Source organism: Trachypithecus francoisi, unplaced genomic scaffold (assembly GCF_009764315.1).
Source record: "Trachypithecus francoisi isolate TF-2019V2 unplaced genomic scaffold, Tfra_2.0 Lachesis_group13, whole genome shotgun sequence".
Classification (NCBI taxonomy): Eukaryota; Metazoa; Chordata; class Mammalia; order Primates; family Cercopithecidae; genus Trachypithecus; species Trachypithecus francoisi.
The window spans coordinates 5315212-5387300 of NW_022681458.1; positions in this window are offsets into that span (position 1 = coordinate 5315212).

Sequence of the window (72089 nt, forward strand, 5' to 3'; positions counted from 1 at the left end):
TGCCACCCTCTGAGCCCCTACCGATGGCTTGGTCCATGTGAAGGGGCTGCATCCACCTCTCCCTCAGCCCTGCCTTCCTGCCAGCTCAGTTCCCTCCTCTGGCCTCTTTCCCGCCTGGCATTTTGCCACCCTCTAGAGATTTTTATCCGATGTCTGCAGTGCTGCAGATCCCTTCCCAGCCGCAGCAGCGAACACCTCAGTTACAAGCATCCCAGTGGTGGAATGGCAGGCACCCAGAGGGGACATCCCTGTGTGTGAGGGACAGAGGCCCCTCCAGCAACATCCTAGTCACGCTGGTCACTCCAGTCTCATCTCTTCTGGATTATCCTAATTTGGTTAGCAGCAGCTCCAGTTCCCCAGAACTCAAGCCTCTCCTGTGCCGCCGGCCAGAGTAGAGCATGTTGGCCCATGGCCGACTCGGGCAAGGCTGCTGCCGCCATCTCAGAAGCCAAGTCCATTGACTTTGACCTAGGAACAAATCCCAAACAGAGAAAAGCTCTCTATTTTACAAAGTCAGGAGGAGAGAAGGGAGGAAGATTCCCTTTGACCTGGCTGGCACCTCAGAGTGGAGATTGGCTGGGTCGCTGTCCCCACAGAGGGCTGAGGGGCCTACTCCCCACCCAGGAAGCTGCAGTATCCCCTGGGAAAGGGCTGGGCAGTGGCCTTAGGGGTGGGGACCACAGGCTTCAGGGACTGGGGACATTTATGAGCTAGAATCCGTGAGACTGATTTCAGGGAATAAGGGAGACAGAGGGCGGCTCCTGACCCAGGTGAGTGAGGCAGGTGAGTTCGTGAGACTGATTTCAGGGAATGAGGGAGACAGAGGGCAGCTCCTGACTCAGGTGAGTGAGGCAGGTGAGTTGGTGGCACCATTGTCCTCAGTAAGCCCAGGGACTGTTATGGGAGGGGAGCCTGCTGAATGCTCAGCACCGGGCCAGGTGCCCCCGTGTCTGAAGGGAAGCTAACACATTCTGTTTCCACATCGTAGGCAGGAACTCCCTACTGGGCAGCCAAGGAGTGCTGCAGAGCAGCTAAACCTACCGGGAGATGGGGGCTTGGAGGTCATTCTGTCTTGCACTGACAGTTGACTCATGAGAGAGGATAACCATTCCCCACAAGGGAGACTATAGAGGAAGAGGGAACAAGCAGATGTGGATCATGACTCCAGGAAACCTCCACACTGAGGGCTGCAGACAAGGAGAACTGTCGTCTGTCTGTCTCCTCAAGGAGGGATTCCCAGGCTTCCTCATTCTCCATGTCAGCTGCTCCCAAGCAGGAGCTCGATGACGGTGTGATGAGTGAATGAATGAATGAATGAATGAATTTGAGGGGCCTACAAGTAGCTAGCTACCCTTCAACTTTGGGCAGGCAGCTCAAACTCTCTGACTTTTTGTTTGCTTGTCTATAAAATGCAAAGAATCCCACAGGATATAACAAAGTGGCATGTCACAGATGAGAAACTGACTCAGTGAAGGTGTCACTGCCTGTTGGTCTCCTTTCCTGCCTGGCCACATTCTCCTCTGCTGTAAACAGAGGCTATGGACTCTTTGTTGAGGTCTTTTCCCAATGGCATTTCAGGACTCTAAATGCACAAAGGAATGCACAGAGTTGGTGGGGTGCCTGGGCAGTGGGAGGGGACAGAGACCAGGAGGGCAGGGGCTATACCTCTTTTCCATGAATACAGTTATGGTGGCGGGATTCCTGTGTCTCAGCTCAAACTCATGATAAGGAAAAGCATTCCTCCTTTCCAATCACTGTCATGACTGACAGGTCCTGCAAAGCTCCCTCTGCCCAGGTGGAATGCAGACTGTAGACAGGAGCCATTCCCCAACACCCACCGCCCTTCAAAACTGACAAGGCTTTCCCCTGCTAATTGAGTCCCATTGGGCAATGCTTCAGCCCAAAGCCCCTTTTCTTCTGGGAGATGTTGGAGAAAGGAATGTCAATGAGGCAAGCATGCAGTGTGGTTAACTGAAATCCACAAGTTTATTTTCTGCAATCTAAAACTAAAAATGTAGGATTGAGATTCCCCACTTCCTAACGTGGTATTTATCGTATTATACAACTCTGGCAGAAATCCTGTAGTTAGATCTTATAACCATTTACAGATGAGTGGATTCAAAATTTGAAGGAAAATGTAAGGTCTGTTGTTTCCAGCCACACCGCCAATAAAGGAGGCAGAACACGCCCTTAAAATGTGAACTATAAAAGACAAACAAATAATTCCCTAAGAGTTAGACTATAATATTTACAAGAGCGGCAGGCCTGGGGTGTGTGCAAACCTCACTTTCCAGAAAGGTAGGGCTCCCTCGCCCACACAGTTCTGCCATCCTTCCCTCTAAGGACAGGATGCAAGGGCAGATGCAGTAACTTAGGAGCCCGGGACACAGGGCCCCAGGGAAAGTAAGTGAGCAGGGTCTGGGGAGAGGGTGTGCCATGCACAGGCATGATGGGGCCAATATCAATTGCAAGTTCACCATGGACATGGATGTGTTGGGCTTCCCTGGCCTAGTGACATGAAATACAGCAGAAATGTCACAGGCAAGGGCTTGAAGCTCAGGTTGACCATGGGCCCGACTGCAGTGTCCCAGCCTCGCACTTGTAGGCTCATGGCTTTAGACTTGTTTTATTTTTGTTTCTTTGTTTTGTTTTGTTTTGTTTTGTTTTTGAGACAGAGTTTCAATTTTGTTGCTGAGGCTGGAGTGCAATGACACCATCTTGGCTCACTGCAACCTCCATCTCCCAGGTTCAAGCAACTCTCCTGCCTCAGCCTCCCGAATAGCTGGAATTACAGGCACCCACCACCACGCCCAGCTAATTTTTTGTATTTTTTTTTTTAATTTTTTTAAGTAGAGATGGGGTTTCACTATGTTGGCCAGGCTGGTCTCGAACTCCTGACCTCAAGAGATCCACCCTCCTCGGCCTCCCAAAGTGCCGGGATTACAGGCGTGAGGCACCACGCCTGGCCAGACTTGATCTTTATCTAGGTATCATCTTCCTAATATACGTTCAGTTGGAACAGCCTTCCATCAGTATTAGTTTAAAAAAAAAAAAAACTTGCATAATTAACCCCTGCATAAGCACCTTCTAAATTCTAATTGGTCTCACCTCTGGGAAGTGAATGCGTGGCCAGACTGTCCGCAAGCCCTCACTGCAGCCCTGGCAAGCACCTCCTTCTTTATTTTGTGCCATTTCTGAGACTGTGGGTATTTTGCTGCCAGTGATACCCAGAGCTCGACTACACCAGGGGATCTTCCTTTTTTTTTTTTTTTTTTTTTTTTTTTTACCAGTTTTGCTTGTTATAGCACAGGTCATACATTCTAGGAACAGTCTGCAGCTGAAAGCCATCTCTGAAATTCTCTCCCTGAGCCTGACCTCAACCACCCAGGCTCAAGTGATCCTCCCTCCTGAGTAGCTGGGACCACAGGCAGGCATCACCATGCCAGGCTAATTTTTAAACTTTTTGTAGAGCCAGGGTCTCACCATGTTGCCCAAGTTGCTCTTGAACTCCTGGGCTCAATCAATCTTCCTGCTTTGACCTCCCAAAGCACTGGGGTTGCGGGAGTGGCTTTCTTCTCTTCCTCCCTCCCTTCCTCCCTTCCTCTTCCTCATACCTCTCCTTCTTTCTTTCGGATCCCCAAAATACAGCTGCTGGAGTGTTTAAGTGTTTAAAATATAAAATATATTTATCTTGCTGATTAAAGGGCAATACCTATTTATTGATCATAACTGGGAAATACAGAAAAGAGAAAAAGAGAGAATAAAAAATAATAGAGAATTAAATAATAGAGAATTCCATCACCCAAAGGTGGCCACTGAATAGATGTTTGTTTTGACTTATTGAGGCATTCGAAGCATGTTGGTGCATGGTTTTTAGACTAATTTTACACCCATTGTTTAGTCACTTGAACTTGAACATGTTGTAATCTCTCCACACAAGCTTATTTTAATGGTTGGAATGTATGGCAGGACGTGATGGATGAGGCTGTTGATAATCCTTTACTCATATAAAAAACACTGAGAAAAACATCTTTGCAGGGATTTATTTAAATATCAGATTTGCTTGTCTTTTTGAAGACTTTCGCGGATAAAGCAGATTATTTCCATTTGGAATTAAGAAGAAGGAGAATGGCATGGAATGTTTTTCATGGAAAACAGCCATGTGCTGTGGCTGCTTTGGAATCCAGGCAGTGTGATTTGGGGCTGTGGCTCCCCGACCCGCATCTGCAGCTCACCGCTGCATTTTGACCTCACCTTCTAGAAGGGCCACGGGCATATATCAGTATCTCAAATAAGAAGAGAGCTGGGGTGGTGCAGACCTGGAAATGGTCATTTCTGTCAGGAGAACACAGGTCATATTTTGGAGTATGCAATCTTTTGGATTCAAGCCAATTCAAAATGCTCCAGCTCAAATCCCCATTCTAGGGCCCTCTCCACTTGAGAACAAGACATTCTTTTATCCTGGAATCACCACCAGGAGTCCCCCGGAGGAGCATCGTCATGACAGCAGTTCCATGGGCAGGGACAAGGTCCTTTCTGCAGGCACATTGTCCACCACTGCCCTGTCTCCTGAGTCCCTGCAGGGCCCGGCAAAGAAGGAGTGTGTGTGATGTCTGCAGAGCCATGACAGACCCAGCATGCGGCGGCAGGAGAAACCCTTAGTTGGTAAAAGCAATACAACCCTTATCAAGTTTCGGCTGCTTCCTCCTGTGGGAGGGAGGGCAGGGAGACGCACCAGCTCCTGAGAAACTGGGTGCCTCCCCACATCCTTCCCACCCCACCCCACCCCCAACCACCATTTCAGGGCCCTCCCAGCACACACATCGCCCTGGAAACCAGAATAATTCCCCTAACAGCACACTATTCCCACGGCATTCAGGAACTCTCGGTGGAGATGTGTCAGGAACAATTGTGATTGTTTTTACAGATGAGGAAACTAGAAGAGAAAGAGCAAGTGTGTTTGCTGCAGTAAAGAGTTTCCATAATAACCTGAATTGCCACTGTGCTGCCTTTTAAAGGAGCCTGGCAAAGTAAGAACCCAAATTCTCAGGACAGAGAAGTCGGGGGCTTATGGGTCATATCACAAAAGGAGTCAGCAGTGGCTCCATCTCAATGGGGCCCTGCCCTGATGCTCCTGAAAGGACTAAGTTCAGCCTCCAAGGGAGCGGGGGAGGGGACACACTCCCAGCCCCCAGGCCTCCCATCCTGCAGAACAGGACAGATAGAGAAGCGGGAGGAGGCAGCACACAGCTTCCGAAGTTCAGGCCCCACACAAGCCAGCGGGCCGAGGCGAGGGGCAGAGGTGGGGCCCGGGAGACCCAGATCAACACACAACAGCCCTGATGCCAGGAGACTGGCAATGAGAGACAAACAAAACGCTACCAGATACCTTTGCATTTATTCTAAGTACGATGTGCAGACTTAGCTTTACCACCATAAAAGCCCAAAAAGAGGGTGTCATATTCTGGGCAAGCCCTGTAATTTTCTCTCCTGCAACCTCCCTGATGACCCACAGGAAGCCATCCGTGCCCAGCAGGTGTGGCCTGTCTGCTCTGTACCCACCCCCGTCCCCAGGGAGGCTCCCTCCCTGCTGCCCTCACCAGTTACACTGAGACCCCCAGACCCTTGACTCTGTGAATCCTGTTCCAGAATCTTCCATCTGAGTTCTCCATGCTTTCTACCTTCATTCCAGACACCCACACCTGAAATCTGTCTTTGCCACACACTTCTGGGCAGAGCCTGCAGTGAGCTGGCACCGCACTGGCCTGCCCTGGCTCTGACCCGGCCCTCACACTGTCCCGCCCTCTGCCCTGACTTCCAGCTCTGGCTGCCACCCTGTAACTGCCGGTTCCTGGTGAGGACGCCCCAGCCGCCTGGGCCCCCATCCAAGCACTGACAAGCCCCACGCACCCAAAAAGCCTGATGCGATGGCCAGTTTTCCCCTTCTCCACTTCCTGTCTGGAAACGGCTTTCCATCTGAGCCTGGAGGGAATGAAGGAGCTTCCATGCAGGCTGAGGAAGGCGGGTCAGCTGGGGGCTGCTGTGGGGCTGGGGTCTCAGAACGGTCATCAGATAGGCCCCAGGCTCACATCTCAGGACTCCTGTCCACCCAGGATGCATAAGTCCCACCTCCTCCTAACCCCCGCTGGCATTTGGGACTGCGTCCTGCTTTTGCAACCAACTCGGGTTTGCCATCAGTTAGTTTAAAGTGGACACTCCAGGTCAAACTTAAAGAGCCAAAAACGCTGTCCTCACATGCACACGTGTATACACACATGCACACACGGACACATGCTCACACACATGCACACATACACAGATGAGGGGTGACAGTGGAGTGCTACATCCACTGGTGTTTCAGTCCCTTCCCATCACCACTGTCCTGTCATTCCAGCGACACAGTGATAAGAAGCGTGTTGTGGTGAGAAGGACAGAAGCAAAGCAGCGTCGATGTGCCCTGGCCACACCTCCAGGGACAGAGGGTGATGTGTCTTTATCAACAGATGACGACCAGCCCTGCTGGAAGCCAGTTTCTGTGCAGGCTGGGGGGCCACTGGTGAGCAGGAGGGGTCTGCCCTGTCCTCATGGCCCTTCCAGGCTCACTGCAGAGGCAGTGACGAAACCCACTACCTGCTATGAAAAACAGATGGGAGCCAAGTGGTGGAAAACCCAGAGGCAGGGAAGCCCTGTCTGGAGGGACTGCTGAGCCTCCGCCAAAGAATGAAGTGGAGAAGAGGGATCCTGCTCACTGGAGGGAGAGCTGAGGCAGACAGAGCACCAGCCTCATGTGCAGAGATCCCGGGGCAGGAAACAGCTGGATGTGGTCAATAATAAAGAGAATGCCAGCAGGTTCAAAACAGAAAGAGTGAGAAGAGGGGCCCATGGGATGTTCAGATAAGGGGGCAGGGGCCCAAAGGGACAGGATTTAGCAAGGAGTTGGGATTTTATTCTTAATGCAATGCTGAGGTTTTGGCGGCCTTTGGGGGTGGGGGCAGATGATGGGCTTTGTTGCAAGGCGTCAGCTGGCTATCGTGCGGAGACAGGATATAGCAGGACAGGGATCCCGGGCACATGGAGAAAGGTGGAAGGGCACAAGGTCGATCTGGGCATGGATGCGGGGTGTGAGGAACAGAGGGGACCATGGTTTGTTCCAAGGCCTCTGGCTGGAGTCGCTGAGTGGACGGTGGGCTGAGGAAGACTGCAGGGCAACGTGGGCAGGGAGGCCAAAGCAAATGCCCCACTGCCCTGGGACACACCCAGAACATAGGAAGAGGAGGATGACACCAAGGCCATTTGCACACGGGAAATTCCAGCACCAGAGGCTCGGTCCGTGATAACTCAGTATGAGCAAGGGAGGCAGGGGTGCGGTTGGTAGGAGGCTGGTCCTCCTCATCCCCCTGGATGTCTGGGTGGAGACCCCAGGGGGAGGCTAGGGCTGGCAGAGATTCTCTCATTCAGAGGGCAGGAGGCCAGGGCTGGCCAGAGCATCTCCTTGGCAGAGACTGCTGCAGGTGTGGGCACATGCACAGACTTTCTCCTGTCCTGATCACTCAAGGTTGGGATCATAATTGACTTAGATTTGGAAGGAGACAGCTCATATCAAGCTTTTCAAGTACTAAAAGCAAGGATGCAATTTGTTTCCAGAGAATCTTTTACTCGGGGTAGAAACATAGGGGGCAAATGTGTAACTTCCAGAACACTAGAAAAGAGAATCTACTATGTCAAAAAATCAACCACTAATAAAAACATACATGCAAGCGCAAAACCAGCATTTCACATCTTACCAGAAAGGTTAGACAAAGAAGATTCATTCAAGGAAGAGAAGGGGACTTAGTTCAAAAACTCTTAAAAAACAGAAAAAAAAGAAAACTCCTTTTGCTAGCAGAACAGCCTTCTTATAACCTCAGAAGCTTCTGGAACTAGGTCTGCTGCAGCCAAGGAAGGCAGGCTTCTGGTGTCTTCATCTTACATGAGGCACAAGAGAGGCAGCTGCAGGAGGGGAGACACCCTGGGCTGTCCACCACTCTGACACCCTGCCATTCCAGCAGGAATGTACCAGAACAGTGCACCAGCCAGCATTTGCTACAACAGGGTAGTACTGGGGCAGTGACTGGGCCGTGCCAGCCAATTGACTATCACCATGGGACCAGCCTCATTCAAAGAGTGATAGTGGGGTCCTTCCAGTTACATGTTTGCTGCTACATGAGGGTCAGATTCAGAAGGTCTTTTCATCCTGGTAGAGGAGAAAGGCTTAAAGTACAGATGTCAAGTTTAGGCAAAATAATGGCAAAAATACACGAATATTATTAATCTATTATAATAGCTATTAAATAGTGGATTCCTTGTAGATGCTATGTCTCCACTTTACAGAGAGCTGAAAGAGTCTGGCCATCACCTGATGCAGGGAAAGAGCTGGGAAAGAACTTGCCCCGACAGACTCCCTAAACCCCTTGCTTTTCACCACCATGGTGGCCACAGGAGTGAGTTATCAGGCCCTGTCCACTGCACAGGAAATGATAGCGGATTCTCATGGGGAGGGAGGTCGGAGAGAGGTTGCCTGTTGGGTCTCAAACTGGGAAGGATTCACGGGAAGAAAGATTCAGAAACTGAAGAGGGTACACAGTGTTTACATGACACTGGCTTACCTCTTTCTCCCTAATTTAGACAAGGTGAATGCTTTGGAGATAGACGCTCTGAGAGTTAAATCCCAGCTCTGCCAGTTACCCGCAAGCATGCCCTCAGGGAGGTGGGGTCCCCTCTGCACTTAGGCTCAGCTGCAAGACTGAGGCAGGTGATGGGCCCCGCCCACCTCTCAGGTTAGATTAAGCCCCCAGCACATTGTCCCGGAGCCTTGCACATCTTAGAGGGGCAGCGTGGTTCTTCCTATGACAAGAGCCAGCCCGAACCCCAGGATTTATGAAGTTGCTTTGTTTTTGTTTTTGAAGCAGGGCCAACTTAGTTTACAGTTTCTTGCTTCCCAGAATTTGGCAGATGCGAGTGTGTCTCTGTCGTGACTTTCTTTTTCTCAAGTCCACGGAGACAAAAGTAAAATTCACTTTCAAAAAAGATCCGTGCCCTCTTTTATTTTCAGTCAATACCAGTAAATCAAAACCATATCATAGTATCACCAAAATTCACAGGGTCTTTCACCCACTTATTTGTCTGGCACTGATATTTTCTCACCATTTGTTCACAGACTTTCCCGAGACTGCACCATCTGTAGGTCTCTGGGGTCTCTGTGTGGAGCTGGTTCTGCTCTGGTGAAGAGCCACAGGATCTGGATTAGAATCTTCTCCCAAATGAGGCAGGAAAATAGGGCCTGGAGGCAGGGAACACAAGGCCGATTCACGCTGACTTTCTAGAACTAAATCAAACGGAAACACTTCAGCTATCACAGGAAATATCTTCTCCATTTGCATAGGGTGTACACCAAGTCAGTGATTTTCTAATTTTATTTCATCCTCTTCATTTACATAGGGCATATACCAAGTAACCAATGGAAACCTCTGGAGGATATTTAAACCCCCAGAAATTCTGTAACAGGGCTCCTGAGCCCCTGTGTTCGGGCTGCTCCCACCCTGTGGAGCGCGCTTTCATTTTCAATAAATCTCTGCCTTTGCCTCTTCATTCTTTCCTTGCTTTGTTTGTGCATTTTGTCCAATTCTTTGTTCAAAACACCAAGAACATGGACACCCTCCATCGGTAATACCAACAGTGGCCCTGCTTAGCCCACCTCATCCCAGTTCTTGCCTGCAAAACCAGGCAAAAAGAACCAGGCAAAAAGATGCGGAGCAGGCTTGGGGACTGGGTGAGCATCAGGAGTGGGGTGTGCTGCAGGTGCCCCCACCTTAGAACTGCTCCCAGAGGTTGGAGAAGAGGAGTTGCAGCTCAAAGGGCTGTTTTCTGAGCTATGAACACAACATAACTAAATTTCTAACTCACTGGTATCCCACGATGACTGAGGTGGTTTAAAAACACCTGACTCCCAAATCCCAGACACTCATGGGGCTCAAACGTGGAGTTCTGGGAACAAATCTGGAAGCCCCCAAGCCTGTGATTCCTCTGAGCACTGTCATCCTGTGGGAGCTACAAAGCTTTCTTAGCACCAGATGAAAGGGGAAAAGAGAGGCGGGGTGGCAGAGAGAGAAACGGAGAGAGAGAGCTGGTGGGGAGCTCTCCTTCCGGCTCTTCCCTCTGAGCCTGTTTCCCAGCCTCCACAGGTGACACTGGCCCAGGAACAAGGACATGGGTTTTCATCTCGACCCTGATGCCTGTTGGTTGTGCTCTCTGACGTCTGGCGGTGGGCCCAGCATCTGTGAGCCAGGTGCAGGACAGGCAAGGCCCCAGGGGAGGGGGCAGCCAGCATGAACCTCAGGAAGTGGACAGCGCAGACCAGCCAGCCTTTCTCCCACCCTGGCTCCTTTGCAGCAGCCTGAAGCAGCAGTGATCTGAGTCCAGCATGGGGAGGGACTGGAACTTGCATTTTATTTCTATGACTAAGCAGTTTTTGGTTTTACAAAAGAGTGACCTCAGATCGCAAGGAAAATATGTGGAGGTGCATCAGCCACTGGCTGTGGGATAGGGCGAAGTTGACAGCAGATGTCAACTTCGTGTGTTGGCAGCAGGCAACTGGGCATCTTACACCTGAGGCTGGGGACAGTTAAACAACTCTCCCTGGGCCACACAGTTCCATAGGAGCAGAGGCACAGAAAGGATGCAATGAGCAGGTCCCAACTCCTAAACTGAGCCCCCACCTCCACTTCACTCTGCCTCCAGGGGCACGCTTCATGGTGGCCTTTTGTCCACACAGTAGAGCACAAGTTCCCATACAGGCAGTATCCCTCAGACCCAGAGTCCTGGCTGGCACTTCTTAGTCTCCTCAGCTCAGGGCACAATGGAGAAAGGAGCTGAAGGTGAAACAAAGTCTTTGCATAAAATAACTCTAGAACCTTATAGCAATGTTAACACCACTAAGTTTTCTCACTATATGGATGACCCCAGGGGTCAAAGTTCCCATAAGAACATACACATGAGATCTTCACAAGTCCCAGAAAGCTCAGGAAGGAGCCAGTTACTAAGGCCCCCACTACATGCGATCAAACATCAACAAATGCCTTAGAAATGGCTTTTGTTTTTAATACATATATTAAATAATCTTCCCAATGAATGATTTTAGAATTTTCCTTTTTTTTTTTTTTTTCGGTTTTGGGATGAGAGATTAATGACCAGGTTTCCACTTTGCCTAGCCACCCCTCAAGATGCCCTGGTATCCTGCTTTCTAAGGAAATATACCGGCAATAGCAAAGATTTCTCAACAGCTTTTAGAAGTTGGATTGAAAATGTTGTGTGTGCAACATACCAGCACCATTTGCCAAGGCATACTATATGAACAGAATTGCTACTCTCTTGACACAAAGCACATCGCTAAGGATGCCTTTTTGATGGAAAGGGATTAGATGAACCAGAGTTGTGAAGGTCAAGAATTTCCTAAGTGAGAGAGAGCTGAAAGCAATTTCATGAATATTATTGGCTGGTACAAAAATAATTGCGATTTCTGCCATTAAAAGCAATGACAGAAACTTTTGTACTAACCTAATACTTTTTAAAATTCGTTAAGCCATTCTTGAGATGCAGATGGGGTGCCAGATAAAATATAGGACACCCAGTTAAATTTGAATTCTAGACCAGCAGTAACAAAAAAAATTAGTGCAAGTATATTTCATGGAATATTTGGGATATACTTACCCTAAAAAAATTGGTCAGTGGTTATCTGAAGTTCAAATTTACCCGGATGTCTTGTGTGTTTATTTGCCAAATCTGGGAACACTAGATGGCGGTTCCGGCAATCGCATCCGGAAGTAATCTTGTTTACCCTAATGTAGTCACTTTTCACTTCTTTTTAGGAATGGCTAATCATTCTGCAGTTCGCACTGCTGTCTCATACATATTATGGCTCTTAATTAAATGCTTTTGGTGTTTAGCATTTCTAGTTCATGACACTTTTCCTGCAACTGCTTCGTTATCTCTATATTCATTGAGATCAAGTTCTGTAAATAACTTTTAAACTGTGTAAACCCACATGTTTATCCTGTTATTACTCATTTTTTGGTTTGTAGAAGCTTTTTGTCCAATTTGTCTATAAGGTTTGCAGGCTGTCACATTTTGAAGACGAAAATGTGAATATGATTAAAGCCTCCCTTATGTTTTAAAGCTGTTTCACATTGCTTTGTTATCCAAATGTGGAAGCTGAGTTTCTTAAATATCAAGCACAAGGTATCTGGCCTGACTGTTAATTGCTTGGTTGCCTGTAACAGAATCCCAAAAAAGCCTAAAGGGGGGATTACTGGGCTGGCAGAGGAGCTCAGTGGCAGGAAGTGCAGAGGGGGTCTCTGGAGGGACTTCTCCTCTCCTGTGCTGGCTCCCTCTTCCCTCCCACCATCACCTCACATCCCTCATCCTCTGCGATCCTGTGGAATGACCTCGCTGGCAGTCCAGTGATCTCCCCTCAATGAACTCACAGCTTCCCCTGGTCCACATTTACGTCACTTCTCCATCCAAACACCCAATAAAGACTAATGAGATTCATCGGGTCTTGGGTACAAATGATGGGATAGAGATTCCAATGGGCCCCATCATTCCTGGTTCAGCCTGCTGGGTTCCAGGCAGAGTGGGCTGCCTGGGCAGCAGGTGCCATGTGATGGGTAATTCACTGGTGTATTGGCAGCAGCAGTTTTGGAAATGTTCTAGCCAATCCAAGGATCATTATAACAAAGTTGTGAGGATGGCATCCAGCCTCATGTATCTGAATCACCTAATCTGCCAATGGAATCCCTGGCAAATAGATTCTGGACCAAGGTGTGTTTGGGGGTGTCGGGGTGACTGTACCCTGCAGCCATCGCTCGGAATCTTGGCTCAGAGGAACTCATCTTGTTTACACATGCCACCCACTTCTGGAAATAAAAGTAAACGTTGCCAACTCAGTTCAGGATCCCTAAACCATTACTAATTAGCAAATGGCTTGCAGTAACCGTGCAAATAGTGGAGATGGTCAACTGGGGTCTATTCAGAGGAAATTCATAACGTTGCTAATGAAACTATATTTAAGTGGGTGTCTATGAAGGACACGTTTTCTGAAGATTGTATACAGACAGGCAAAGCCTGCTGCAGTGAATTCCACACCCTCAGGGACCATGTACAGTAACTGGGTGTTTCCCTCGGTCTTTACATATCATCTCCCCACCCTGGCCTTCTACCCTTTTTCCATGTTTGTTGATTTTGATCTGTAATTAATATCCATCAAGACAAAGTAGAAAATAGCCACAAGCAAAAAGAAAAAATGTATATTTCCCTACCACCCACAGATAAAACATAACCACAGTTGAAAAAGTAGGATGACTCTATATTTTCAGTTCCTTTATGTGAGACATATCCCAGGCATCTTGCCGTGCCCATAAAGATATTTTAATGGCCACAGAGTGTTCCATGGCAAGCGTGCGTCCTGATGTTTGCACTAGCTGCTCGTGTTCAGTATTTTGGATGTTCCATTTTTTCACTGTTGCAGTCAATGGTGTCATATGCATGGATGAAGCTAAACTTTTGCATAAATACATTCAAATAGTTTACAGTTGTGGTTTTGATTTCATCTTTGACCCAGCAGTTATTTTAAAATGTTTTGTTTTGTTTTGTTTTAATTTTCCAGTGCCTGCAGTTTCCTGTTTATATCTTCATTATTTAACTTTAGTTTTATTGCACTGTGGTCAAAGAATGTGGATGGTACTATTTCTGCCCTTAGAAATTTATTGAATTTTTAAAAATAGTTAAATATACAGTCAATTTTTGTAACTATCCCATGGGAATGTAAGAAGATGCTGGATTCTTCCTTTGTAGACCATACCAGTTGACTTTTAGCTCTCAATTCAAACTTATTAATCATATTCTTAAAATCCTCACTCTCCTTATTTTTCCATTTTAAGTAATTTCTTAAAAACCAAAGAATTATCTGCCACTACTACTTATTTCTGACAAATCTCTTTTTATCAATGTCAATTCAGAGTGCTTCGCTGTTGTTTTTATTTGGTTTTAGCTTTAAAGTCCAAGGCACACCACTTCTGTGGCCTGTTTGAACAGCTTTCTTCCATTTGTTAGATATTTTTCTTTAGGAACAGAATTTATAAGTACATTGAAACCATTACGTCTCATCAATAGCTATTATATTTTTTCTAATATTCTTCATTGCTCTACCATTTCACTTTAACTTAAAAGGGCTTTTAAAGATTGACCGATTCAATTTTTTGAAGTTTGATTGACTTTGACTTTTTCTAATCCCGCTTTAATTTATGTTACAGCCTTATTTTTCTCTTCCCAATTTTCCACAAGTCTGCCATTTCCTTTTTCATCCCTGTCTTATAGTTCATCTCTTACTGTACAGAATCTATAAAAGGGGAAGAAGATGATGTCAAAGTTTTCCTCCTGTTTCCAGTGGTAAATGTGTTTAAATCTGTTCTCTCCTGTTGGCTGTGATATAAGTTAATCTCCTTCTTTAATGTTGCAGAATCTTGTCATGAGTAAGCGTGTTGGTTTGGATCAGTCACGGGATACTGTCTAACCAAAAACAGCGTGAGCCACTCTGAGGGCCCTCTTCTTTCTGGGTACATTTGCTGTTTCCTGCCTCCCACCCCTGCCGCAGACTTCCAGCTGGAGGTCGATCAGGTCTCAGTAGCCCAATGGTAAGCAGAACTTGGTGGGTCCCTTGGTCAGAAGCTCTCTGCCATTGCCTTTTCCAGCAGGTGAAACTCTCACACCAACCCCTCTTTTTCCACAACTGACTGTCTGTCTAGCCAGGCCACCACTCTAGTGCCTGGGAGACTTTAGTTAGCCCTCTTTCTGGCACCACGCTCTCCAAATTGAGGGAGTGCCTCTTCCAACCCAGAAGGAAACTGTGGATCACAAAAGTGCTCAGGGAAGTCACCTGCTGCTGCTGTGGCCAGGAGAAGCTCCCTAGAGACAAACTCCACATCAAGAAGTCTTTGGGCTGCCCGCCTACCCAACTTGGCCTCCTCTGGGGGTCACTGCTCTGCCAGGGAAAAGGGATACCAAGAGGCGTCTCCACCTTGGCCCACTCTCAACTGGAGCTCTGCGTCCCCAGGCCAGAGTCTCACGAAGTTCCCTGAAATACCCACTTCCAACAGCCACAGCCCTCACAGATCCCTGGGGAAAAACTTGCTACCTTCTGCAGCTTCAGCTGTGTTGTCCCGTATGCATTTCATCCAGCAAATGTTCCTTACCAGGGCCAACTGCGGTGGCTCACGCCTGTAATCCCAGCACTTTGGGAGGCCAAGGCAGGTGGATCACCTGAGGTCAGGAGTTTGAGACCAGCCTGGTCAACATGGTAAAACTCTATCTCTACTAAAACTACAAAAATTAGCTGGGTGTAGTAGCAGGCGCCTGTAGTCCCAGATAGGAGGTTGAGGCAGCAGAATCACTTGAACTAGGGAGACAGAGGTTGCAGTGAGCCGAGATCGTGCCACTGCTCTCCAGCCTAGGCAAAAGAGCGAGACTCCGTCTCAAAAAAAAAAAAAAAAAAAAAAAAGTTTCTCAGCAGGCTCGGCCATGGAGGCTGTCCCCGTCGACTCTCAGGGCTAACGACATTTGCCCCCACCTATGTTTGTTTTATTGTTAATCTTCCATCCATTTCCAAGAGAGAAAGAGAATCTGGACAGTTCATAGGAATAATAATATAGCTACTAAACCAATAAGGCACTAATTACATGCCAAGGACAGTCTGCACTCCAGCCCGGGCGACAGAGCGAGACTCCGTCTCAAAAAAAAAAAAAAAAAAAGAGTTTAACATTATCAGTCCATTTCATGTTCATGAAGTAGATACTATTATTAGTATTATTGCCATTTTGCAGATGAGGAAACTGAGGTGCAAAGGAGCAAGTTGTCCACGCCCTGTCACACAGCTGCTGAGCGTCTCCGATGATTAAACTCAGTCCAGCTGCAGGGTCTGCATTGAGTGCACCCTAGATGCCCCTCCATCTGCTGCAGAGAACAACCCCAGCTACTGTGGTCCCGCATTTAGGTCCCCAGATGTTAGAGAAGGAAGAACATGGGAAATGGTAGGGCAAGCTTCAATTCTGGCTCCGACAAACAATCTCAGAGAAGACCTGGGACCATATGGCGGTTGTAAAATAAACAGGTTGTAGAGACAACAGCCTTTTCTTTTATGTGTTCCCCCAAGGCCCAGGCCAGGACTGTTGGAGCAGACGCCACCTCTGCAATGACCGGGAAAAGCCCTTGAAATGGCCTTTCCACACGTGCTTCAGAGAAGCAGTTGGCAAAATCATCACTACTTCCTTGCACGAGAGACACAGGAAAACTTCTTGACCAAGACTCAGGCTGCCATCAAGCACTCGGGCTTCAGACTCTACCTCTTTCTTTTAGTCATCTGCAGCAAGCTCAGTGCGGTGTTTTCTCCGTCTCAGGCACAATATAAAGTTTCACTTGGCAAATACAAAGCGTGTCCCCAGAGTACTAAGTCACTATCCTATAGCCAGTGCCCAAGAATCACAGAGAGATGAATGGTGATGTCTTTTGGGTGGTGGAAGACACCACAGAGCTACTTGAACACCCTTCTTTGATGCCACCTCCCCACTCTACTCTGCAGCTGTGTGATCCCACCCAACCTCCGCAGCGCCCCCGCACACACACACACACACACACACGCCCTAAGCTAGTGTGAATCTTCTCTGGAAGCCACGGAAAAATCACTACCATTGTTTTATCTAAATGGGACTCACTCCCAACTGTCTAGTCTCTAACTACCAAAATGTTAACTTCATCGCCAAGGAATCAAAGTTTTTAAAAGATGTTGCCCAATTAATTCTATGACACATAAACAGAGGTGTTTGTGAGGTTTCTGCTTTCCTTAATTAAAGATCTCCATGGAGAAATAAACAAATACTCTCCATTCAACAACATTTAGATAAGAGGTTGGGAATGCTTCACCATCTAAGGCACAGAAACTTCTAAGTGTCAGGAGGTATGTGATTCATTTAGGAGATCCCATGGTCTTCCTGGGTGATCTCAGGCAAGTCTCCATGCCTCAACTGACTTTTCCAATCTGTAAAATCTTGCAGGGATATTAAGATCAGTCAAGGAATGTCTGTAAAGTGCTTTGAACTCCTAGAGTTAGACATTAAATAAATACCCAGTGTTATTAGAACTCCACTGGGGCACTAGAATGTTCGAAATGGGACTTTATTATAAATACTCTCTGAAGTTTGCCAAGAATAAATTGAATGGGCAAAGGCAACATACTTGGCTGTAACTTAATCCAAACTTGGCTTATTTGCCAAAACTTGGCATCATGATACATGAATAGGGAGTTCTGGAGAGAACATGAAAGGGTTCTATTATTCTGAGCCAACAGTTTAACCACATTTCCATATCTTCCATTTATTTGTTCCGTTCGTTAAATTGCTGCATTATAGAGGAAAGCAGAAGTACAAAATAAAACTAAAGGACCATAAGCCTGTTTGCATTTTCCTACAGTTAATATGACTGAATGTAAACTGGTATAAAGACCAGAGAATCAACCCCCATGTCAGTTGACTAAGATGGATAGAAACCAAGATTCCCTTTTTTAAGTTCACACAGCAAAAACTACAGCAGTACTACACAGCCTTTGCATGACAATAATATTTCTCTGAGTCAATCAGAGAAAGCTATGCCTACAATCAAATTAAGTGTATTTTGAAGTCTAACATCTTATAAAGAAAGCATGATTTTCCTTGCATTAGAAGAAAGTTTAAAATTGCAAATTCAAAACTTTTACATTGCTTTAAAGTGTGCATTATGATTGAGAATTTTCGTAAGGACATGACATGAATGAATTATCATTACTAAGAAGCAGGACATTCATTCTGTGTCAGGAAATCAATCAGGAGACATCCCAAGGTGCAGAGAAATTCCCAAGACTTGGAGATAAGATTTCTGGAGTCTGATCTCACTTCTGCCATGAACTAACTGTATGAAAAGTTAAATCTCCTTCTTGAGCCTCAGTTTCCTGATCTGAAAAATGAAGGGAGAGATCCAAAGTACTCTCTTCTCCAAACAGCCATGTTTCTCAAAAGCATTACAAGTGAGAATGCAAGCAAAGTAATACATTCCTGGAAGGAAATAGCCCCAAACCAAGGCTTATGCCCTCACTCATACCCAAGAATAACCTTGAAATGACATTCCCTAATCAGCCTTGATGTCTAAGTTTTTCCCATCACCTGCTGACAGAAAGAAGAAAATGACTTCATCTTGACAAAACGCTGGGTATTTTCTGCAGCAAACCTCAGTCCCTGTGTGTCAGAGTTTAAATTCAGCACATATTCTGAATTCTTGCATCCAAATAAATACTTAGAGGTACATGTCCAGATATGTTTCCTAGGAGATTAAATTCCCCTGTGATGGGCAGCAGGGTTTGCCCAAGAGAGACTTTTACATTCACTGAGTTGCATATTTTCTGGAATCATAAATGCAGAAAAATTATAAAGTTCCAAATGACTACTTCAATAAAGCAGTGCTATTGGGTTTTTTTTTTTTTAATCTTGAATGCATGCTTTTGGCAAATCAGAAAACCATCTGGATTCTCTAACTAATCTTAGGATGGAAAATAAATGCCCACCAACACGGCCTTGAGGAAAATGTGGGTGTTGGAAACAATACACGCAACCAGATCAACTTTGCACAAGTTCACTTTCTTCCAAGCTCCCAGCCCTCAAGCCACAGGAAAGCCGCTGCCGCCACAGCCAGACAGAGCTTTAATTGGGGTCTGAGCTTCACTCGTGCTGCGTGGCTCCAAGAAAATCTATTCTTTAAAGTCTGGGGGAGAAACTGCAAGCTTGCCCAGTCCTTCAAGAGAAAATAAATGCCAGACATCCGGGCCCTTAGGAAGCTACTGGCTCCCAGAGAGTGAACTGTGGTCCTTGGATTCTGAGGGTCTGAGGATGACTACACGCTCCCCAGGTGTCACTCTCCTTCCCTCTAGACAGGAGACTGGACAAGGCAGAGTCTCACCCACAGTGTGTAACAGGTAGAAGAGTCCTTGGAGGCCCTGTCTCTGCCCCACGTTGAGCTGGTCTGTGGCAGGATGGGAGCAGCACCCAGCCTCCTGATCTTCCCAAGGGCTTTCCAAGCACAACATCACCTAGAGCAGGGGACCCCAACCTCCAGGCTGAGGGCTGGTCCATGGCCTGTTAGGAACTGGACCACACAGCAGGAGGTGAGCAGTACCGTCTGAGCTCTGCCTCATGTCAGATCCACGGTGGCATTAAAGTCTCATAGGAACACTGATCCTTCTGTGAACTCCACACCAGAGGGGTGTAGGTTGCACGCTCCTTATGAGAATCTAATGCCTGATGATCTGAGGTGGAAGAGTTTCATCCCCAAATCATCCCCCCACCTCCCACACCCTCCGTGGAAAAATTGTCTTCCATGATACCGATCCCTGGTGCCAAAAAGGCTGGGGACTGCTGACCTAGAGGGTTCATTAAACACAGGGTGTCTTGGAGAGTTAAATGAGATAATGCACCTAGAACTCTTAGCACCAGGCCCCAAAGCATGGAGGAATGTTGGCTATTGTTATTACTAAAGATGTGGATTCCTCTGCCCCTGTGGTGCTGCCCTCCCGAATACTTCACACCATGACATCTGTGGGGCCTCCCAGGTACCCTAGATTCAGGTGTGCATGACATGCCCCAGAGCCAGCAATTTGGGAGCCCCACTGGTCTGTGCACTGGCCAGCCTGTGAACAAGAGCTCCCCATCCCCAGCACGGCTGGACAGTGAGTAATCAGAATTCCTTCACCCTGCACTGCGATAACCCAATAACCAGTACTAACTATAAAACACGAAGGGAAAACTAATCCTATTTCATACCCCTGTGTGAACTCAGCGTTCCTGAGAGCATCCTGTCTTGTGAATTCCCGCAGTCACCAGAGGAAGCGTCCAGCGTCCACCTCATTGTTCTAGCCATCCTGACATCAGGCTAATCTCAACGCAGTCGCCCCTCATCCCCTTTCCACATCCTTGCCCGGAAAGGTCAGTCACCTGCTTGCTTCAGAGTCAAGGTAGGTGCTTTCTAGCCCTGCTCTGAACTTTGGAATGTTTTCCTTCTTGCAGAAGGTGGTGGAAGGAAGTGGAAGTTACAGCTGACAACCACACACACTCACATGTGCACACCCACTCACACACACACATGCATGCACACATGCATACCCACTCACACACACGTGAACACACGTGCACACACACACTCACACACATGTGCATACCCACACCCCCCCACACTCGTGTATGTACTCACACATGCACACCCCCACATACATGCACACTCACACACATGCACACATGCACACCCACTCACACACGTGCACACCACTCACACACGTGCACACCCACACACCCCATACATGTGTACACACTCACAGATGTGCACACACTCATGCACACCCACTCACACATGCACACCCACACACTTAGATGTGCACACCCACTCACACATACACACCCACACACACGCACACCCACAAACTCACAAATGCACACACTCACATGCACACACATGTACACACACTCACACGTGCACACCTCCCCCACCCTCACACTTCCATATTCACATGTAGATACCCCCACACACCCACAGTTGTGTACCTGCTCAAATGTGTACATATACTGGTATGTATTCACATGTGTACACACATGTTCACACTTTGATACACATGCACACACAAACTCACACCTACACACCAAAACACAGAGGCAACCTATAAAAATGCATGCTGACAATATGGGGTTGCTGCCCGAATCCCTATACTTGGGCAATCACTATCGGGCCCCTCCCATCCTCAGGTCACAGGGGAGCTTGCTCAATGTACGCCATCACAATGACAATATTCAGGTTTACTAGACAAGAATCATCCAGCCTCTTCCTACATTTGCTCAACTTACCCCACAGCTATATGCGGTTGTGCAAGGAGCAGCCTTCCACGGCCTCCACTGGCAGAGCAGGCTGGAGAGGAGCCTCCCCTCACTCGCAGGCAGAGCCTGGGATTTTCAAGTTCTAGCTGTACCTGGGGATCTTCCTTGAGCTCCACCCCACTTGGAAGGGTCCAAACTCCCTGCTGCTCTCTGAGTCTTCTTTTTTATTTTGCTAAGATGAAGCTTGGCAGCTCAGTGAGCTGAGCACCCTGATTCGTATTACTTCTAGAACACTGACACTTCCATTTCAAAAATGCACAGGACAACATTTCCAGCAGCAGGCTTTAGTATTTCACACGCTTAGGAATTCCACTTCGCTGACACCAATAGGCTATCAATTTATTCCGTGTCAGAAAAGCAAGACTGGTCCTGAAATGGCACTGTCAGGTTTGGGGCAGATCCTCAGGCCACGCTTGGTGTTTGTGGCCGTGTCTTCTTCCCTGATCTCTTCCCTGATGTCCGGGGAGTCCCTCAGTCCCTCCACTTCAGCCAGAGTTGATGCCAGGCACCACTTGCCTCGTATACGCCACACACGTGAGGGCTCCTGTGCCCGTGGGAAAGACCTGCTGGAGCCAAGACCTGTCCTCCGCCCCAAGTGTGGCCACCGCCCCAGCTTCCCCACAGCCCCCGCACACTCAGCACAGGCTCATTGAGCAGCTGTCAGAGACCGGGTGTGGTGCAAAGACAATCAAACCTGAGGAGGGGTTGGTGCAGCAGCTGGCCCCCGGGAGAGCGCTCTGGTGAGGTGGGCTCAGGTGCCAGGGGCTCTGAGGGGCTCCCAACTCCAACAGGGGGTTAGGAAGGGCTTAAGGGATGATATGGGGTTACTGCCCAAATCCCTGTACTCTGGGAAATCACTAATGGGACCTCCTCCCATCCTCAGGTCACCCGGGAGCTGTGAGCATGGGAGCCGAATCATGACAGGGAAGCAAAAGCATGAACCCATTTATGCATTCGTTCTTGTGAAATTATTTATAAAAGCAAACAACAGATGAAAACAGCTGCAGTCATCTACCAGGACTGCAGTAACAAGTCCCCAAACTGGGGGGCTTAAGCATTTATTCTCTCACAGTTCTGGAGACCAAGATGTTTAAGATCAAGGGAGGGCAGCACTGGTTCCTTGCAGGGCTGGAAGGAATTTTTGTCCCATGCCTCCCTTTGGCTTGTACGTGACTCCTGCCTGTGTCTCCTCATGTCATCCTCTCTCTGTGCCTGTCTCTGCCTCCAAGGTTCCCATCCTCATAAGCACTCCAGCCATTAGATTCTGGGCCTGTCCCAGTGACCTCATTTTCACTTGATTACCTCTGTAAAGACCCTCTCTCCAAATAAGGTCACATCTCAGGAGTGAGGACTCCGACATGAGAATTGAGAGACACAATTTAAGCCATAACAATGTCAAATGGCAATGATGAGTCAAATAGTGGTAGATTATAAACCATTTCAAAGACAGATAAGAACACCACATAGGAACACGGAGAATGCTTGGGCTGGGATGTGAAATGATAGAAAAAAGATGCAAGGAAATATAGACAAGTGAAAACCATGACTATTTTCAGGTCAAAAGTTCATACATGATCTTTGTCCTTTTTTTTCCAAATGTGATGTGGCTCAATGACATTTACAATGTGTGTTGCAGCCGTTGTCCTGGCAGCCATAAGCCCACGTCCTCTCGCTGCTCTGGGAAGCCAGGATCCGACCCACACAAACGATCCTTTCTGTCACTGAGAGACTGGCCAGGCAAGGAGGTCCAAGTAAAACTCAACAAAGTATCTGGGAACCCTGCAAATCTCCTCGCCGTAGTACAGCAGCTTCATCATCAACAGATTGGTCACAAAGACCACAACCAGGAACTCTACCTCCTACCCACAGACGGGCTGGGACAGCAAAAGTTTCAAGCCTTTCTACACCCCAGATCTAGGAGTTCTGTCCAGATAATGCCACTCAGTCTGGAAGAGCAGGGCACATGCCTGCCCTTAGGCCTGGGTGCAAGACTGCACTGAAAGGAACAGGAATGAAGCGAGACACCCTGGCATCATGGCGTCCTGTGCCATGAAGACCCCGGCCCTCCCAGTGGGCCCATTAGCCTGACATGAGGGAGAATGACTGCTACATGTCCAGTGGCTCCCTAAGTTGAGCCATTCCTGGCTCCTTACGAATTCCAGCTGCCTCTCTGGGATGAGGGAGCCCCACATGACTGAGGGACAGTGAACCTCTCCTGGACCTGATGGCCATGTAGCAGGGGGATGGGGACTCTGGTGTGACAGATCCACCAGATGTCTTGGGCTCAGAACATGTGGCCAGGCCATGGTGACAGCCAGTACACAGAGGAGTCAGTGACACTGCTCCAAGCCAGGCTCCGTGTGGGTGCAGGGTGCCATGCTGGCCAGGAAGGTGGTGAATGCCAACTGGAAGTGGCAGCAGCTGCCTCCGCCCCTCTGGCAGGAAGTTTGGGTTTGTCTTTGAAGGCAGATTGCTACTCTACTTTGGTAAAACCAAAATTCTCTCCCAAGATGGGGATGTTAGAGATATTCAAGAACTAAACTGTTTGTGTTCAGTAAAGAAGGTCAAAGGCTGCCTTTGTTGCAGGCAGATTCGTAACTCAGAAGAGAATCACTACAGGGAGAGCAGCTGGCCTTGGGGACAAGGAGAACCCTGTCCTCCCTCTAAGCGCTTGGGGGTCGTGGACTCTGGCAAGGAGGGCATGGCCAAGGCAACCCCAGCAGAGAGGGAGGAGGAAGTCACCTAAAACACAGCTGCAGGGGTGAGGTGAGTACCAGGGGAGCCAGAAGGTTTCACCTTAAGCAAGGCGCATCTGGGAGTAGGAGTCCTCAGATCTGGGAGACCTCGCTGAGCTGACTTGCCCAAATCATAAGCTCCCCATTGCCCTGGACTTTAGTCAGGTTGTGTTAGATGTGACAGCTCTGTCTTTGCTTGGCTTTGAGTCATCGAGGGAAAGGGTTGTGTCGCTGATGGGTAGAAGCTGGGTGCAGATGTAGCAGAAACTAGCCTAGAGATGTTCAGAGGGGCTCTGCAAGGGCCCTGAGCCAAGGTTCAGGGGGACTGCTGGTTGCTGTGGCCATGACCGCCAGGAAGGTCTTGGAACAGGCATCCCTGGGATCACTAGAAGTGTGGGGGGGAATCTGGCCGAAGAATGAACTTCGTGCAGCCACACGGGATGGGGGTGTGGACTGGGATGTGCTTATCAAGACACCCTCTGGGAGCTCGGCACAGCAGCTCACACCTGTAATCCCAGCACTTTGGGAGGCCGAGACGGATGGATCATGAGGTCAAGAGATCAAGACCATCCTGGCCAACATGGTGAAACCCTGTCTCTACTAAAAATACAAAAATTAACCGCCATGGTGGCATGCACCTGTAGTCCCAGTTACTTGGGAGGCTGAGGCAGGAGAATCGGTTGAACTTGGGAGGTGGAGGTTGCAGTGAGCCGACATCATGTCACTGCACTCCAGCCTGGTGACAGAGTGGGACTCTGTCTCAAAAAATAAAAAAGAGGCCCCTTGGGACACAGAAGTCAGGAGCTCCAGAGCATGGTAGGGTCTTGGTCCTTATCACCTGGACCACTGACCCATGAGAGTTAGGAGCAGCTAGCGAGGGAGTGGCTCCAGGTGTCAGGAAATGCCAGATGATACTGTATAATAACCTAGCCCCACATCTCAGCCCAAATAAGGGGGTGTTTCTCACTTAGACACATGTCCCCAGAGGGACAGCTGGGGCTCTCAGCCACTCTGAGAACCAGGTCAGTGGAGCAGCCTCCATCTCAAACTGGGCTCAGGGAAAAGAGGGCCCTGGAGGGTCTTACTTTGGCAAATAAATGCTCCACTCCCAGATGATGCACATCTGCTCACAACTCTGGACTCGTCATGTGGCTCCACTGACCAGATGGACATTAGAGGTACAATCCCGCCAGGCCCCAGAAGGCAGCAGGGGACACCACTAGCTGCCCCTCCTGAGGCCTTCTGCGCTCCAGCGAGAAGCTGCCCTGTGGCCTGGTGTTCGTGGTCGCCGCTGCTCCCCGCCTGGCCTTCTCCTGGTAGGCGGAACATCTTGTAGATGGAGAAGGTATCACCAAATCTCTAACCTCCCCTCCAGCTGCCAGCTCCAGCAGAATGACAGGGGCAGTTTCCCCAGGTGGGCGGAGTTTGTGTTCTGCCAAGAACACAGTGAATTTAAACACCGCCAACTTGTGTGGCTGACTGAACCACAGTAGAATAGCCCCGTGCCTGCATCCTGGGGTGTGCAAATTTACTCAAGTGTGTGCCGTGACCCACAGGTCACTCCGAACTTCCACTGTAGCTTCAACCTACAAGAAAATGATTCGTCCTTGATATCCTAAGGAGAAGACTTAAATGGAGCATGAAACGGAGACGTCCTTCATCTTGAACTGTTATTTTTTTTCTTTCTGCTAAGTACAGCAACACAATTCCATCAGTAAATGTAGAAATTCCTCATTGAGTAAGAACTCTCAGCCACAAAGCGATGTCTGTCTGTAATTACATTTAACCCTCACACTGTAGCTGCAGACAGCAGTCTGCAAGTCCCATCAAGGTTGAGTGATGCGTGGCCTCAAATCGTTCCAGTGACCTTCCCTCCGACTCTCCCAGGTTAGTTTTGCCATTTGATGCAGATTCAGCAAGACAAGCTCCCGCTAGCCCAGAGGCACCCAACCAGTGACTGGAGGGTTGAATCCAGCTCTCAAAAGTGTTCTGTCTTCACTATTTTTAAAAATTCTATTAGTTGCCAATATTTTTATGATTAATTTTAATTGGAAATATTTTTAAAATTTTTCACATTTTAAGATACACAGATATCTGGCTTCCCCGGACAACCAAAGTGATCCAAAAGCCCTGGGTTTGCATCTCTGCTTGGAGAACATCAGACGGAAGGGGCTGGGCCTGGTCCATCCTCCTCCACTCCCCAACCCTCCCATGCCACCCGCTCCTCCCTGTGACTTGCCTGGCCTGAGACAGCTAAGGCTGTGACCCCTGGAGGGTGGTGCCATGAAGACGTGCTCTTGGTACCCCAGCCCCCAGCCCCCAGCTTGATGCCTGGCTTGTGGTGGGGGCCAATGGTGCTCATTGAATGAATGATTGAACTAGTGGGTATTGACGTAGAGAAATGTGCTGGACCTTTCTGTCAGGAGCTTGCACTGACACCTCAGCTCAGCCTCTTACAGGATTTTTGGCCATTTGTGTATAAAAATATACATAGAGTCTGTTAGATGGTAGGGAAGATACCCAGGGGACTGTGCCTAGCTTGGCAAACCTCTTGGTACTTCCCTTTGTCTGGCTGCTCAGGTGAACCAGGGGGTCCTCCCTGCATCTCAGCCCATCCTTGGGGTCAGCAGAGGCAGTGACGAGAACTGCTCTCCTCCTAACACCTGTTCTCTCAGAGACAGCACCTGTGGGCAGGTGGGTACCACACGCAAAACTCACCCCATTAAAGGCAGGAGAAGCTATAATCCCAGCACTTTGGGAGGCTAAGGCGGGTCAATCACTTGAGCCCAGGAGTTTGAGAACCGTCTGGGCAATGTAGCAAAACCCCATCTCTACCAAAAAATACAAAAATTAGTCAGGTGTAGTGGTGCTCACCTGTAGTCCCAGCTACTCGGGAGGCTGAGGCTGGAGAATCCCTTGAACTCAGGAGGTAGAGGTCGTAGTGAGCCAAGATCACACTGCTGCACTCCAGGCTGTGCTACAGAGCAAGACCTTACCTCAAAAAAAGATAGTGGAAGCCACCCTGGCCTTGGCTCCCATGAGAATGCAGAGAATTCTTAGCAGCCGAATTACCCATGACACCAAGGACTTTGATCAGTTTCCCGTTGCTGCTGTAACAAATCACCACAATGTAGGCTAAAACAACCCACATCTACCCTCTTTCAGTTCTGGAGGCCGCATGTCTGACATGGGTCTGCAGGGCTGAAGTCAAGGCATGGGCAGGACTGTGCTCTCTCAGAGGCTCTGGGGAGAGAATCCAGTCCCTGCCTTTTCCAGATTCTCAAGGCTGCCTGCATTCCTGTGCTTGTGGCCTCTTCCATCTCCATAACCCATAGTTTCATCACGCTGTTCTCTGCTTCCATCCCTGAATCTGCTCTCCTGACCAACTCTTCGTCCTCCCTCTTCTGTATTCAAAGACCCTTATAATGACATTAGGCCCACCTGGAAAATCCAGAATGACCTTCCTATGTTAAGACGAGCTGCTTAACAACCTCAAGTTCATCTGCAACGTTGCTTCCCCTCTGCCCTGTAACTCACGTATCCACAGTTCCCAGGGATTAGTATGGGAACATCTTTGGGGGCTCTTATTCTGCCCACCACAGTCATATTCCCAGGAGTAATGAGAACAGACAATGGAGAAGTCCTGCCTGCAGGAATTTTCATTCTAGCAAATACATCCCTGAGCAAACGCAAACACAGATTATGGTAACCCAGTGCAACTGTGATTCCAGCCAGCTGAGGCCAGTCTTGAAGGGAAAATAGATGCAATTCATTAAACTCAAAGGACTCTTCATCAAGTGCTCACCATGGGCCAAGTGCTACATCAGATGCTTGGAGTAAGAGGATAAATAGGAGAGAGCTGCCATAACAGAGCTCACGGGTTAGTAGGGAACAGTCCCAGTGGCTGGGGCCTCGTGCCATCCACATTCCCATAGCAGGTGGGGTGGGCCGGTGGAAAGACCCCAGGCTTTAAGCCATGTCTTTGGGTAAATTATTCACTTATGTAAAGCTCCACCAATTTAGCAGCAATGTGGAGATGAGAATGGCTACTTCCTAGGGTGTGGTGGGGAGGGAGAGATGCTGCAGGTGTTGCCTCATGCATCACTGCACAAGGCTATTTTGAGCACACAGTGGCCACGTGGTCACTGGAGTGGTGGCTGAATTTCCACACAAGCCACATCAGAGCAGTTCCAGTCTGTGCTCCTGTCATTCCATCCTTGGTTTTCTCTCCCTCCTTTGATCTTACAGAAGCACCAACTTCTCCCTGCCCCATCACTCATATCACTCATGACTCATCTGCCATCTTTTCTCTTTCTTTCTTTCTTTCTTTTTTTTTTTTTTTTGAGATGGAGTCTCACACTGTCACCCAGGCTGGAATGTAACGGCATAATCTCGGTTCACTGCAACCTCTGCCTTCCAGGCTCACGAGATTCTCCTGCCTCAGCCTCCCAGGTAGCTGGGATTACAGGTGCACACCATCAAGCCCGGTTAATTTTTTGTATTTTTAGTAGAGACAGATTTTCACTATGTTGGTCAGACTGGTCTCAAACTCCTGACCTCGTGATCTGCCCACCTTGGACTCCCAAAGTGCTGGGATTACAGATATAAGTCACTGTGCCCGCCTCATCTGCCATATTTTAACTGAAAGGAAGAGGAGAAAGGCAGCTCCTTAGACAACCATCTGGGAAGGCCAGTCCTGCAGCCCCTTAAGGAGCTGTCCTTCTGAAATTGGCGCTGTCATTGGTGGCCCCTCAGGCTGGCTGTACAAAGAGTGTGGTCCCACTTCAGTTTGGCCAATTGTTAGCTATGTGACCCCAAACTATCTGCATAACCTCTCTGGTCATCGAGTATGATATCAGGAACTGGACCAGTCAAGTGTGCACATTTTGTTTTTCTTTTCTTTAACAGTAGGACCCTTTCTTCAGCAGAAATCTTGAGTAAAATCCAGTATGTGAAACCAGTCAGAAGGAGATGTCAAGGACTAAGAGCCCCGCCTCCTGGTGACCCATCACCTCCCTCCTGCTGCAGAACTCCTGGGTGGCCCTCGGAGGAGGCACAGGTTGAAAGGCTCCCACCTGTGTGGTCCTAGAAGCCCCTTTAAGCACTAGGACTCCTTGAGCCTCTGCCTTCCAGACCCATGGGCTGTCCTGTGCTGTTTTTCCTGTTGGTTTTTTTGGTTGGTTGGTTGTTTTGTTTGTTTGTTTTGTTTTGTTTTGTTTTGTTTTGTTTTTGTCACCCAGGCTTCAGTGCAGTGGTGCAATCTCGGCTCACTATGACCTCCATCTCCCAGGTTCAAGCAATTCTCCTACCTTGGCCTCCCAAGTAGCTGGGATTACAGGCACCCACCACCACGCCCAGCTCATTTTTGTATTTTTAGTAGAGATGGGGGTTTCACCATGTTGGCCAGGCTGGTCTCAAACTCCTGACCTCAGGTGATCTGCCCACCTTGGCCTCTCAAAGTGCTGGGATTACAGGTGTGAGTTACCATGCCAGGCCTTTTCCAGTATTTAAATTGAGATTTCATATGGATTTGTAGACCATTTAGAAATAATAATAATAACCCAGGGAAGTGTGAAATGCTTCTGTATCCTCTTCTCCATTGTCAAGTTTGCCATGATCCTCACTCACATGATAGCTTCGGGAGGCTGTTGCCTTAGTGCCTTTTCCAATTCAGACCAACGACAGGCTTCTTCTAAGCTCGGTTGACAGCCCTGGGTCTACTGTGTCCCCTAACAATATCCTGTTTCTGTGTGTGGCCAAACAAAACAAAACAAAAAACAAAACCCATGATTCACCCAGAAACTATGCCTAATGATAGACAAATTAAATGGCTATAACTTGTTGTAATTACTTAATAAAGTTTGTCGAGCGCTTAAGAATCCATCTGGATGAAAGAAACATTGTTAATGTAAAACATGATTACAGCAACAACTACAATCATGCCAAAATTCCAGAGTCCCACCCCCTCAGTAAAGAGCATGAGCTGTGCCATTGGTATTCCACCACGGGATGCTGCCATGCAAACCAGCATCCCCGCCGGCTCCTGTGACATCCGCCCACGCAGCGTGTTTGCTGACAAGCAGGGTGGAGTGGGAGGTGTAAAGGAAAGAAGTGCAGTCCTCCAAAGTGAAATTATTCCCTTGTCTCCATTCTGTGAAGGCTCCGAGTCCAAGTGAGCTTGCTAAAACGTCAGCCACGTGCCTCAGTGATTAGGGCTGCGGTTTGGGCAGCCTGTCAAAGATTTCCCCAGGCGACGCTCAAGCCCCTTCTCAGCCCAGCGCAGGAGGTTCGGTGTTTTTACTGCAGGGCAGTCCAGAGTTTCTGGGAGAGCAAGTGATATCTTATAAGCCATCCACACACCCTCATTCCCCACATGCATCCTAAACTTGAAGTTAATGTTCTGCCTTTTCTTTTTCCCATTCGGGGAGATTCATAGGTTTGGCTAAGATAGCCTGTCCCACTGACAGGACCCTAAAGCCAGTCCAGCTGGGAGAAGAGCCAGGGAGGCTGTGTTCGTGGACTTGAAGTGTCTAACAGGCCTGCTCCTGGAATTTCATCCCTCGCTCTCCCCAGGTCTCTCCCCAGCCCAGCGTGAACTTCACTTGTGCCAAAAAATCAACTGCGTAAGAACAGGATTAAGCAGGAGGCTGGAGGCAGAAGTAAAGAAAGTGCATGAATGAAACCTCAAGATTTTCTTAACTGTGTACTCACCAAGAGCCAACAGAGGGGAGCTTATGAAATTTCACTAGGTGAGGCTGTGTGAGTGCTTCCTCGCCAAGTTCAACCTCACCATAGCTTCCCCTCAACGTTTCTAAACCTGCCCTCTGGAATCATACCGATCAAGCCGAATCTCTGAATGAATGTGCTCATGCCCAGCGAAGCATAGAAGGTGACTGCTGGGCATCCAAGTCTTCCCTTTCCCCAGATGAATTTTCATGAGTCTCCTGTCCCTTGCTGCCCTGACGGTTCGCCACTCACTCATCATGTTGTGGGTTGACCCCAGTTTAGGGGTGCTGCTCCCACAAGTAGTTTCTTGAGCTGCTCTTTCCCTGGAGCTCTCCACTCTGATGCTGGAAGGGCTTCAATTTTGGGGTAGATCAGAATTTCTCAACCTTAGCTCTGTGGATCTTTTTGTCCAGAGAATTCTTGGTTCCGGGAGGTGGTCCAGTGCACTGTACGATGTTTAGCAGCCATCCTGGCCTCTACCCACCAGATACCAGTAGCAACCCACTCTCCGTAGTGACAAAAATGTTTCCAGGCATTGCCACATGTCCCTTGGGGAGCACAGTCACTCCTGACTTAGAACCACTGGGGTAGAAGGTTTGGTTCGGGTCCCTTCAACTGAAAGGTTCTAACGTTTCACGATTCCACGAACTGCCCACTTCCAGATGATTTTCTCAACTTCCAGATGATTTTCTCAAATCATCTGCTCAGTTCAGATTGTGAAACCGCTAAGAACACAAGACTACTTTGAAAAAAGGAGCTGGTATTTTGAAAGTTCTCCATAAGTAATAAAATGATGATGATGGTCAAGCTAAAATTGCAAAAATGCCCAGTCCCCTTAAAATGAAAGCAGCAGGAAATGCGGCAGCTCCAGGAGGAGGGAAGGATTGGCAAAACTGAATTCCTGGAGGACTTCCCTCTTTGGCCAGCTGGGTTCATAGCAGACAGCTTAGCAAAGGAACATCACAAAACGTTCTTTCCGCCTGAAAACGGTGGTCTCCTGTAATTTTAGCTGGTGAGAAGAAGGAGGAAATAAAGGAGCCAATGTTTAAACGAAATGCAATAGAATCACTTAGAATCCTTCTGATCAATGGCTGGCTGGCTGAAGCAAAATCTTTAAAAAAAAAAAAAAAAATTGAGAGCCAGCCTTCTGAGTCCTCACTGCTGGCTGAAATATAGCCAGAACTGTGGATTGGTTTAAGAGTCTAGGGGAAAGTCTGACCTGAGATTTCAAAGCATCCCATTTTAGCCTGAAACTAAATCCTAAATCCACAGGAAGAAAGACCATGCCATCCACGTCCAATGCATTGTGAAATTTCATTCCCGGAGCTCAACATTGGATACCAACTCAAGGAGATAATTCCTTCCCTTACTGGCTGCGTCTGAGGCCTCCCGGAAAACATCTGTTTGGCTTGATTTTCTTTTATATGTTCAGATCAGTGGCTAGGACTAACAGGAATGCTTTTAAACAAGCTCCTGCCCTGTTCTCATTCCTCAAGCTTTTCTACCTGGACCTTCACGGTGAGGCCCACATGGGTGTGCGTGGGGACTGGGTGTGAACCAGCTTCCCCACTCACACCTCCTGAGGACTTTCTGTTGTCCCAGGAGCTCTTGTCTCTGTCTCAGTTCCAAATGCTGGGTAATTCTGAGCACACAAAAAGGACCCAGAGCCGAGAAACATCCCTGGTCCCAGAAGTCAACAAAACCAGAGTGAGAGTGAGAAAGTCCCAGATGCAAAGGCTAATGACAAAGCAACCAAACCCCCTGCAGGCCCTGGCCTACATTCCAAAGCCTTATTGTTTTCCAAAGCATTTCCTCTGAAGTGACCTGTTTACCCTCTGAGTCCCTAGTGATGGAGAAGGGCTGAGTATCTACCTCCTCACTGTATTCTATTCTAGCCTAAGCAGCCATGTGCTGGACACTTAACAACCTCAGGGGTGAGTGGGGGTGGAGGAGCCCTGACTGATAGCACTTGCTGATTTTCATGGTATCAATACTCCTTCCATGGCCAATGTCAAACTACCAGTGTGGAGTCAACTGGCTCTCCCAGTACCTGCAGATTTAACAACAGTTCTTGCAAGCAAGCGCGAGTCATCTCCGGCATTCCAGAGTCTAGGGCACCCTGCGCTATGTAACACCCCCCAACTCAGAGCTCCGACACACCTTATTTACTCTTGTCTCATACATGCCAAAGGGTTAAAAACATTTTTGGCAAGAGAGCCAGACATTTTGGCTCTGTAAAAGGCAAAAGGGGAGTTTGAGTATATTTTAGTTTGCTTTTTTTTTTCTTTAAATAAGAGAAAGGGTGACTGCAAAATAGTGCAGCAAACTCTAATACACTCAACTGTGAGTTCTAGAAAATACACACTGTACCCACCATCAAACACTGCTAGATTCTGATCTCCCAGAAGAGGGAAAGGTGGTTTATTTCACTTCAGTTCTTCTCAACCAGAGAATGGCCTGCCTCATAAAATGAGGCTAATCTTTATTACACATCAGAATTGCTTTTACTCATTAATTTTTTATTGCAGCTGAATATTGATAGTGTCTCCCAAAATAACTGATTCTACTTTACCTACTGTCATGAACTTATTTTATAATTTTAGATGTATCTTTAGTGGCAGTAAGAACAAAAATAAGGTAGCTTTGTAGCTGGACTTGAAACATTAGGGTCACTGCTTCCTCAACATTTAAAAAATGACCACTTTTGATGAAACTATGGTCATAGGATTGCAATGTATGCTCTACTAGAATTCTCCAGAGCAAAAAGAAAAATTGAGCAAATGAGAAATTCAGGACTAACCATCAGGAAGAGAAATGGCTTAGCACACATAAAAGAAACTCAGTAATAACCTAGTCAGGCTAGGAAATGATCTTTAACATAACACATCAAATAACATAAACATCCAAATCAACCTGAAGCCCCTTCCTTCTCATTCATGTTTCACCCTCATGCTTACGCCAGATCCAAAACAGCTGGAAAGAGTGGGGAAATAAAGGGAAAAAGTGCCCATTCATTCCCCAAGAATTTCAAGGAGACAGTGGGCATGGCTTTATCCTGATGGCTGACCAAACTGGGTCAATTTTTAATCTCTTCACTTAACCTATGGCTCGGGAATGGGGGCAGAGAGGGGTGGGCAATGGGAGATAAGAATGACTTCAGAGCTGATGGCTGGACTCCCTCTCAAGCAAACTCACCAAGTGCTCTTAACTTGGAAGCAGCTGAGGTCATTCTGTAATTTGCTAGGCAGGTCTGCTATCATGCATCGTTTAATATAAAAGGCAACTCAAGAGCCAACACAGCAAGGTGGTGCCAAGACTCAGTCACCATTAATGTGCATAGTAAAGGCCAGCAGACTGCATAGTTCAGTTACAGCACATAGTCATCAGTCATGTCTGCTGTAACCCAAAGACTCCCTGAGACAGCCCATAAAGCCATCTAACTCCGACTGTTTACCGAGGTTAACCTAAGAACAGTGATTACAGCCACGGAGTTGACACACGTAATTAGGTTAGAAAAGCTCTCTAAGTGAAACTGAAGACAGACTCTTATGGAAACAGATGTTTATCCCACTAATGTTGCTGGGTGTGTGCTGTGCGGTGTGTCTGTGCAAAGCTAGGGTGTGAGCATCCTTTAACTCTCTTCCCTGATTCCAACTCAGAGACCTCTGTGTACTGGAACATGATTGCACTGCCCCAGGGCCAGCCACCTGTGGCCCAAGAGGTCATGCCTACCTGGTGCCAGACTCCTCACCTTTCTTGCAACCTTGGACTTACACCAGGCAGGGACTTACACCAGTCCTACAGAAAGATACCAGCACAGCCAGCATTGCCAAAGAAAATGTGGGTAATCAGAGTAGGATGGCATTCACTCCTTAATGCCCTCCAAAATGCCATTTTCTACTGCACAGCTGGAGAAGGAGCCAGTCACAGAGGAGGCTCCATAAGTGGGGAAATGGGATAAGCCAGAGGAGGCAGCATGCAAAAGGCTGTCAGTGGGCCCTCCTCCCTGCTCATGTAGAGAAGGAAAAGAAATGGTGATGTGGAAGAAAGTGGTGAATGAGAACCAGGGAAGGAGATGCCAACACCTCACTCCACCTCCACCGCCTCCAACCAGCTTTCATTCTGGGTCACAAGTGGGAGAAAGAAATCCTGCCCCGCACCAAGGGATCCTCACTGCTCCCAGGAGCAACCTAGCATGGAGCACTAGTTCTGCACACGTCCCAGGTTTCCTTAAGAAATACAAGCTCCCAGCGGGCTGGGGAGGGAGAGCATTAGGAGAAGTACCTAATGTAAATGACGGATTGATGGGTGCAGCAAACCATCATGGCACGTGTATACCTATATAACAAACACATTCTGTACATGTATCCCAGAACTTAAAGTATAATAAAAATTTTTTTAAAAGAAGAAAAAGTGGGAAACCAATAATCTAAGAATGAGGAGAATGACCTCCTTTTGAGTACTCTGTAGGTTTTACGGCACCTCTATTTGCCAGCGTAAAATGAAAGTAATACAGTCTTTGTGCACATTTATATTGAAAAAAGAGCCCTAAGGTTGATCTGTAAACTATAGAGTTATTAGGTCCCCTTTGTCTCTGTTTTCTTTTCTGCGTGCTTTAAATCTGCTGTTACCTTTCTACTGAGATAAAAACCACTGTTGGGATCTAATAGGTTTTTGTTTGTTTGTTTGTTTGTTTGTTCTGTAAGCTGGCAAATTTGTATTTATCTCACGGCTAAAGTACTGAAGTAAAAAACTATAGAATCTTAAAAAAGAAAGAGAGACACAAAAGAAAGAAGGAAAGAGAAAGAAGAAAGAAAAGAAAGAAAGGAAGAAGAAAGGAAAGAAAGAGAAAGAAAGGAAAAAGAAAGAAAAGAAAGAAAGAGAAAGAAAGGAAGAAGAAAGAAAAGAGAGAAAGAAAGGAAGAAGAAAAGAAGGACAGAAAGAGAAAGAAAGGAAGAAGGAAGAAAAGAAAGAGAAAGAAAGGAAGAAGAAAGAAAAGAAAGAAAAAGAAAGGAAGAAGAAAGAAAAGAAGGAAAGAAAGAGAAAGAAAGGAAGAAGAAAGAAAAGAAAGAAAGAAAAAGAGGAAGAAAGAGAAAGAAAGGAAGAAGAAAGAAAAGAAAGAAGAAAGAAAGAGAGAAAGAAAGGAAGAAGAAAGAAAAGAAAGAGACAGGAAGAAGAAAGAAAAGAAAGAAAGAGAGAAAGAAAGGAAGAAGAAAGAAAAGAAAGAAAGAGAGAGAAAGAAAGAAAGAGGGAGAAGAAAGAAAAGAAAGAAAAAAGAGAAAGAAAAGAAAGGAAGAAGAAAGAAGAAAGAAAAGAAAAGAAAAGAAAGAGAGAAGAAAGGAAGGAAGGAAGAAGAAAAGAAGGAACGAAAGAAAAGAAAAGAAAGAGAAGAAAGGAAGGAAGGAAGGAAGGAAGGAAGGAAGAAAGAAATGCAAGCTTCCTTCCAACTGGGTTCATTTTCTTCCTCTCCCTGAGAGTTCAGAGATAATCCAAGTCTAGTATATTGGTGTAAGTAGAACATTCAGGATTCCCCCCTTTCCTCTCCCCAGACTTCCTCTTCATTCTGCATCCTATTCCCTCCTTTCTAACTGGCCAACCTCAGCCAGCCTCTCTGGACTCAATCTCCACTGACACACCACCACTAACACCCACCATTTCTACTTCCAAAATTATCTTGACCCTGGCCACCTCCTTCATCTCCTCTGCTACCTCCCCTGTCCAGGCCTCCACAATAAACTCATGCTGGGTCTCTCTCCTCCCATTCCTATCCACGCAGCTTTGATGTCCACAGGACAGTCAGAATGGTCCATTTAGACTCCTATCCAATCAGATCATCTTCCTGCCACAACCCTGGAGTGTCTTCCTACTGCCCTTTGGATAAAACCCAACACTGCTGACATGCCTAAAAGACCTTGCATGATTAGAGCTCAAGGAGCAAAGGGGAGAGGGAAGAAACTTGTCCTACAGCAGAAAGAACATTAGAAAGCCCTAAAGAGGGGGAGCATGAGCCAGTGACTGGACACCTACGGAAGAGGAGAGACAGAGGGAACACTGCAGAGAGTGGCAGAAGCTCGGGATTGGATTGGGAACAGAGACCACATGGAAGATAAATCAAAAGGGATTCCAAAGAGACAATGGAGGCAGCAGAGTTAAATGCCAGTTTTAAAACTCTTGAAGAAGAAAGAAGTAATTGCACAAGATAAAATCGATGCCATTAAAGATCCTGAGAAATTCCCACACTTTTGACTGCTTTGCCAAAGTCAGAAAATCAGCGTCAGAAGGGGGAGGCTCAGCTCTCCGGAAACATTACATCCCCCCAGCCCCCAGTTCCCCTGACCTGCACCAAGGAGAGTGTTCAGCAGATACTGATGGAGAGTCTTTGCCCCGTGAAGGCAGAGGGGACTCTCTCCAGGGCACATGGCAAGATCACCACACAGGCAAAACCTGGACGCATGACACACAAGCCAAATTCTCCAGAAACACAGGAGAGAATCCCTGGCCACCATGGAAGACAGTTTATTTTCCCTGCAAGAAAAGCTCATGTGAATGAGTTGAGAGCGCTTTTGGCTAAGAGACCTGCACAATGTAAGAAAGAAAATGCGCTCTGAGATAAGTTATGGAGGAAGGATCGAGGGGCTCCTGAGGCATCCTCACATCCCTGATGCTGCTGTGGGGCTGTCAGCAGAGGCCCATGGGGATGATGGGACCCAGAGGAGCAGGAACACCAGGCCACAGTGGGTGGGGGTCAGGGCCCAGGGCCCAAGGTGCAGCCCCTCCCAGGATCCGGCCCAAGAATGAGAGCCTCCACCAGATTCCCCCAGCCCTACTCAGTGACTGCACCAGATGGCAAACTTCGACCCCTGTGCCCCTCAGCTAGGCTGCCTTGACCCAACCCTCCCACAGGATCAGCGTGTCTTTGGGCTGCTTTGATCCAACCCTTTCATGAGAACAGAGTATCCCTGGGCCACGGTAATCCAACTCTCCCATGGGAACAGAGTAGGACCCTTGGACTGCCCTAATACAACCTTCCCATGGGATGCGGGTGTCACTGGGCTGCCTTGGTCCAATCTTCCCATGAGAATGAGGTGCCCCTGGGATGACCTAACCCAACCCTCCCATGGGAACAGGGTGCCCCTAGGCCACTTTGATCCAACCCTCCCATGGTAAAGGGGTGTTTCTGGAGCCACCCTGATCCAACCTTCCCATGGGAACTGGGTATCCTTGGGCTGCACTGACTCAACTTTCCCATGGGATTGGGATGTCACTGGGTTGCCTTGATCCAACCTTCCCATGGTAAGGGGTGTTCTTGGAGCCACCCTGATCCAACCCTCCCACAGGAATGGGGTGCCCCTGGGCCACCTTGATCAAACCCACCCATGGGATCAGGGTACTCCTGGGCTGCCCTAATCCACCTCTTCCGCAGGGAAGGGGTGCCGCTGACCCAGCTCCATCCTCTCCTTGTTCCCTTGTCAGACATCAGAGGGTCTGAGGGGCCCAGGGGTCAGCTCCTGGGAAGAGGATTCTGTCCTTCCCCTAATTCCAGAAAGGTAAGATGACACTGCCTGGGAATCTTCCCCTTGAAGGAAGCCATAGCCCTGAACCTCCTCCACTGAGGGGCAAAGAAATGTGTCCATACCAAGCACTGTCCACACAGCCCGACAGCAGGAGAGTCTCCTCTGAGTGGCCACTGCCTTCCAATGAGCCCACTTCTGAAGTTCAGAACCATAGCAAGATGCTTTTTTCTCTACTAATTTTGATTTTTTTCTTTTAGTTTATTGCTGTTGCTGTTTACTGGCCCAAATGGAAACTTGATAGGATTTCATTATTCTTAGACAATGTTTTCTAACTATAGATTATTTACATTTGACTCATATAAATTAATTGATCCCATTTTATTTTATTTGTAGGTAGTATAATTATAATATCTTTATTGTTGTTAACAAAATAATCTAAAAAAAACAGCAAGAATTTTATTTTGCCTTCCTTCTAAAATAATTTTGAAATGTTTATTTTCTGGTTTTACCTATATTATTTAGGTAATTGTACAACATCTTAAGCGGAGACTTGCTAGGAGTATTACTTTTAGGATAATGTTTAATAACTGTACATTATGTAAATGTGAATATTATTAGTACATAGTTTCCATCTTATTTGATTTCTAGATGCTGCTATAGCATTTTGCTATTGCTATTTAATAACATCTCCTATTGATCCACTAACACTAAAATTTTGTCTCTCTTATAAAGGAAAATTAAATTTTCTCCTAATTCAGTTTCAATACAATAGTTCAATGGTTTGTACAAATTCTCAAATGGAAGCTCAGTGGAATGATGACTCTTAGGATAGTGTTTTATAAATGCAGTTTATTTAAAAGCAAATTTCCTGAGTGCATTATTTCTCCTTCCTCTGTTTCCAGCCAGTAGAAGAATAATGTTTCAGTTGTTGGACTTTAACAAAGCCCCATAACATGATCTATAGTGAGAAATTTATGTGAGCTCTCTCCCAATTGAAGGTATTTGAAATTCAAAGTTTACTTCTCTTTACCAAGGGTTGAATTTACTCTGGTTATAAGATTAGCTAAATAAATTTTGGTTTCAAAAAAATTACTTTTGAAAACACGGAACAAGGCTGAAGATCCCTTGCTTTGATATTTGAGAAGAATGTCAGGGTGATAATGGCTCCCAGGAGACCTGCCCCATGGACCCTGCCTCCTTCATCTTCAGCCCCAGGATCCAGCTCTGGACAAGGATTAGTGGCTTGGAATTAGAGCTGTCCTCCAGTGGCAGCCTAGTTTCTCAAACAGGTTTCCCCCTCTCCATGCCGAAGCTCCATAACCCTGAGTAACATCTCTCAAAACCAAGATTGCAGAGCATACTTTGGGGAAAGCAGATGTCGAGGAGATACAGTCATGGCTGATGTTTCCTAGGGTGCGTAAACTCAGATCTGGAGCTAGTTACACCTGCCCCATCCATGTAGAGGACATAGCACAGCATCTGGCACCCAAACAATGTCCAATCACTGTCTGCATGGGTCACTGTAATGGCCCAGCTGGAGCCACCATCAGCTGAGAAGGACACTCTGCACTTGGAGGACAGGTCTGCCACTTCCTCCAGGCTTGTGTCCACTGGCCTGAGCATCCTGTGGATGCTCCCCTGCCCCTTGGGGAGAGACACCAAGACCCTGCCCTCGACAGGGAACAGCTCTGGCTCCTCCAGGGACTGTGGAGGTGCCACTACTGAAGCCCTGTGGTCTGATCAGAACCACATTTGTTCTGACCTGCAGTGAGTGACTCTTCGACATGGGGCTTTTCCCTCCATGCAGGCCTTGCAACCAGGAAGTTGAGAAGGAAACTCCAACACAGTTTTGCTGGATGTGTAAAGAGCTTGGAAGTCACCATTCCCATCTTTACAGTAAGAAAAAGCGGGACGAACTGAAAATCAACAACTTTTATTGGACCCATCAGAGAACTGAGGTCTCAAGGCAAGCCACCATCCTGAAATCTGGAGACATCAGTTTCTCCAGGGAGATACAGGCAGTGAGATTTGTTTACGTGAAGCAGAAAGCACTGACTAAGCCAATAGGAACATTAAAGCAGAAATTTTAATGAACTGTGGAATCTGCATGTGAGATACCAAGGGAGAAGTTTCTGGGAAGCACAGTCTTTTGCAGGTTTTTCTTCAGGAACAAGATGGATCCAGAGGGAATACCCTTCTTTCCATGGCCTTGACGAGAGGAAAAACATACTAACTATTATGTAATCCAACCAGGAATTTCTTGCTTACAGAACAAAAGCCTTCATCTTGGGAAGGACATTGCCAGACAGCCACTATGACATGCCATCCAACTAGTGAAAGGGAACTCCACCCCACTCCAGCCCCACTCCAGTCCCCCTGTATCCCTTAAGGAATAAAATGAAAAAGAAAAAGAAAGCCTTAAACTATGGGAGAGAGAGTTTCAAAGACACAGAGTAGGAATGCTGCAGTCAGGGATGGGGGGAACAGAGGGGGAAGTTCCACCCTTGAAAGAGGGAGAGAAATGGTTGTAAAGGCCACGCCCCTGAGATGTAGACCCACTGTGTAGGGCAAAGACAAAGACTGAAATATAATCCAAAGGGTAGAGAACATTCCCCTTCTCCACGCTCTGCCACCGTGTTATCAGGCCTCCAATTACAATAATAGTAGATCACAGCTGGGAGAGCGGTCACAGGCAGATTCTCAGTGAGGAGCTGCTCAAAGGGAAGGGCCAAAGCTAGAGAGGAGGCAATAATAATTTGGTTCAACAGTGCCGGTCTCCCCCAACAACACAGTTCAAACACTGTATATTAACAGTGAATAATTTCATAATGTGCAAACTTCACTGCTAGTGTTTCAGTCCACATATCCACTACATAAATAATAGATGTGCATTATAACCAGCCACCAATCTCATCACTTCTTCCAAAGCCTACTGGTAACTGGGTTCTGTGCGTCCATTATTCAGTTCCTTCACAGCCAGCAACATACGTTTTGTTTGCTTTCCTATATCCCAGTGATAAAACCATGGGATATTTACAAAAAAAAAAGATTATCAAAAGAGGAAATTGACCAAGAAACATGAAGGTGTATTGAATAAATGAAAAGTGATAACGCTCAAGAAAAATTCAAATTGAACATGGATGCAATTATAGAAGAAGAAACTGACCATGGGAATGCTGACACTGCTGTCATTTAGGAGAGAGTAGATATCCAGCCAGAGGAACCTGGTGAAGGTCAACTTCCTGACATACGTGCAGAAAGCAATTGTGACCAAAAGGACTGAGATGTCCTAGAGTTTAGGATCAGGATAAAACTTCACATTAAGGAAACTCTGAGAGATAGTTTATGACACAGAATGAGCAAAGGATGAAATGTAGGAAGCTGACTACAGCTTAGAAAGGAGTATGACAGTGCGCCAAGGCATAGAAAAGATGTTCACTACATACTGTGAGGCATATAATAAAAGGAGGCAAACATTGTTCAAACTACTCTTGATAATTTTTATAAAGAATAAGACATTTTAATTATCGATGTTTCTAATGTTTTAAAATTAATGTTCTAGATAAATATTAGTTTTACTATTTTTTTCATTTTCCTATACATTTGTAACCAACAGAAGGAGAATTTTTAATCTTTTGACAAAGAAATTTATAGGTTATGAAGCCATCATAACTTTCCCATTGATTATTAAGTCACTTTGTATGGTTTCGGCTTCTGTGGTCATTTTTACAGTCCCACACAACTGTGTGAAGTAAGCATGGCCTATATGTCAATCACTTCAAACACAAATGGTCCAGACCCACCAGTTCAAAGACAGAAATTGCCAAACTAAATTAAAAGAAGAAAAAATGACCCAGTTATATGTTGCTCACAGAAAACCCATTTAAATATAAAAACTTAGATAGGTTAAGAGTTGAGAAGTGGAGAAAGATATACCATGCAAATGGTAATCAAAGCAAAGCTAGAGTAGCCATATTAACTTAAAAGCAGAATTCATAACAAGGAAGATTATCATGGGTAAAGAGGAACATTATACAATGATACGTTGTCAATTATGGGAGAAAACATAATAATCCTAAATATGTGTGCAATTAACAACAGTGTGTCAAAATTCATGAGGCAAGGGAATCATAGACCTAAAAGGAGAAATAAATGCTCAGTTAAAATTGAAGACATTAACACTCCTCTTAGTAATCAGAAAAGAAAGCAGACAAAAAATCAGTAAGGATAGAAGTGATCTGAACAGCACTGTCAATCAATGTGGCCTAATTGACATCCAAAAACAGCAGAATATATCTTATTTTCAAGCACACATGAAAGACTCACCCATATAAACTACATTCTGGGGTTTAAAACATGCTTTTTTTTTTTTTTTTTTTTAGATTTTAGGATTACATTTTTATTTCTGCTGTTATAAAATTTCACAATGGCATGCCCTGGATATGGATTTTTTTCCCCATTTATTGTGCTAGGTATTTTTTTTTATATACTTTAAGTTCTAGGGTTCATGTGCATAACGTGCAGGTTTGTTACATATGTATACTTGTGCTATGTTGGTGTGCTGCACCCATCAACTCATCAGCACCCATCAACTCGTCATTTACATCAGGTATAACTCCCAATGCAATCCCTCCCTCCTCACCTCTCCCCGTGATAGGCCCCGGTGTGTGATGTTCCCCTACCCGAGTCCAAGTGATCTCATTGTACAGTTCCCACCTATGAGTGAGAACATGCGGTGTTTGGTTTTCTGTTCTTGCGATAGTTTGCTGAGAATGATGGTTTCCAGCTACTTGTTAACATGCTTTAACAAGTTTTCAAAAAATACAAATCATACAAAGTATATTCTTAGGCCATAACAAAATTGAATTGATAACACAAAGACAGCTTGAAAATTCTCAAATATTTTGAAGTTATACAGCACACTTTTAATAACCTATGAATCAAAGAAGTCTCAGAGGATATTTTTAAAATATTCTGAACAAAATTTAAAAAGAAAGAAAAGAAAACATCAAAAATGTGGGGGCCAGGCATGGTGGCTAATGCCTGTAATCCCAGCACTTTGGGAGGCCAAGGCAGGAATTACTTGAGACCAGGATTCAAGACCAGCTTGGGCAAAACTGCAAAACCTCATCTCTATTTTTTTTCTTTTTAAATGTGAGATGCATCAAAACAGTGATTAGAGGGAAATGTATACCATTAAAACGCATATGCTAAATATATATATATATATATAATCAATAATTCCCCTTAGGAAACTAAAGAAAGAAGAGAAAATTAAACTTAAAGCAATCATACAAAGGAAGTAATAAAAGTTAGAGCAGAAAACAATGAAATTTAAACCAGGAAAACAATTGAGAAAATCAGTGGAACCAAAAGCTGTTCCTTTGGGAAGACAAAAAAAGAAAAACAAAGGTAAACTTCTAATCAAGGAAAAAAGAAAAGATACGCCTATAATCCCAGCACTTTGGGAGGCCAAAGGGGTGGATCATCTGAGGTCAGGAGTTCAAGACCAGCCTGGCCAACGTGGCAAAACCACATCTCTACTAAAAATACGAATATTAGCCAGGTGTGGTGGTGCATGCCTGTAATCCCAGCTATTCAGGAGGCTGAGGCTGAGGCATGAGAATCACTTGAACCCAGGAAGCAGAGGTCACAGTGAGCTAAGATCATGCCACTGTACTCCAGCCTGGGCAACAGAGTATGACTCTGTCAAAAAAAAAGAATTAAGGGGGTAATTACTACCAATCCCATGAACACTAAAAGACAGTAAGAGAATACTATGGAAAAACTCCATGTTCATAAATTTAACGAGAAACGAAATAGACCAATTCCTTAAAAAGCACAAACTACCAACACTCACTTAAGGATAATTCAGTAAACTAAGTAGCCATATATCTTTTAGAGAAATTGAATCAACAACTAACAACCTTCCAAAAAAGAAAGTACCAGACCCAGAGAGTGTCACTGCTGAATGTTACCAAACATTTAAGGAAGAAATAATACCAATTATCTATAGACTCTTCCAGTAAATAGAGGAGGAGAACACTCCCAAATTCCTTTATGGATCCAGAAGTATCATAATCCCCAAAGCACAAAAAGATGTTAGGCCAACAAGAAAACTACATGCCAATATTTCTCATAAGCAAAAATATTTAATAATTTAGAAAATCAAATCTAACAATATATAAAAAGGATAAATACATCAAGACCAAGTGAACTCCATTAAGGAATATAAGGCTGGTTCAACATTCATAAATCAGTAATATAATTTATCATATTAACAGCCTAGATAAGAAAATCCAAGTGATCTCAATAATGAATGCAAAACAGAATGCATTTGACACAATTCAACACTTGAAAACTTCATTAACCTAATAAAGGTATATAAAACAAATTACAGCTAACATCAAGCTTAATAATCACCTACTAAATGCTTTCCCCCTAATATAAAAAAAAAAGACAAGGATGTTCTCTCTCTTCAATCCTATTCAACATCATACTAGAAATCCTAACTAGTGCAATAATGTAAGAAAAAGACTTAAAAGAAATAGAAGTTGCACAAGGAGAAAGATCACAGGATACAAGGTCAATAGAAAAGGTCAACTGATATCCTATATACCAATAATGAACAATTAGAACTTGAAATTAAGAAAATACCATTTACAATAGCACTTTTTTCCCTACTCACTCAATTAAGTACTAACGTATAAATCTAACAAAATATGTTCAGGATCTGTATGCAGAAGACTATTAAACACTGATGAAAGAGATCGCAAAGGACCTAAATAATTAGAAACACATTCTATGATCATGGATTGGAAGACTCAATATTGTTAAAGGATTAATTCTTCCCATTTTGATGTATAGATTCAATATAATACCAATTAAAATCCCAGCAAGGCTTTTTTTTTGTAGACATTGACAAGCCGATTTTAAAATTTACATGAAAAGGCAAAGGAACTAGAATAGCCAGGATAATTCTGAAAAATAACAAAGTTGGAGAACTCAGATTACCTGATTTCAAGAGTTGTTATAAAACTGTGGTAATCAAGATGGTTCACTATTGGTGAAAGAACAGATACACAGATCAACGAAGCAGAACAGAGAGTTCAAAAATCGACCACCCACAATATAGCCAATTAATTTTCAACAAACACACAAAGACAATTCAATGAAGAAAGGATACTCTTTTCAACAAATGGATTTTAAAATTGGACATCCATATGCAAAAGCAAAAATCTTGACCTATATCTCATACCTTATATAAAATTTAACTACACGTGGATTATAGACCTAAATGTAAAATTATAAAGCCTTTGTGATGGGCAAAGATTTCTTAGATAAGACAGAGAAAGCACAATCCATAAAGGAAAAGAAATGATAAATTAGACATCATTAAAATTTAAAAATCTTTGTTCTATAATAAATAATGGGAAGACGAGCTACCTACTGAGAGAAAATATTTGCAAATCACAAAACTGACAATAAACTTGTACCAAGAATATATAAACAACTCTTGAAACTCAACAGAAAAGCAAAGCCCCATTTTTTTAAAAAATGGACCAAATTTTAAAAGATACTTCACCAAAGAAAACATGCAGATGGCAAACAAGCTTATGAAAAGATGCTCAAAATCATTACTCATTAATAACATGCAAATTAAAACCACAAGGAGATACTGAAACATACAGTAAAAAATAACACTATTGAATGCTGGCATGAATGCAGAACAACTAGAATACTCAAGCATTGCCTGGAGGTACACAATGTAGGACAGCTTTGGAAAGCATTCTGATATGGTTAGGTTTTGTGTCCCCACCCAAATCTCATCTCAAATTATAACCCCCATAATCTCCATAATCCCCACATGTCAAGGGAGAGACCATGTGGAGGTAACTGAATCACTAAGGCAGTTCCCCCATATGCTGTTCTGGTGATAGTGATTGAGTTCTCATGAGATCTAATGGTTTTACAAGGGGCTCTTCCTACTTTGCTCGGCACTTCTCCTTCCTGGCACCTTGTGAAGAAGGTGCCTTTCTTCCTTTTCACCTTCTACCATGATTGTAAGTTTCCTAAGGCCACCCCAGCCGTGTGGAACTGAGACAAGTAAACCTCTTTCCTTTATAAATTGTATGTGTTTACAGCAGCGTGAAAATGGACTAATACACAGTCTAACCATTTCTGATAAAGTTAAACATACACTTACTATACAACTCAGCAATCCACTCCTAGGTACTTACCCAAGGTAAATGAAAACACACGTCCACAAAAATATCTGCACATGAAGTTGACTTTTTTTGTAATTGCCCCAAACTGGAAACAACCAAAATACCCCTCAACTGAGGAATGGGTAAAAAAAAAACGGTGATATTTACACACAATGAAATTCTACTCAGTTCACTGATACATGAACAACACAGAAGAACCACAAATGCACTAAACTAAATGAAAGAAGCCAGACTTAAAATACTGAGAGCTCTATTGTTCCATTTATTTGACCTTCTGGCAAAAGCTAAAGCACAGGGACAGAGAACAGATCAGTATGGTATGAGACTACCATACAGGGAACCGATTCCAGGTGGAGTGGATCTGCTCCACATCCTAATGACAATGGTAGTCACATGACACTACTAATTTGCCAAAATTCATAGAACTGTACACCAAAAACAGTGAATTTTACGTTATGTGAGTTAAAAGAAACCTTGAAAATCAGTGTCTATTGTAAGTATTCATTGATTTATGCATTTAATCAGTGTTTACCAAGTGTTGACTTCATAATACAGACTTTGCTGGTTTCTGACAGTAGCAAACAAAACAGATACAGTTCCACTCTCTAAACTCACTATCTGGTGCAGGCATTGGCAAATTGTAGGGTGTGGGCCACATTCAGCTCCACCATCTATTTTTGTAAATAAAGTTTTATTGGAACACAGCCACGCCTATCCATCTATGCATCGCCTATGGTGAGTTCAATAGTTGGCACAGAGACTTACAGCTCACAAAACCTAAAATATTCACTATCTGGCCCTTTAAAGGAAAATGTTTGCCAACTCTTAATATAGTGGGTCTCAAACTTTATTTTGCCTGAGTATCTTTGCAGAACCTGTTAGGCCCATGCTCTATCCTGAGCGTTTCTAGTTAAGCAGTTGTAGAACAGGTCCTCCCTTCAGGTCTGCAGATTTCTAGATGATTCTAAAGCAAGTCATTCTGGACCACATTTAGTAAAAGCCGTTTAAAAAAATACAGACATTAAGTAAAGAATTCCAGTAGAATGGATTTTGTTTGCAGGGTGAAACGACAATTCATGCATTAAACTCAATTTTGACAGCCTGGCCCTCTCAGAAGTTGCTTCAGCTATTTGAAGGTGGCACCCTCTGGGTAAAACAATATTTGGAAAACAGATGCTTCAGAAGAATTATGGGCAAAGGGTTATTTTACTCACCTTATCTCCCACTATGAATACATATAAAACCTTTCTAGAATTTGGTAATAAAACTGCACATTATTTTAGGTTTAAGCTCCAGTCCAGCCCAGCAGGGTTCATTGGAGAGGCAACCGGCCCCTCTGCAGGGAGAAGGATGGCTGTCTCCATTTGTCATCCTGTTGGGTGGGTGGAGGGACACTGTGGGGGGTCGGGAGGGCATGTGAGAGGAGCTACAGGCACCTGGGGAGATTCGGGGAGGCTCCCTGCAGGACTCCTTACCTCTTCTGGACCTTGACCTTTCTCCACCAGCCCAGGCTGCCCCAAGCTCTTCATCCAGCCTCGCTCCTCTCCAATCCTCTTCTTTGGAACATAAAGTCTGATCCCTAGCTGGGCCCTGGCGTCCCCACATACTTCCAAAATGTAACGGGATTAAGAGTCAAAGCAGAAGAGAGGCCACCTTATCCATCAGAGGAAGCTGATTGATGTGAAATAATTCTTACTCATGAACACTAAATTTAGCTCTGAGTTTCCTGAAAGCTGGAGAGAAAAATGGAATAAACAAATTACAAAACACTAATATTACCAAAATGTCCTGGCATGAGCTAGGCAGGCCTCAGGAAGGGGCTACAGGAGAGGCAGTGTGTGTCTTCCCATGCGTGTACGTCAGTCCGTCCCCCACCACCACCTCTGCCACCCAAGGATTCACTGCCGTGACTTGATGCCCATTGGCCTCAGATGCCAACTCTGGCTGTTTATCTCAAGACCCTGCTGTCAGCCCAAAGTCATCCAGTGAGTCCCACCAGCTTTAGCCTTCTAATAATAATATTTTTAGAGTATTACAAAATGGTGATATTATTGCTTTAATTAGTAATTCAATGACATCATGACTAGGAAGATTTTATTTTGAGAGTGAAACTACCCATGGTGCAAAGTAAAATTATTTTGGGTCTCTTGCAGCCTCTCCTTGATGGCTTACAATTCTGAAGTCTAGCAGAACGTACGAACCATGTCTAACATGTAAACACACTCTTTTAAAAATATTACTTGGTTTCCACATATTCTTAGCTTGAACTCTACATCTGAAGCCACGATGGCCCTACTCCATAATTAGTGATGAGTTATCTGTCTTCTTTCAATTATTTTCTCTCTGGTTATGACTTGACAAAAGCTGTGTGTCCAACAAGTGTTCCATCTGACCTTCCCCATCGGATCCCATCTCTGCAACATTCCACCATGATAGATGGGAAAGGAGATGGAGGGAATGTATTTAATGTGCACAGAAAATCAGAAGATAAATTTCCAGCTGGAATGAAAAGAATCCCCATTGCCCTTTAGGCAGGAGGCACAGAGTAAGGCTAACTGATTTATCCTGCTGGAAACAAGACTTCATACAATCTTACAAAGAAGCAGAGAGAAAGTGAAAGCTGAAGTGTCCACCTCTCCACGCAAGGTCATGGTAAGAGTTTATGCAAAGATAAAAAAGAGATAGTCTCATCTGGCCCTCGCAAAGCCATGAACCGCTTACCTCTTTATATTTATTTAGGCATATTTGTTTTATATGAGACTCTCTATCTTATCAAAGCTAAATTAAAAGAAAATACCATTCCAGGGAATGTCAAACTCCATGTGTTAAGAGATAAAATAGTGACACAAAGCATGATTGGTGCATCTCTAGAAAGTGTATTTATATTTTTAACATATTCATAATCACTATGAAAATTTACACAGAATATAGAATTTTTACCCTCAGAGCAATGTTAATGATAGATAATTCACAGTATTGATGTGCTGAAAACCTTTCTGTGAAAAAGGAAAAACTGACCTCAGCATACTCCCCAAAATAAACAGGCTCAAAGTTGACACACATGTGTGAAAAAGGCTGATAGAAAGTCCTCAATGGCCAGATATGGTGGCACATGCCTGTAATCCCAGCACTTCGGGAGGCTGAGGCGGGCAGGTAACTTGAGGTCAAGAGTTCAAGACCAGCCTGGCCAACATGGTGAAACCCCATCTCTAGTAAAAATACAAAAGTTAGTTGGGTGTGGTGGCAGGTGCCTGTAGTAGTCTCAGGTATTGAGGAGGCTGAGGCAGGAGAATCACTTGAACCCAGGAGGCAGAGGTTGCGGTGAGCTGAGACTGCGCCACTGCATACCAGCCTGAGTGTGAGACTCTGTCTCAAAAAACAAAAGTCCTCAGGAGTCTCTTTATTTAAATCCAAAATGGCTCAAATCATCTTTAAATTCCAAATGATGAAGAAAGGATTCCTGGAGTGTATTACCAGGAGGAAAAAAAAGTAAAACATCTTTGTCCAAGGCTCCTGTGACAGGGACATGCAGTCCATGACAAAATGCTATCACGCACAGGTTTGGAGGGAGCAGAGTTGAATGGCTCAGGGGCTGCCTGTGGTCATGGGGGCAAGATGGAACAGCCTAGCAGAGCTGAATGTCAATGAAGACGGGCCCTCGAGCAAGCAGAGGGCCAGATGAGGAGCACCTGAACCCTGGCCAGCAGGGAGGCAGAGCTCAGCTGCCTGAGGTAGGGATTGCCTTGGGAAGGTCCACTGACAGCCTCCTGCAGTGTGGGTCTGTTGGGGCACAGAGCTGAGAGCAGTACCTCCTGGGTCAGTGACCTGGAGACCAAGCTGAATGGTGGATGGCTTCTGGGCGAGAAGCAGGGCCTGGATGGAAATGATGTGGGCATCAAGGGAGGATGTGGGTCGGGGTATCAGTGCTGCTGCTGCAGTGTCAACTACTCTCAAGGTGTCCTCTGCTTTCCTCCAAGAGTCCTCTGTGCTCACAGCTGCCTCACGTGTGTCTGTCTGTGGGTGTATGTGTGTGCTCACGCGTGTGCTCACATGTGTGCTATGGTAGTTTCTTTTGGCTGCCATAATAAATGACCACAAACTGGGTGGCTTAAAACAGCAGAAAGTGTCACATTTTTGGAGGCTGAAAGTCTGAAATCAAAGTGTCTGCCGGGCAGTGCTCCCCACAAAGGCACCACAGGAGAGTCCTTCCTTACCCCTCCAGCTCTGATAACTCCAGGCATTCCTGGACTTGTGGTCTCACCACTTCCATCTCTACCCTCCACAGTCAAATTGCCTTGTCCTCTGTGTCTCCCCTCTATGTGCCTCTTATTAGGACACTTGTCTTAGTCAGTTTTCATCTGCGATAGCAGAATACCACAGACTGGGTAATTGATAGAGAAAAGAAGTTTATTTCTCAAGTTCTGGAGTCTGGGAAGCCCAAGGTCAAGGAGCCTGCATCTGGTGAGGACCTTCTTGCTGCATCAGCCCATGGCAGAAGGTGTTCCAGCACATGCTTTCTGAGGGACACATTCAAACCATACCACTTGTCATTCGTGATCTTTAGCTTAATTATAGCTGCAAAGACTCTTTTTCTAAATATGGTAATATTCACAGGTCCCGGGGACTAGGATGTGAAGATATTTTTTCAGAGGGACCACCATACAATCCACTACACATACTTTGTGAGTGTTTGAAAATAACATTTTACTCTGCTTTCTCATAGGCCGCAGTGTGAACTGTTCAGGAGGACTGAGTCTGGAAGCACGACTGACGTGGAGAGATGGTACCTGGAGTGCACAGGTGGATTGCCTGGTGTCATTCAGGAGATCAAGGGGCCACAAATACTCCTTTCCAGGGGCCATGGAAGACAGTGATGGCCAGGGGACCATGGTAACATGAGGAGAACTGAGGCCAGTTTACAGGACATGCAACCCAGTCAAATATGGAGTCCCTCCCAACTGAGGCATCAGTGGGCTTCTCAGAAAGAAGGGCCCAGAAAGAAGGTATTCAGTGTTTGTTCTAGATGCTGGGCAGGGGACAACCAGGGACTGCATGAATGTGTTCTGAGGCAATTCATTGCTTGGGTTACCGTATTTTAAGGTGTGAACCCTAGAAGAAACAGGGTCCAAAATCCATATAATTCCTAGGAAAACCAGCCTGTGACACTCCCAGTCTGTTAATTCTCATTTTGGGGGGGAAGAATCAGCTTAGTGTTTAACACGCAAAAAGCATGGCTAGGTCAAGTCTTGGCTTCTTCTTGGAAGAGGGGTGATTCTAGGGAACTCAGATACCGGTTGTGAAATCTGGCAGCCAGAGCCTCATGACTCAGCACTCCAGGGAAACTCAGAGACTGCAGAAGGCGGCCCCTCCCAGGCTGAAAACAGGCTTCTTTGAAACCCACCTCATCTGTCATTCCAGGGACTCCTTTGCCTTGACTGCAGCATTTGGGTTCAAACGACCCCTTGGAAGGCACAGGGCCAGCCAGCATGCATGAAAACACTCCCTCCCTCAGCTGGAGGGAAGCACCTCACATCCAGGGAGCTACGGGCGGAGGAGAAAAGAGCACTGCCTGACGCGACCTCATCCGGGAAGAATGTGAATGGCCCCAACACTGAGTCAGCCTCACCGAGTTGTATTTCTGAACCTCAGCTTGTTTTGGAAGCCACTTAACAGCCCCTCCTCTGGCAGGAGCTGTGTTGGGAGTCATTTCGCTCCATGGTTCCCCCACAGAAGTGTACATCAGAATATTATGCAGACTTTTTTTAAAAAAACCCTAGACCAGGCCCCACCCCAGGCCTGCTGATTAAGGGCTCCCAGGAGTGGAAGTGGACACATGTTTGGGAGTTTGGGATTTCTGTGTGGTTGTCATGTTCCACGAGTGACTCAGACATGTTTACCACTCACTAAGAGGCGTTGAGTCCACTGACCTTAGGCAACCTCCAAGGACACAGAGGCCCCCGGAAATCAAATGTTTTGTCCAAGGTCACAGAATAAGTTCATTCAGACCCCAGCCTCCTAACTTCCCCGGTGTTTACCTTTTTCACATGCCCACAGACTTTTAGGGAAGAATCAGTCCCAAGATATTTGAGAATTCAGAATGCCTGATCCTGGTACACCCGATCCAACTCCCATCAAGAAAGTAAAGAAGTGATGCTTGGTTTGGAAACATGGCAAGAAGACCAACTCCAATGCAAAGGCTGTTTACGAGCTGGAAACCCATCAGCTGAGAAAGTATTTGTAGCTGGGCCAGGAGGGCTTAGGGAAACTCTCCACTTTTTTTTTTTTTTTTTTTGAGACCGAGTCTTGCTCTGTTGCCCAGGCTGGAGTGCAGTGGCCGGATCTCAGCTCACTGCAAGCTCTGCCTCCTGGGTTTACGCCATTCTCCTGCCTCAGCCTCCCGAGTAGCTGGGACTACAGGCGCCCGCCACCTTGCCCGGCTAGTTTTTTTGTATTTTTTAGTAGAGATGGGGTTTCACCGGGTTAGCCAGGACGGTCTCGATCTCCTGACCTCGTGATCCGCCCGTCTCGGCCTCCCAAAGTGCTGGGATTACAGGCTTGAGCCAGCGCGCCAGGCCTCTCCACTTCTTATGAAAGAAGTAAAATCTTCTTCCTTAGAGCTTAGGAATTTGAGGGTCAAAGTTAAAGGAAGATTGAATAGAGCAAATTGATTCTCACTGACCACCCACAGGAGTCAGCCAGGGCAATGACCCACTCACTCCTAGTGGGGACCTAGAAAGCCGTAAGACCCCAGGGGCATGGAGCTACAGCATTGACAGTTCCACCCTGAGAACGAGGATCTTCCCCTGGGTAACTGCAGTGCTGTGATCACACCTAAGAATGGAAACATGAATTTAACGATCTCTTCTTCTCTACTGCCCAACTTAAATTTCCCGTTATCCCAACTTGCCTTTTATGGTGGTTTTAGTTTTTGTCTATGCATAGGATGCCTTGCATATCACAATGCCAGTTTTGCAAATTCTAATTTTAAAGCATTTGTGTAGGATTATACCTGTACATGGCACAATGACAGATAAGATGGGAGTCACAAAAGCAGTCCTGTCCTCGAGGCAAGAGTAGAGATTCTCAACACCGATGTCCGTAAAACCTCTGAAATTCCTTGAAAATTGTATGAGTGGGGTTTTGCAGGGAGAGCATGCAAAGCTTTAATCAGGCTTTGAAAAGAGTTTGTGCCTTGAAAACTAAAAACGATTAAGGAACACTGACGTGGGGGCCAGGACATGCAGAGTACCGAGCCAACGCAATCAACCGATTTTCACCGGCTTCATTTGTCGTAACCATAGATGCTGTTTGCCATGATATTGGTTAGAGGGAAAGTTGAGATTCAAACCCAGGCCTGCCTTATTCCAGAGCCACACCCTGAACCGGGCATTACATGAATTCTCATCTGCCTACCCATTGCTGAAGCCCTGCATCCAGTCCTGTGTCCCTCACTTAGAGACCAAATGGGAGCACATCCAGGGAAGAGTGGCCACCGGGCATGAGAACTCACACTGCATCACTGCAAAGACCAGCTGGGTGCCCTTCCCAGACTCGACTCTCCTCTCCTCACAGCCACAGCCACAGGAACTCTCCTGCAGCCCCATTCTGCTGTCCCCTGCATTACAGAGAAGGCCCCATCATTTCTCAGGCCTCTCGGCCCTAGGGCAGCACTGCTCCCAGTGCCTTTCCTGCCAGTGCAGGCTCCAACTCCTCCAGTAGCCAGTTCACACCTTTTTTCACTTCCGGAAACCACGTGCCCTGTGTGGACCTGACTTCTGAGTCCCGTGGTACTAGGCTGTTTTCTGTCTTCTGCCCTGTGTTCAGAGTTCCCACCTGGACCTTGTTCCTACCTGCCAGATCTTTTCCAGAAAGCTGCCTCCAGTCTCCCCACCTGCAGCCCTGATTCCAGTTGGGGCCTGAGCCCTGCTGTTGCACACACACTCCCTTCCTGCACGGCCTCTGCCAGATGACCCTGGCCTCTGAACACAGCATGTTTGCTTCCAGTTGGAATTCCTCCCAGAACCTCCAGCTGGGTCTGTGGGTTCCAATAGCACCTGCGGATTTGTCCCCCATTGCACAGTGTCCTTAAGCATGGCTTCGGAGCCAAGTCTTCTTGCATCCTGCTGGCCACGGTCGGGTGCAGCGGCTCATGCCTGTAATCCCAGCACTTTGGGAGGCCAAGATGGGTGGATCACCTGAGGTCAGGGGTTCAAGGCCAGCCTGGCCAACATGGAAAACCCCATCTCTACTAAAAATTCAAAAATTAGCCGGGCATGGTGGTGCACGACTGTAATCCCACCTACTCGGGAGGCTGAGACAAGAGAATCACTTGAATCCAGGAGGCGGAGGCTGCAGTGAACCGAGATCACGCTACGGCACTCCAGCCTGAGTGACAGAGCAAAACTCTGTCTCAAAGAAAAAGAAGTTAATTCCAAAAACCAAGTTAGAGTTTTAAGAGTTGTATTTTAAAACACTGTAGGAGACACCCATGTTGTTATAACTCCTCCATACTGCAGAAGAGGGGACAAGAGACTCTCATGAATATTGATGCTGATAGGCGTAGAAACGCCATCGACGCTGAAGCATCCGATGGGAATACAATTAATAACGAATGGAAAGAATCCAGTTATTGGAATTATTGTTGCACAATGTTGTAATTCTACTTTCATTTGACTGCATTTTTCTTGAAATTGGTCCTATTCCCTGGCTTCTCCCTGGAGGGAGGCTAGGAATACTTTCCAATACTTAATAAGGAATCGTCCCCCTCTTAGGGACAACCTTGTGTTTCAAATCTGGTGCTGGCCGCACTTCAACAGATAGGATTTTCCATTCGATCCTTTTAGAGAAAACTTGGATTCTCTGTGTCTGTAATCAGTCCAGAAATCCTACCTCTCCTGATAATGCTGCCATTTGGTTAGCTCATTGGCAGACACAGTCTGGCACTTACTATGTGCCAGGCACAGTTCTAAACACTTTGCAAACATCAACTTATAGGACGTAGGTTTCCACCTGACGCCACTGTGCACAAAAGCATGTGCACGTTGCAGTCAGGTCTGTGGTACTAGGATTATTTGTATAATTTAACACTTACTAGAAGTACACTATTTTTTTAAATTTTATGCTATCCTCAGCCCCCGCTACCCCCCGAAAAAGATGCCTATAATGCTGTGATCAGAAGCTGATAGGATGGGAGAAGAGTAAGTGAGGAGTGACTGCTAATGGGTTTCTTCTTGGGGTGATGAGAACACCCTGCAATTAGAGTGGTGATATTTGCACAACTTTGTAAATATGGAAAATGACTCACTTGTACACTTTGAAAGGGTGAAATTTATGGCCTAAGAATTGTATCTTGATTTTAACCCATGTACGCCTGAGGTTGCAATTTTTTGAATTTTTGCAATCAGACTTTGGCGATGACCTTGAGCAGTAGGATATAAATAATTCCTGCATGCCTAGTGTTCCAATAATGGAACACTAGGCATACGTGGCTAAGTTAACAGAAAAAGACGACAAACGAAGCAACAATTATCTCACTCTTTCTTGTGTTCTAAAGACCCACGCCTCCCCCTCCAAACTCTGTCCGTGACATTTTTCCCTTTTGCCTAGAACTCAGAAGGAGAGAGAGGAAACAATAAAGAAGAGACGAGAAAGTATAATGGCGTTGCAAGAGTAACTGGAGCAGGCGTCCCCACTGCAGGGGGAAAGCAGCATTGGACCCTGTGAGAAGCTTTCAGGTGTCCTCCTGCCTGCCCTGTAATCCCCACTGCCTGAAGCCCTGCTGTGGATGGGCACATAGGTGTCTCCAGCCTGGGCTGCACAGGCCTGCCTGGGGTCTGGAGTGAGAGGGTGGGAAAGGCCAGGGATAGGCAGAGGCTTAAGGAGTAGTCCTTGCACTGGGTGCTCCTACAGCCTTCAGGAGGGGCAAGCGGAGCAGAGAGATGATGCTGGCACAGTAGGCTATGCTTTGCAGAAACATCATGAATTGAGAGTGCAGAGGACATGCTTTACGCTACCTCAAAGTAGGTAGCCTTTGAACAGCATCTGTTTTCTTTTTTTAGAGTCAGAGTCTCGAGACCTGTTTTCACATCTAAAACATCCTTGGCCTGTTTCTCTCTGACCACTTCCATCCCTTGAAACTCTCCCTGCCTGATTTCCTCAACTCTTCTCCTTCTCCTTCTACACGTCATCTCTTTTTCTCAGTTTCTTATGAGCTCTCCTCTTCTTCCCACCCTGTTGCCAGGCTGGAGTGCAGTGGTGCAATCATAGCTTACTGCAGTCTTGAATTCCTGGGCTTACGTGATTCCCTGACCCAGCCTCCAGAGTAGCTAGGACTACAGGTATGCACATCACACCTGGCTATTTTTTAAATTATTTTTTGTAGAGACAGGGCCTCACTACATTGCTCAGGTTGGTCTTGAACTCCTGGCCTCAAGAAATTCTCCCTCTGTAGCCTCCCGAGTCTCTGGGGTTACAGGTGCAAGCCACCATGCCTGGCCTGAATAGGGTATTTAAGGGTGATTACAGGTTCACCAAGAAACCAGATGGAGCTGGGCAGAAGGATACGTTAGAGAACTGGGGTCAGGGACAACTGAATGTTCAGAGCTAGTGGAGTGGAAGCCCAGAATGCAGGAAGAGGCCGGAAAGGGTGAGCCAAGAAGGCCTCAGATGCCGTGATGAGAGGGGATTCAGCCAAAGGCTTTGAGGAGGGAACAAAGAGAAAAGGTTGGTCTGTGTCTGAGAGCAGCTACTCTCAGACTGGAGGTGACTCAGATGCCAGATCTGGGGAGGAGGAAAGGAGGTGGAGAGGAAGACGATTCAGTCCAAGTCACTCTCAGGGCTCTGGCGGCATGACAGGAGTTGCATTTGAAATGAGGTGGGTTTGACGTGACTCGGGGTCCTGTCAGTGGAGACATCCTGCTCGTGGTACATCATGGACCTGGTGCCATGGGATGGGGCCAGCGCAGATGGAAACAGTGGGATGCCCAGCTTGTTCCAGACACTGATGTTGGGGCAGAGCTGAGATGCCCAGGAGGGTGGGGGCAGGGGGAAGATGGGAAGGGAAGAGAACTAAGGATAGAAGCTGCCAGGGATGGGAAGAAGATAACTCATAAGAGTCTGAGAGATGGCAGGTAGCAGGGGAAGGAGAAGAGGTGAGAAAACCAGGCAGGAAGAGTTCCAACGAAAGGATGTGGTCAGAAAGAAACATGCCCGGGAGGTGTTTTAGATGCGCTAAGGATGAGGGCTCCTCTGAGATTAATTCTGTTCCAGGTTAAGACCAGCTCATTTTTTTTTTTTTTGAGGCGGAGTCTCGCTCTGTCGCCCGGACTGGAGTGCAGTGGCCAGATCTCAGCTCACTGCAAGCTCCGCCTCCCGGGTTTACGCCATTCTCCTGCCTCAGCCTCCCCAGTAGCTGGGACTACAGGCGCCCGCCACCTCGCCCGGCTAGTTTTCTGTATTTTTTTTTTTTTTTTTTTTTTTTTTTAGTTTTCTGTATTTTTAGTAGAGACGGGGTTTCACCGTGTTAGCCAGGATGGTCTCGATCTCCTGACCTCGTGATCCGCCCGTCTCGGCCTCCCAAAGTGCTGGGATTCGCACTTTCTGAACGAGAAGGATGAGGCCCACACAGGCTCCGCAATCTGTCAGGTGTTTGGCCCGAGTCTGGGGATGAAACACAGCTCTCCTAACACAGCCCCCTACATTCTGCTCACTCCAGGGAGACGAAGTATTTCTGGGCCAAGTGTGTGCTTCTGATTCAGGGCATGGAGGAGGCTACAGAGTAGACAGCAGCTGTGCCAAGTGACTCATGGCACCCAAGAAGCCTCTCAAAGCAGCGTTCTGCATGGCCCAAGAGTCTTCTCCAAACCCCTTATGGAAAGTACTTTCTGGAGGCCTTTTGAAAGTGCAGGATTTTCTGGGGTTGACAACAGGATTTGTTGAGAAAGACAAATCTCATGAGGATGAGAATGAGAACTGTTATGTGACTGCGTGATATCTCACACCCACACATGCACGTGCGCACACACAGATGTTCACACACACACACAGCGAGACACACACATATACACACACACACCACACAGCCTATAGCCTTCTGGCTGCTCCTCACTAAGCCGCCATTGGTAGGCATGGACTGCTCTATTCTGGTCTAGATTCAGATTCTTCTGGACTCTGTTGACCCCACGCCACCTCCATCTGAGCTGAAATCAACCATTCTGTTTTTAAGACTTATTACAATTTGAAAACCTTGGTGAGATTTCTATCTGAAACTGCTCAGACACCCACTTCATTCTTTATTCATAGGTTTCTACAAGCTTCAAATCAACTGAAAACTGTTTCAAAAGGGAGGCTTCTGGCCTGCCTGGTGGACTCGGGAATGAACGTGGACTCAGGAATGACTGAGCGTCCCACAACAGCTCTCCCTCTGTTTTCGTGTCCTATCAGTGTCGCTGCTGCCCTGCAAAGTGGGAAGCCCCTTCGCTCCCTGACCGTGGTCCCCGCTGAACAGGGATCTTGTGGAGCAGGGCAGTAGATGACCGTCTCCGTGTGGGGCAGTGACCTCCCTTGCTCACAGCTCCCAGCGCTGGAGGACTCTCTCCAGAGACCTGATCTCATAGCCAACTTCACCTCAGCTACCCCAGGAGCTCTTGAAGACCCCAGAAAGCATTTGCAAGGCGCTTCCCAGAAGACTGAGTTGTTCTGGTGGGACTCAGGAGTCCAGTTTTAAAACTCCACATTTGTCCAGTCTGGGATGGGAACCCCTAAGCCCTACCGTGGTAAGAACCCCAGGAAAGGCCTTTTTGGCCGTAACCATGACCCTCTGGCCTTCCTTGGGGCCCGTCCAGTTCACCCCATCACAGAACCACAACAAAAGCTGACGCCAACACGTCCATGAGGAGGGGTGGTATTTTAACCACCTGGTAGCCTCATAGGGAATTAATTATCCTGTAAGTTTACACACACCCCAGTTCACTCCACAAAACAGTTGACATGGCTTACCACACCTCCAAAGTGTATTATAATAAAATGATCAAATAATCAGGAATTAGAATAATGTTTTTCCTCCTGGCTCCAGGGCCTGATGCCTGTGTCGCCTTGTCACGGAGAGCGCAAGGCCCATGGGCAAAGGCCAGAAAGGCCCCAGCCCTGCTTCTTGGGGCCTGTCCATGGAGCCCCAGGCAGAGGGCAGAGCCCTTCTTCGGGAGTGGGGAGGGCAGGTGGATAAGGCAGGATAACAGCCGGTGGGGCCCAGCAGGTGCCACGGGTAGGCTCTGCATCAGTCTGTGTCAGACACGTGCTCTCACCCACTTCACACCGTCCCGATGTGCGAGAGGAGGGTGCACCGGCTTCCTGTGGCTACTCTACCAATGTGCCGCAAACCAGGCAGGTTTAAAAAGCAAGGATTTGCTCTCTCATCTTTCAGGAGTGCCAAAGTGAGAAATGACGGATACAGGGCCTCCGCTCCATCCAAGGGGTCGAGGGCAAGACCCTTCCTGCATCTTCCCAGCCCCAGTGACTCCTGCAACCTCTGCATCCCTTGACCTGGGGCTACATCCCTCCAAACTCTGCACACGGTCCCCTTCTCTGTGTCTCCCTTTGTCCTCTCCTCTGCTTGTAATGACACCCGTCATTGGGTTTAGGCCTCCCCTAATCCAGGACGATACCATGTTGAGAGCCTTCATTACATCTGCAAAGACCCTATTTCCAAATAAGGCCACGGTCACAGTTACGAGGGGTTAGGATATAGACATACGTTAGGCAGGGGATGCTATTCAAGCCACTCCAGAGGAAGCATTATCCCCACTTTACAGGAGGAGAAGTTTAATAACTGATGGGTACACACCTGGCAAGGCGCAGAGCACAGAGTACCCAGAGACGGCATTGGTTTTGACCCTGAAAGAGGCAGGGCCCTTGAGTAGACTCTGTCTATCCAGGGAACACAGGTCCCCACCCACAGGGTGACCCACAGCAAGCAGCCGCCACCCAGTCAGGGTCTGTGGCATCAACGCCAGTCACAACCACCATGAAATAGAAAGATGCACTTGTAACAAACACTCATGGCTTTCCTGGACTAAGTGAGGATGCTTCCCCATGCTAATTAACAAAGGCTCACTAGCATGGGCCTCACCTTGGGCTTCTGAGGCAGCCTTAATTTATGAGGATTGATCATAAATCCTCATTTAATGCAGATCATTCCACAGCTCGTGTGGAACATATCAGCTGTCACCAACGCCTGGGGCTTCACTCCGCTGCCTCTGGTGAGTTGAGCCTGATGCTCAGAGGGAAGGCGCAGGAACCAGCCTCGGCAAAAATTACAGAAATCCAGGAAGAGATAGCGAGGTCTCCAGATCACTGGTCCAAGACTGAGGGAATTACAATAGAAAATGTGACAATAGCAGGACAGATGAATCACATATACCTGTCACCTGCTTAGAGGAACAGGGAAGTGGGAGAGAAAAGAAAATATGGAAAGTTAATTAACCTGCCACATTATTAATCTTTCACCTGTGTTTTAGAGCTAGAAAGAGAATGATGGGAAAACAAAGAAGAAAAGCGATTTATGGAGCACAAAGAGCGCTCGGCCGCCGCCCCGCCAGCCCTGACCTCAGAGCTGATGACATCGGCCAGAGAAATTCGGAGGCCAGCCCGAAGTCGCCCTGGACCTTAGTCGGGGGCTGCTATTATAAGGTGGTGCTCCTGCCTCCAGCTCACCCCTTACACCAGAATAAAGGGGTTCTCCATTAAGAGAGCTGCCACATTTCCTCCCAACTCTAGTCAACGTCAACCAAAGACTTCGATTTCTTCCCGAGCCAGGCATAGGTCATCAAATGTATTGATTCAGATCTTAGCGTGGGTGTGGAGTTAGAGTGGGTAGCCTCTAAACGCATTCAGTGAAGGTTCCAGAATGTTAAAGGCATGGTAATGAAATTTATCCAGCATACTCAAATACTGTTGATGTGGGTGCATATGTGTAGACCTGGTGAATTGTTCCTTTGTTCATGTTTCCTGGGGTTCTAGTCTTGACTTTCTATGATGCTCACACTGTAGGATCCTCTTTCCACACCTCTCACCTTCTCCCCCTGCTCCCCACCCAGTACAGACCAAAGACTTCTGGCCCTGGTCTCCATCCCAGCTCCAGACACACACATCCAATTCCCTCAACTGTCCACATCAAGGCGGTCCCCGCTGTCCCCTCTCTCCCAGAAGGGCCAGTCCCCACTGCCCCCTCTCTCCCAGAAGAGCTGGTCCCCGCTGCCTCCTCCCTCCTGGAAACCTGCTCTCCTAGCTATACTTCCTGGCCAGGATATTGCCCCCACCGTCCATGCACCCCAAAGCAGTGACAGTGTCACCTCCCCTGGGTCTCAGGCTTGCCCTGAGTCTCCACTCAGACCTCAAGCCCCCTCTGTCCTCCCCTCTGAATTTCTCAGCTTGTCCACTCCTTTGCCCCCAGCAGCCACCTCCTTCCGCAGACCCTCCTCCACCTCTCTTGGGGAGACTTTGATAAAAGCTCCTACCTGGCTCCCAGTCTACTCTCTCCCCACCCACGTCCCCATCAAGCCCACCCTCCACGTTGCATCAAGCAGCTCCAAGCAGTGACCACCGGAACACTGGGCAGCCTCTAAGCCTACAGAAGGAAGACCAGGACCCTAGACATGTCCTCCCTCTGTGTAGCAGCTCTCCCTGGTCGTATCCACACTGTATCCCAGGAATGCAAAGCCACCACTGTTCCCAGCCCACCTTCGCTAGTCTTCATCTCTTCCTCCTTCTGCCTTCACTACCCTCCCCACTACCTGCCTGACCAGCTCCTATTCATCCTTTGAAACCCTACGCGGGCATCCTCTCTGAATAGTCCTTGCCCCGACAAGGTCAGCTAATGTATGCCCCTCTGAACTCCTGCCCTGCACAGCTCACGTGACTTATGTGTAGCTGCGCTGTGGATGTTCTATCCTTTCTACACCGTGGCTGTGAGCTCCGTGAGGCCTGTCTCATCCTCTTCCAAATCCTCAGAGCTTCCACTCTGCTCAGCACACAAGACACCCTTAGCACAGGTGTGTGGAGCCCAGACTCCCTCTCCCTCCTCAGGAACACGTCGCACTAACAGGCTATACCCTTGGCAGGATGTGACAAGAGGGGCATGTCCCCTCTGCGGGCTCTCTCCAAAAATCCACAACCCCAGTCTAACCATGACAACAACCACAGACGAACCCAAATGGAGGGACCAACTAGAAAATGTGTGATGGTGCTACCCCAGTCCCTCCAAGCAAACAAGCAAAGGATGGGAAGGACCTTGCTGTGAATCTGAACCTGTGGTTTGTAGCAGGGGTAGGTCTCTGCATTGCTCCAGCAGTCTACAGTCAGGAGATCACTCTTACTAGCCATGTGATGGAAATCAAGAAGGCAGCTGCCCCTCTTCACCTGGTCCCCCTGCCAGTCCCCGCCTGGCAGGCACAATGGCCTATTTTAACAGCACATGTCTCCCCAATGCTTATCCCTGGCCTTGGCTTGGAATGAAATGCCTTGATTTGAAGGGCCCTGCTTGAACTGGCTCTGCCTCTGTCTCAGCCTTCATGTCACCCCCGCTCTCCTCTCACCACAGGCCAACGAGACTGGAGGGACCCCTTTCCCCACTCATACACACTGCCTATGCTTAGTCTGCCCTCCCCTGCGTGCTCTTCATAGGCCCAGCTCCTTCCAAACCTTCCAGTCCCCTCTTCAATATTTCCTCCTGCAAGTGGGCTGCCCTGCCCACCTGAGTGAATTGCACCCTTCCAATTCTCTATCACCACTTGGGAGTTATGTCCCAAGGTGCGGCCCTCCTCCTCATTTGTTAAGTCCTCAAGTCCTGTCCACTTCCCGGCTGCACTGCAAACTCCTACAAGCAGGACTGGTGCACAGGATCTGCATCCCATGCGCCCAGGGCCCCACTGGCCCAGGCAGGCCCTGCGCCTGCACCCTTCATCCTCACCGAGGGGCGGAGAAAGTAGGGAGTGGCAGTGGCTGGAGTTAAGCGTCATGGAAAGACTGAGTAAGCCCTGGAGCCAGATAGCCAGAGTCATGAATATGACTTTCAGGAGGTGGATCTGCTGCAGAGCCTGCTCTGGAACACGCAGACACAAGCATCCACTTCACGAGGCTGCAAGGATTAAATAAGATAATGTATTTCAAGAGCCAAGTGCAGGGTCTGGCACAGAGTGGATGCTCATTATCCTCTAATTTTTTAAAGATACGATTAGGCTGACAATGCATGTTGTTTAAATCCTTGCCAAAAGCAACCCCATTGCTATCGTTCTTCCATGTGCTTGTGCGTGTTTTATCTCGACTGTAAGTCATGCGAAAACAGTCCATTAAAAAAGAAACGTTAACCTTCTACCTTTCCCACGTATCCCAAATTCCAAAATGATTGTAACAATACATGTTGAAGCAAACATTTCTTTTTCTGCGGGTAAGAAATAAAAGGTGAATTTTAAAACTGTTCAGAGTTGGAGGACAGCAAGTTCAATGCATTTGCACATGTGCCCCGCAGTCAGAGAAAATCAAAAGAGAAGACAAATCTGAATAGAAAAATGAAAGCAAGAAAATGAGACCTTGAAGCTCAGTCCTCAAGCCTGTGTATGCCTTCAAACCTCCTGGTCAAATCTAAAGAAAACCAAAGTCTTTTCCTGAGTATTACCTACCACACTTACCAAAAAAAAAAAAAAAAAGATATAAAATGGTGGTTAAGGCATAATTTATAGTAATAAAGACAAATTTATCTCAAGGAAAACAGAAAGCATAAAAGAAAAGAAAGACAGATACCCCAAAACAATGGGCCGCTGTAGCAAGGGCTTGAATAGTGACCCTGGGCCAGGCACAACTGTGCTCCGGGAACAAAAATGGAATCACAGCGTTTGCACCGAGAAGGGATGCACGGAGTGACGAGGACACGGTCCAGCCTGACAGACCTATTGCAGGCTCCGTCCTGGGTGCACCCAGGGTCTTGCTGGATCACTGAGACATGAGAGGGACATCATGCACAGCAATAAAAAGACATCTGGTGAGCTCCCTCCCCGTGAGAGTCAGACAGTCTCTGCTTCTGGCTTTGCACAGACAGGCACGTTTCCACCAAGGCCACTAAGCGCCACTAAGGGTTGCTTGTCACCCTGACTGACCCTAGCAACAGCCAAAGCTGTACCCTGGACAGGGTCAAGACACACAGACTGTAGCAGCTGGGAGGAATGTTAAAGCCTTTGCCTCCTAACCCTGCAGGCTGCAGGTCAGAGCAGGGAGCTCAGGGTCGAAGCTGCAGGTTCAGCCCATGGTCCAGGGCCCCGTGGAGACAGCAGCTGCCTGTCTTCTGAGCTCAGGCAATCAGGCCCAGACTTTCAAAGAAACAACTACTCTCCTGCCCAGGACGCTTTAGGAAAGTCCTACTGCCTTAGGACGTAGGAAAGTGCCTAAGAGCTTTGATAGCAGTGTTGCCAGGAAGCCTGCTCCCGGTCTAAGTACCTGCTCCCGGTCTAAGCACAGCAACTTTCCCTTGTTAGGTCCTGCGCCACCAGAAAATGCACACACACAAAAAGGTGAGTCCTCTGCCCATCACTGGGCCACTGTCCCCACACACAGGAGGGAAGAGGGTCCGCCGCCCATCACTGGGGCCACTGTCCCCACATACAAGAGGGAAGAGGGTCCTCTGCCCGTCGCTGGGCCACTGTCCCCAAACACAGGACGGAAGAGGGTCCTCTGCCCATCACTGGGCCACTGTCCCCAAACACAGGAGGGAAGAGGGTCCTCCGCCCATCACTGGGGCTGGCTCTGTCGTGTCACCGTATGCCCACCTCCCTTCTTTGCTGACAGGCCCCCAGTATGCACTGGCCTTGTCCTTGCCCATGGGCCGGACCTGGCATCATCATTGATTGTGGGACCAGGGCCTGGGAGGGGCCACAGAAAAGTCTCCTTTCCCATGGAAGGGACAGTCCTTCTGAGTTGTCCACTGGACTCCTGCATATGACACCAGGAACAGCAACAGCCGGCCTGCTGACGTTCAGGGAGACGGATGGGACAGGCAGCACAGCAAGGGTTGCAAGGGTGAAGCAGAGAGAACCCCGGGCTCCCAGGGCCGTCTGCTCACGTTTCTCACGGTGGCAGCATCCATCCCCCTCCTTTTCAGGCCTTTTGAGATGCATGGTCTATTCCTGAAGCCGAGACCATCCCGGCCACTACGGTCCCGCAGCGGGTGAGTCCTCAGATGGCACCGATGTGATATTACTCCCGAAAATTCCCTCTGATGACATGGAAGAGGAATTGTTTGGCTAATTCATTAGCACAGGAAAAACATCGTGAGTGACACCAGTAAGTAAATTTCTCTTGTCCTTGTGTTGCCCGCTTTCCCAGGGACATGCCTGAAATGGCCTGATCCCTCCCTGCAGGTCACTGCCTGGAGGGAGGTGAGGGCCAGGAGCTGTGTGAGGTCAGGATCAGCCACCTGCCAAGCCAGGTCCTCGGCCACACTAGCTCCCACTGCCCCAGGTGGGCTGGGGCTCCAGTTGAACAGCAGGTTCCTTCTTGGCGTAGCTTAGCTGAAACTTCCACTCTGGACTCCTCAAATGTCCTGGGTTCTGGGATACTGTTTCGAGAGTGGAGTGTCCCCAGGCTCCCTGAGGGCTTGGAGGTGGAGGGTCTGAGCCCATGGGCCCTAAATAATGAGAAGGGGACAGACAATGGGCACCAACGGGGCGTCCAGCACACACTGTTCTCTGCACTGCACCGAAGGCCTTATGTGCTGTGACTCGGTTATCCCTCGTCCATGCCCTGTGATGTGGGCATCGTAATTTTATTTTACAGATGTGGAAACTGAGGCCCAGAGAGGTGACTCTCCCATAACCACGAGGCCAAGAGGTGATGAAGACCCTGGAATCCGGGTCATGGGGTCCCTACATCAGCAGGGACCCAAAGGCTGTGTCAGAGGGCCCGTGCATTGTGGGCCGCCCTGAGTGAAGGGCCCTGCATGGACGGCACCAACAATGCTGCCCGCCATGTGGGGAAAGCTGCCCCAGTGTAGGTTTTTGTGGATGACCCGTGGGGCCTCCCTCCCCCGGCCAGCCTCACCTCCACCCTGGACTGCCGAGGAAGAGGAACTGACCTCGGATGTTCCCTTAGGAGACAGGAGAACCATCCTCAGCCTGTGCAGACGGAATCTGGAATCCAGGACTCACCCGCTGTGGGACAGTAGCAGCCGGGATGGTCTCAGCTTCAGGAATAGAGATGTTGAATCCTTTCATCAAAGTCAGGCGGTGGGGCTGGGTTTACACCTGGGTCTCCTGAATCCCACCCATGCACTTCACTTGCTCAATTAACAAATATTTCTTGAGGGTTGACATGAACCAGGCAGTTATAGGTGTGGCGAACCCAACAAGGAATAAAAGGTACAGAACTTGAGCCCGTGGCAGCTTCTGTGCCAGCGGGAGGGAGGACAACAAAGAAACAAGCGAGGTGCTTATGTGGCAGCAGCGGGCGGGGCTGAGACGGAGAAGCCACCACATGGGAGGGCACCTCGAACGCCTCGTCTGCTGTGCAAATGATCTCGAACATCTCTTCAGCAAGAGCAAACCTCTCCCTGCATCCCCCGAAACCTCGCATGGGATTGCACGTGTCAGACTGACCCAGGGGCATCTTTCTGCTTGAGATGGGAACGGGGGGTCCTGCCAGGGCCCACTGCACCCCAGCACCCTCTCACCCTAAGACTCATGGGCAGAACTTCAGGTCCATGGGTCCCACAGGGAAATTTGTCTGCCAGCTGGAACTCTTGCCTCGGATCGGCTGTTTTGTTCTGCCCAGTCTGCCCGGCCCAGACATCAGCTCTGCTTCTCAGAGCTGCAAACGCTGCCTCCGCTGAGAGCCTGGCCAGGTTGATCCCTGAGGCTGGTAGTGTGCAGGTCCTTCCGCTGTGTGGCCCCCACCTATAGGAGCACCAGATTCCCCAAGTGACACTGTGGGGACTGGCCAGCCCAAGGATGCTTCCACACTGAGAGGGAGACCCTGAGAACCCGGACCCACAGGCAAGGAGGGAGCTGATTCAAGGGCGCTGCTTCGAGGATGCTTTTCAGAGAACCGTTGATGGTAACAAATGGCCCTTTGTCTAAAAGGCTCAGATGTCCGTAACGGTGAGCAACCAGGCTACACTGCAGTCCTGGTTCCTGAGAAAAAGGAGTCACCCAGGCCACCTCTCTGGGCCTTTCTCACGCCTCCACACTCCTTCCGCAGTGGACATGGATCCAGCCACAGGGGCAACAAGGTGGGTGAGATGGGATTCTGAACAGTGGAGAGTTGGTGCCCTTGGGACTTGAGAGGAGTCTTTTGACTGTGGAAAGGTTTCCAGACAGAAAGTGAGCCGTGGAGTGGAGTACTGAGACAAGGGGTGGAGTACTGAGATGAGGGGTGGAGTACTGAGATGAGGGGTGGAGTACTGAGATGGCGGTGGAGTACTGAGACAAGGGGTGGAGTACTGAGATGGGGGTGGAGTACTGAGATGAGGGGTGGAGTACTGAGACCAGGGGTGGAGTACTGAGATGAGGGGTGGAGTACTGAGATGGGGGTGGAGTACTGAGACAAGGGGTGGAGTACTGAGATGGGGGTGGAGTACTGAGATGAGGGGTGGAGTACTGAGACCAGGGGTGAAGTACTGAGATGAGGGGTGGAGTACTGAGATGGGGGTGGAGTACTGAGACAAGGGGTGGAGTACTGAGATGAGGGGTGGAGTACTGAGACCAGGGGTGCTGCTTCAGAAGCGAGGCTGAGCCAGGAGCTCCAAGAGCTTACCCTTTCCTCCCCACACTGGCCTGTGGCCAGCACAAGGCAGCAGCCGCCCCATCCTGAGCAGCTCCGCCTCACCGATGGCCTCTCTAGCCCTGCTCTTCATTCCTGGACTTGTTTAAACTTCTCTTAATCTTTGGGATGGCCTCTGTTTCCTTCCCCTCTCTCCTTTCTTCAGTTTTTATTATTCTTGCCAGCTCCTTTCTTGGACTTCATGAAGCACTCACTCTAGAATGGCTGATGAATTGGATTAAAAAGCTGGAAATTGTTAGAGGGAAATCATCGTCTGAGAGCCTGGTCGCATGTGTAATTGGTTTCTCTATTATTAACAAATGGCTGGGAAGCCCTCAACAAGGCCCAGTTTGTAGGCTACAAAACAGGGGGAGTGATGCCTGGTCTTGCTGCCCTCAGAGTGGATACCTGTGCCAGCTGCAAGGATGCCCTCACTTCCTGCCTGACGGACGAGGGTGTCGCCTCTTCACTGTGACCAGGTCCCCCGCCACACATACACACACACAAGTCACCACCCCTTGCTGTGCCCCTCTAGCTCTTGTGCCAAAATCCCCAGTTCACTGACCCCACTGAACTTCTGCATAGCCCAACTCCGGGGCGCCCTCCACATCATGGGTAAATGGGCCTTGTGGGGTGTCTGTCTGCTGGCCACACTGTGCCTTACAGTTCCTAGGCATGCAGTCGCCTCCCGCAATGTCCCAAGCCCTCCACACTTAGCTCCTCACAGAAATCGAGCTTTGGCTACTTTTGCAACCCTGTGCCCACTGCACTTGGCACAGGGTGGGGGTTCAGCAGGGCTTGTTCTTGACCTCCCATCCTGCACCCTATGTTTACCTCCTGGAGCTCCTGGCCCCATTCCATGAGGATCCACTGCTCCTGACACTGCCTCTGAGCACTCAGCAGCTCTCTGTGGGTTCCCTGGCTTTTCTCCTGGGAGTTCAGTCCATGTGTGGAGCGGAGTTGTTGAATGTCGCAGTGACATTCTGGGATGCGCCTCACCTTTGTGTCCCTGGACCTGAGGTCCGCATCCACAGACCCATCACACCCCTCCTCACTGCCTAAATACAGCAGCCAATGAGGCAAAGTCACCCAAAGGGCCCAAAACCTTATGTCAACAGGAACTTTTCTGAGACCAGAACGCCCAGAAGAACTTTCGGATGGAGAAGGGAGGGGAAGCTGGAGACAGGCCTGGGATGGTGTTTCCCACAGACCTGACTGCTCCAGCCTGAAAGCCTCAGCTTCAGAAACAAGGAAACAACAGGCCCCTCCTCCTCTCCACACCTCACCCCCAAACCAGGAACATCCCACAGGAAGGTTTCCCAATCCTCAGCCCCCCATTCTTCCCCCAGAACCTGCTACCCAACCCACACCAAGCAGATAAACAGGCTGAGGGGCACAGTATCAGGTCCGGAACAAGTGGAGAGAAGGAGGCCAGCTCGGATGCGGGGACCCTCCTCATGGCCCCTGGTGGAATCTGTGTGTGTGCATGGATCTGCTGAGATCTCCCATATCTGCCTATCAATAGGAGGTGGATAATTGACTCTCAGGTTCAGAAGCTCAACCCTACCTCATGCACAAAACCTCTCTACTCCATCGTAGGAAAATAGTCAAATACCTCCTCCTGAATGCCTTCCTTGATGGGGACCTCATCACCATTACTTCCCACTACGCACAGAAGGCCTGGGGAGGCTTTACTCTGTGCCGGCTTCTCCTCACTGGGCCAGAAGCAGACAGAATTAGTCTAATCCACAGCCACATCCTCCAAACATTACCCACCGCGGGTCAGTCCCTCTCATTCTCTGACCAACACGGCCCATCAGCTTGAACACTGAACACACAGAGCCTGCCCCCACCCCTCTTGAAGCCCAGCCTAGGACTCAGGGTGGTGCTCTAGATGGGATGTGACCAGAGCATCTTCCACAGCCTTGACGTGGTTGGTTATTTCCATCTCAGGTCCCCAGACAGCCACGCCCTTGTCCAGTCTCACTCTATTTATAGCAGCCTGACTCCTCCAGGGCATTTTCAGCTGACCTGTTGCTAAAGCAACTCTTTGCTGCCTGACCATTCTTTACCAGTGGGCTTTTCTGTACCTAAGAGTCAGACTTTAAAATAACCCCTACTGGCTGGGTGTGGTGGCTCACACTTGTAATCCCAGCACTTTGGGAGGCCAAGGTGGGCAGATCGCTTGAGCCTTGGAGTTTGAGACCAGACTGGGCAACATTGCAAGACCTTCATCTCTACAAAAAGTACTAAAATTACCTGGGTATGGTGGTGCACATCTGTAGTCCTAGCTACTCAGGAGGCTGAGGTGGGAGGATCCCCTAAGCGCAGGAGGTCAAGGCTGCAGTGAGCCAAGATCATGCCATTGCACACCAGCATGGGCGGCAGAGTAAGACCTTGTCTCAAATTATTAATAAGTAAATAAAATAAAATAAAATGACACTCATTGCTTAACTACACAGACATTTGAATATCTTATAAGAAACTTACATGTAAACAGCACACAATAAGGCAAAATGGAGAAGCCGCAAGTATATGAAAGAACAGACATGGCAGAGTGAGGTCCTCCAGTTTCTTGAAATAAGCTGGTTATTGCATCCAAGTAAGCTTTAGCGCAGGCTTCCTGGAAAATAGCGCATGGAGGGAAGCATGACAGCTTTCCCCTGGCAGGTAAAAGGATGCCTACTGGGCAGGTAGTCAAGATCAACTTTTCCTGGCAGAAATTCCTAAAGGAATATGCGTCATGTATTTTTCCATGTTCCATGAAGCTTGGAACTTTCTGCAAGTTCCATGAGGTCATAGAAAAATGACCCCCAGTGGGGCTGGCGTTCCTCACGCAGCGGGACAGGAGAGGTCTCTGGGGCTCACACTTGCGTGCAGAGGCAGCTCCGTCACAGCCACATTTCAGCACGTGGGGTTTGCAGCAGGATCCAGCCCAGGGAGGTCTCTTTGCCTCTAGAATTGTTTCCAGCAAATTCAATGTCTTGATAGACTTTTGTAATTTGCAAATTTCACCCACGGGTCATCCACATTGGCATCCAGTGACCCTGATCAGAGGACTGAGCAGGCAGGTCCAAGGGCACTGACTCTGCGTTCCTCCCAGGAGCTTCCACCCAAAGACGCTGGCATGGCATCCCACCTGGGGCAGTCTTGGACCAGCCGGCTTCACTGTGGCCAGGAATACTGCCTCCCAGGTGTGGGGTGGGTCCCCAGGGAGAGAGGCGCCAGAAGGAGCTGAGGCCAAGGGCTGAGCACACAGCCCCAAGGGTGGCTGTGCACCCTCGCAGCCTGGAGGAGCCATGGGAAGCCCAGGGAGCTTCTGCGCCCCAGCGGCCCAGCGTTGCGTTTAGATCATCTTTACATTATTGAAAACCTCATTGTTTTAAATTACTTTTTCCTAGGGTTCACTGTGCCTCACAGTTTTCCTTTCATTGTTGGAAGTATTGTTGTCTGCTTGTTTTTATTGTTTCTGTTCTTAGTTTATAAAGTAAGATAAGCAGGAAGCAGAATTCACGGGGTGGGTGGGGGAGACTTCACCTCATCCAGGCAGGCAGGCCCCGTCTTCCTTCCACGAGGCCCCAGGAGGCCTTTCCATCCCCCACACCTCCACTGCCTCCCAGGCCTCCCACCCCCAGCACCCCAGCACCTTCCGTGGGGAGTCCCTACAAGACACGTGCCCTTCTAGACCAACCGTGAGTCACCCGACTGGAAGCCCGTCCATGCTGTTGGGTGGGTCTCAGAAAGTACCAGGCTAAAACCCAGTCTCTGTCTCTGAACCCACCGGGCACCACGCACACCTTACTAACCCATCAGTCCTCCTCAAAGCCTCTCACCAGAGTGCTGCCAGCAGCTCATCCAACCAGGACCTGTTCTGCCACCCAACTGCGTAGCTTAATGCCTTCCAGGTGCCTTCCACACCTACGAAGTACCACGTATGGCGATCTCATGAGGCTGCACGACACGGTGGGAAAAGCACGTGTCTTGGGTTTGGGTTCCCAGCCAGCTCTTCTGTTTCTGTACCTTGTGCTCCTGCACGATGCCACTAGCCCACTCCGAGCA